Below are 72089 nucleotides of genomic sequence, written 5' to 3'. Positions count from 1 at the left end.
TCTATTCTTATGCTGCAATACAACTTGGTCTGTATCCATGTCCAACATTATATTTACTGAGGCTACATATTTAGCTGTTTACCTAATCTCTTCAACCTTGTTAGGAAATAGAGACAGTTTAAGTAAGTTATATTGGTACTTGCAGGTGTTAGAAATGAGTTTTAGTTTTAAAGTTTAAGTTTGATTTGTATTTCTGTATCTGTGTTAAGAAAGATCAAATGGAGTTTTAGTTTCAATTTAAAAAGGTGCGTGCATTTCTAATGAGAGTTTACAACTTAAGAAGTTAAGCAAACAAGAGTAGAATAATTGTGCTGTGGGGACCAGAGAGGCAGGTACCTCCCACAGGCACAGAAAAACTAAAGAAACAGCAGTTTTATGTTCAGTTTGAAGCCAAGACCCCAAAGAGACTGGACACTGGGAGAAGGAGCTGCAGATTTCCCAAAATAACCAAAAGACCCCAAGGCCAAAGGCATGAGACAGAAACAGGGTACAGTCCCAAGAAGACCTTCCAGCCAAAGGAACCTTTAAGAGGCCCTGTTAAATTAAGTTAAGAATGAGGAGCAGAGAGAAAGGCCCTAAGCTTCAGATGTAAAGAGACAAAAACTGCAGAAAGCAGATTTAAAACAAGAACAGCTTACAAGAGGCAAGAATGTCCAAAGAGATGGCTGAAGGTGTTTAACTCTTTGATGTGGGCATGTGAAGCAGTGATAGTGTTGACAGCTGAGTTGGTGAGAGGGAGTGCATGGAAGACAGCTTGAATGCATGTGGTGACCTAAGGAAGAGAAACATCGGAAGGAGAGTTTGAAACCCCGGAGGTGAACCCTTGCAGAATGTATCTGAGAGAAAGCATCAGTTTGAGAGAAGATTACAAGGTGAGGTCTTGGAGAGTGGAGATTGGAAATCCTTGTGTGAAAGACGAAGTTCAATGAAACTAATTGGCACATGGTGTGACAAGTGATTGAGGAGAGTTGAGGAGAAATCCATGGCATCTGCTTGAGGTGGCATCTGTCACTTGATTTTAGGGTGTGGCATGTCTGACCACGGGTGCCTATTAGTACATGGACTGCCCATTTATTGTGAACATTAGAGTGTAAGATAGCTTTTGTAACTTGTGTTATCCTTACTCATCTGTATATATATCTGTAAAGGTATAGTTGTGGGTGAAGGAGTATTGCAATATAGTTCATTTTTTCTTGTTTAATATATGTTTTATGCTTTTGTTAATGGTTCATCAGCTGACTCCTGTGACTCTGTTCAGTAGCTATTCTCCACATATCTAAACAAAGAAATAAAAGTTATGATCTATCAAGCTGGGTTTCACCCTGGATCAGGCTTGTCTAAGGGTCATAACAAGCCTCCAACTCTGACAAGCTTCATTTATTATACTGTAATTGTGCAGGCTACTCTTTTTCTTCCATTGTGGTTCATGGTATCTTGGCAACTTGTCTCTCATCAGGGTATGTAAGTCAACAAATTATTTCCCTTTTAAATGTATAGTCACGTTTTAACTATAACTGTTTCTTTATTTCTTTTATATTAATGGATGTAGGCTATCTGTGGTTTGGTCCTGTGCATGGAATTTTTCAGGTGGTGGAAGATGAAATATCAAGGTCAAAGACGAATCCAAGACGAAGGACGGTGTAGTATTTGCATGGAGATGGGACTGATGGTTAATTCAGTCAAGGTAGAACCTTGATAGAATTAGCAAGTTCTGCAAAATGAATTAAACTGCAGAAGTGCTTACACCAAGGAAAAGATGAAGATTTAAGGCTAAGAAACGTTTCTTCCTCTCATATATTTGGAGATTGATAACAGTGTTAGAGAAAACAAAGCCGAGTCAAACTGGCTTTGTTACTTCAAGCAGGTCCTTTAATTCCTGGGAGGGGCCCAGCCAGGTGACATTTGGAGAAGAAACTGTGAACCTACTGACTTGTATTGGAAAGGATAGCAAGGTAACTACAGACCAATTAATGGAGTTAATGACAGTTTTTATCTTATATGGCACAAGGCCAGAGCCAAAAACAGTATAGAGAAAAAGCATGTAAAAGACATGATTGCAGCAGTGCTTTGCTGCATTGGTGACTTGGTCAGTCAACACAAGTTGGACATAGAGGGCTCATCAGTGGATTGACCACTGAGATGGACTCCAGCAACCTATGTTGTCTTGAGTATGTACCATTGATTAGTGGTTTAATAAAGGTGTAATGCATTTAGTGGAACAATATCCAAGTTTTTATGTGCCATGGATATTCAGAGTCAAGGCTTGATCTTTTAGACCAGGCAGAGAGTCTTACAGGTATGAATCAGCCTTTTTTTAACCTGGATGTTTTTCTTTTCGACCTTTGTTTCCAAATCCCCTCTCATTCATACAAGGGGGCAAGTTTCAAGTTTCCATTTCCTCCAAATTTGTTCTAATACAACAAATGTTAAGGGAAATATTGCTGGGATACCTTGACCACTTATATCTTACGAAAATACTCTAGCAGTCCCCTACCAAAGCACTCAGCTCATTACAACTCAGGGTGTAGCTCAATGTTTGGGTCATTCCCATTGTACAACCCAAGCGCTTGAGCGGTATCTCAGACACTCATTGCTGATTTGCCACGCATGCCTCAGGGAAGTTAGAATCATGGAATGATACAACTCAGAAGGAGGCCATTGGGTCCAGCATGCCTGTGCCAGCAAGTAAGTGCAGCAGTAACAAAATGGCTTTGCCATGTCGTTCACCTATATCTGCTCAAACTTCCTTGCCCTCCTGTTGACTGGCTTTCAAAGACCAACCTGGTAATGGGATCATTTGGCCCACGAAATTTTACTAGCCCATAAGCTGCCGCCATTTTCAGAAGAGAAAACAGCCCTTCATCATTGCTCCCAACCTCAGCACGTTTTTTATGAAGCATTGAGAAAGCCACAAGCATATGTAAAGAGCTGACTGCTCATTGTTGTGCCTCAGGAATAGTGGTCCCAGATTGCATCATCTAGCCCTGTGAATCTGTCAGAACCATTTTAAAAATGCTAGGTTTTTGAAACTTCAAATACCACAAACTTCAAATAGAAAGAAGAAGGAACTTACATTTATATAGCACATTTTGTGACCTTAGCATATCTCAAAGTACATTATAGCCAACAAAGTACTCTTTCAAGTGTAGTCTCTGTTGTAGTATAATGAAACTCAGCAGCTAATTTCACACAAACAACCCCTATTATAAAAATGACCAGATAGCCTGTTTTTCTGCTGTTATTGGAGGGCTAAATATTAACCAGGATACCAGGGGTAACTCTCCTGTTCTTCTTTGAAATCATGCTTTGGGGTGGAATCTTGTGAAGGTGACTGGGGTCTCATCCAGCAGCTGGAGAGCTGGCAAGACTCCCACGTTTGTCTATTTTCAGGAAGGTTTGCCATATCTTGTGCCAGTCAATTAGCAGGCCAGTGGCATGTCTTCCCCCAGGATCAAGTACCTCCTGGGGACAGAAGGCACATGCATCGAAAGCTGCTGGCCAATTAGAGGCCAGCAACCCTTCTGTACTCAGCAGCGCCACAAGGGAAGTGGTGGCTGCTGTTAGTATGACAGCCACCTGAGGCCTTGGATCGAGGAGGGACCCGGGGCAGATGAGTGATGGAGGGAAGGGGGTTGCAGGGGGGGGGTCACAGGGGAAGAGGGTGAGGGATTTGGCAGCAAGGGCAAGGGGTGGCTTTAAGTGGACCCTGTTTCCGCTTGTGGGGTCCATCCATTGAGCAAGAAGTGCCTTTGAACAAGGCACCCTCCCTGGAAGCCTGGAAGCAGACACACAGGTTTGGATTAATACCAGCAGCAGCTGGATGAGGCCCTTAAATGGGCATTAATTGTCCACTTAAGGGCCTCAAAAAGGGCAGCAAGTCAGGAGTATAGTGTGTGCAGAGCCTGCTCTAAGCATGTTGACTTTAAAGCTAGCATACAATGCCATGGAAACATAGGCAGGTGAAATTTCCAGGCCAACATGTTCATCTATATTAATGTCAACAGTTTTAATATCAATACATGCTAACAAAGTGATAATTTAATATTCACACTATACCCAGTAGAATCCTTTGCAGCCTGTCTTTGAGCATCCTACAATGTTCTGGTGCAATCTTTGACAGTTCTCTAACTCTTCACATAAGCTTTTCCCATGACTTTCACAATTATCCACAATGTTTCATTGACAAGTTCCATTCATTCACAATAATAAATTCAATTGCCAAGTTTCTGGTCCTTTTCAAACAGTGAAGGTTTATTTTTTTCTTTGACCATTCTGCCTGGAGCTTAGGAATGTTTGCTGACTTCCTTCCAGATCCACATGTACACAATGGCACAACCATTGTTTATTTTCCTCTGCGATCACCTGACAAGCTTCTTATTTTTAAGTTCTTCCTTGATTTATTGCACAGAGTCCCATCCCAAAGTGATAATCCGGTAATCCTGCAGCTCCTGAGCAATACCGCACGCTTACTAATATCTGGGCAGTTGCCTGCTCTTTGCCCAGATTTTCGTCCCAACACAGCTGGGCTAATAAAGCCTTTTGTTTGCAAAACATTTAATAGGAAAGTGTGAAAAGCGATGCTAACAAAGAACACCGCAAGAAGTCAGTAGATTAAAATCAACAAAACTTGTTAACTCAGTGGGGGTAGACTGTGATATTGAAACATAGCAGGTCAGAAATTGGTTTCCCATCACCACCTTGTTTTGCATAAATGTCACCGAGGAAAATATAAAACTCGTTGATTTGTCATAAATCATTTTACATTTTTGTAGAAGTGCCTCAATGGGTAGCACTTCTGCCTCTGAGTCAGAAGGTTGTGGGTTCAAGAACCGCTCCAGGCTTCAAGTGCAGAAATCAAAGTTGACACTTCAATGTAGGACTGAGGGAGTGCTTCAATTCCAGAGGTGGCAACTTTCAGATATGATGATCAGAGGACATTGTAGTGTAGAGCTCTCTCTGTTGCCCTTTTATTTAAAGAGGTGTAATTAAAGTTAGTTCAATACCTGCAGAGCATGTGTTAGTCTTACTTGGTGCTATACATAACAGGGATAAGGTACTGTGGCATTATTTCAAAGAACAGCAGGAGAGTTATCCCTGGTGCCTTGCCCAATGTTTTATGCCTTGATTAATGTCACAAACATGATCTGATTGCTATCGCATTGCTGATTGTGGGAGCTTGCTGTGTACAAGAATGACTGCACTTCAACAAATACTTCATTGGCTTCAAAACGATTTTGGACCTGCATTGGTCATGAAAAACACTACATAAATGGATAAAAGCAAAAAAACTGCAGATGCTGAATATCCAAAACAAAAACAAAAATACCTGAAAAAACTCAGCAAGTCTGACAGCATAAATGGAAGTCTTTTTTCCCCCTATGCCAAAATCTACCCTCAATGGCTTGCAAACTGACGAAAATTCACCCAATGTTACCTAAAGCAATGATGTACAAAACAGTGGACAACAGTTTCCTCTCCATTAATTTTAGTTAAAATAGTGTAAATGTGAATTAAATAGTGAAGTCGCTTCAGTAGAGAGTGCTAATTAATCATTCGGCGTCTGTTTAGTTCTGCTCTAGTGGTTCCTACTCTAAAATTTAATTCAGAAAATTACAGAGGGAAATGATGGAAAAAAACTGATTTTTTTTTCTCTTGATAAGACCTGTCAGGTCATTGATGATGAATTGGCTTGGAACTCAACAGCTGCACAGTTGAATAGAAAAGTGACTATTTTACTCTCAATCAAACATGATGTTGAAAGTTTAATAAAGAGAAAGATATCAAACATTATCGATAATGAGGAAAAAAGTGAACAGAAGAAGGATATTTTCTCCCCAAATGCATTTTGAGTAGTTACTATTGGTGTGTATATCACAGTTAAACAAGGTGAGAACCCATCATAGAATGACACAAATAGGTACAAATGACAGAGAAAGATCTTGTTCGGCAGGTGTCTGGTAGAGATATCCAATTAATCCCTGTCCCCTGTTCTCTGTAATAGCCTGAAATCTTTCCCTTCAAGGGCAGTACCATTCAAAAGCATAGGGAGCATGCCCAGGCAGCTGCTGTACTGCAATAGTGTCAACTAGCCAGAGTTGGCAAAGGAGGTGTGCTTGGGGAGCTCATGTTACAGGAAGGATATGATTAAAGTGTAATAGTTGCACCAGCCAGATTCACTCATTGGGGTCAGCTGTGTACACCACTTTTACAAATAGCAATGAAGGTTGCTGCCGTCTTCAACTCTTCTGCCACAGGGACCTGCTTGCTATCCATAGGGAATGTCACAGATGTCAGCCACCCATTTAGTTGGCTTTTGAACATCAGACATCTTCTTCCCTGCTCAATGAAAGGATGGCAGACTGCATGACACATTAAAAATGGATGAATTTTAGTTTCATTTTTAATGTAATATTGCAGGGCTACAGGGAAAGAGCAGCAGAACGGGACTAATTGGTTAGCCCTTTCAAAGAGCTGGCACAGGCACAGTGGATCAAAAGGGCTTTTATCTGTGCTGTAGTATCCTGTGATTCTTTAAAAAATATGAAGGAATTACATTTATATAGTGCCTTTCATGACCTCGGGACATCCAAGAGTCCTTTACAGCCAATGAGGTACACTAGATGTGTGGTCGCTGAAGTAATGAAGCATTGTGACAGCCATTTTGTGCATAGCAAGATTTCACAAACATTAAACGTGATAAATGAACACTTCACATGTTTTAATGTGTGGGGTGAGGAATAAAAATTGGTGAAGATAACAGGGAAGAACTCTCCTGCTCCCACATACAAGACAGCTTCTACTACACAAGATAAGAGTACATGGTGTATGGGTAACCTATTAGCATGGATAAAGGATTGGTTGGCTAACAGGAAGCAGGGGATATAGGGAAAAATGCATCTTTTACGGTTTGGCAAGCTGTGACCCAGTGGAGAGCCAGAGGGATCAATGCTGGGTCCTCAGTTAAGTACAGTCTATATCAATGACTTGGATAGCTAAGTTTGCCGATGACCCCAAGATAAATTGCAGTGGAGAGCTAGAGAGTCTGCAAAGGGATGTGGATAAGTTAAGTGAATGAGCAAAAAATTTGTCAGATGGAGCATAACGTGGGTAAATATGAACTTGTTCACTTTGGCAGGAAGAATAGAAAGGCAGTATATTACTTAAATGGAGAGAGATTGCAGAACTCGGTGGTACAGGGAGATCTAGATGTCCTGGTACATGATTTACATAAAGTTAGTTAAGCAGGTACAGCAAGTGATTAGGAAGGCAAATGGAATGTTGGTGCTTATTGCAGGAGGGATAGAACATAAAGAATAGGAAAGTTTTACTGCAGCTGTACAGGGCCTTGGTGAGACCACATCCGGAGCACTGTGTGCAGTTTTGGTCTCCCTATTCAAAAAAAGACATAATTGCTTTAGAAGTAGTTCAGAGAAGGTTCACTGGACTCATTCCTGAGATGAAGGTGTTGTCTTATGAAAAAGGTTGAACAGGTTAGGCCTATACCCATTGGATTTTGGAAGAATGAGAGGTGATCTTATTGAAAGGGGTCAAAATCCTGGAGCTCCCTCCTTAACAGCACTGTGAAAGCATCTACATCACATGGATTTCAGCGGTTCAAGAAGGCAGCTTACCACCACCTTCTCAAGGGCAATTAGGGATGGGCAATAAATGCTGGCTTAGCCAGTGATGCTCACATCCGATGAATGAAAAAAACAAAAGAAACATAAGATCCTGAGGAGACCTGATAGGGTGGATAACCAGAGGATATGTCTTCATTTGGAGCAGACTAAAACTAAGGAACATTGTCTAAAATGGGAGACCTCTTATTTTTAAACCAAGATGAGGAGAAATGTTTTCCCCCAAAATCATTGGTGTGTAGAATTCTCTTTGTCCAGAAAGTAGTGAAGGCTGGGTCTTTGAATTTATTCAAGGCAGAGTTAGACAAATGTTTGTTCAGCCAGGGAATCAAGGGTAATGGGGGACAGGGAGGAAAGTGGAGCTGAGACAACAACCAGATCAACCATGCTCTTATTGAATGGTGAAGCAGGCTTGAAGGGCCAAATGGCCTACTCCTGCTTCTATGTTCCTAGCTCAAAAATGACCTATTTGTGCGTACTCTTTGTTTCGTGTTAATTAACCAATCTTCTATGCATGCTAATATGTTACCCCCTATACCTTGAGCTCTTATTTTGCGTAGTGACCTTTTGATGTGGCATCTTGTCAAATGCCTTCTGGAAATCTAAGTACAGCACATCCGCAGGTTCCTCTATATCCACATTGCTTGTTACTTACTCAAATGACTCCAATAAATTAGTCAAATATGATTTCCCTTTCACAAAACCATGTTGACCCTGCCTGATTCCATTGAGATTTGCCAAGTGCCCCGCTATAACCTCCTTAATAATAGATTCCAGCAATTTCAATATGACAGGTGTTAAGCTAACTAGCCTGCAGTTGCCTGCTTTCTGTCTCCATTCTTTCTCAAACAGAGGAGTCATATTTTCTATTTTCCAACTGATGGGACTTTTCTGGGTGGTAGAGGTTGTCGGTTGAGAAGGTACTTTTGGAGGAGCCTTGGTGAGCTGCTGCAGTGCATCTTGCAGATGGTACAAACTGTTGCCACTGTGTGTCGGTAGTGGGGGGAATGAATGTTTGTTTAAAGTGGTGGATGGGGGACCATTAAGCGGCTGCATTGTTCAGGAAGGTGTCGAACTTCTTGAGTATTGGTGTAGCTGCACTCATCCAGGCAAATGGAGAGTATTTAATCACACTCCTGACTTGTGCCTTGCAGTTGGTGGACAAGCTTTGGGGAGCAGGGAAGTGAGTTACTCGCCACCCAGCCTCTGGACTGCTCTTGTAGACATAGTATTTATATAGTTGGCCCAGTTCAGCTTCTGGTCAATAGTAACCCCAAGAATATTGATGGTGGGTGATTCAGCGATTGTAATCTGTCAAGGGAAGATGGTTAGATTCTCCCTTTTGAAGCTGGTCATTGCCTACCACTTGTGTGGAGCAGATGTTACTTGCCACTTATCAACCCAAGCCTGAATATTGTCCAGGTCTTGCTGCATGTGGTGCAGCAAAGTGAAATGTTGATTTTGGCTTTGGCTTGGGTTCAATGCATTCCACTTGTGGCTGAAGGGTCAGTCAAAGATTTGACTTTGAGTCCCAGCAAGACAATGTCCATCGAAAGCAAAATCAAATTGAACAGAGTATCATTTACTGGTCCAGTTGTTGAAAATACACTGGTGATGTCCTCCTGCCAATCCTAATGAAACATGTCTTATTACTTGAGGCTAATAAAACCACTCTGAACAACAAATAGAATATGCTGGAAATGCAGAGCAGGTTGCTCAGCCTCTCAAAGAGAAAAGATTGGATGTAATCCTTTGTCATAACTGCAGAGGGGCCCTTTTGATAGTATTGGCGCTGATAGCTCCTTCCAAAACTTAAGGCAAATTGGAGATTGGTTCTGGATGTCTGGAGGCCAGGTTCAGTAATCTTGCAATTCCAGAATTGACATTCATGCTGCTCCTTGCAAACTACAGTGCCCTGGATTTTTAAATATTTCCTGTCATGTTCTCTAGGATTGATCCTCAAAACTTTACTTGCAAGAAGTTGCTCTCGGGGAGGATTTTTCCCTCGTTGGTTGGGCTTGGGTGGGGGCGGGTGGCGATCAGGAAGCTGACCGCCGCCCGTGATCAGGGCCAGATCACAACTTCATGCTGGCGCGCCAACTAAGGCCCGCCCAGCGTGAAAAGTGGCTCGTCACCAGCCAGGAAGGGCCGAGCGAGGGTGGGGCCCTGTCGGGGGCCTGTCGGCTGCCGGGTCCAAAAACGGCCCAGGCAGCCCCAGAAAGGCTGCCAGGGGAGGACGTCTGACTGTCGTTGTAAGGATGGAGCCAGTGTGTCAGCAAACGGCAGGCGGGAGGGCAGGTTGGGGAGGGCAATCAGCCCTTGTTTTTCTGACGAGTGCCTCGCTGCCCTCCTGGAGGAGGTGGCTGCCAGAAGGGACACACTTGTTCCCAAAGATGGGAGGAGAAGGAGGCTATCACACCTCACAAAGGGGGCATGGGAGGAGGTGGCAGACCGGGTGAGCAGCCACGACGTGGTGAGGCACACCTAGGCGTAGTACCGGGAGCTCTTCAATGATCTGCTGCGCTCAGGAAGAGCGATTACCATGTTGGCATGGGTCAGTGTGTTGAAGTCTTTTGGGCTGGCCGTCCCCCCGTGGAGCTCAGGGGTGTTAGAGTCTGAGTGCCAGTGGTCAATCACACCGGAACTGGCCAAGGGGGTGAGCTCCGGCTGCTTGGGCTTAGTGCTTTGTGGCTCGGGGGCCATGTGTATGTGCCTTACAAGGTGCCCCTCAGCTGGGGCTGGCCAGGCTGCAATGGCGCTGCAGGTACAGGGTGGACTAATCAATGCACCTTTGTCCTTTCAGGAGAAGACATCCCATAACAATATTGAGAGGTCGCGGACTGGCGGAGAGTCCCCACACCTCCTCATCCTCTCCCGCTAGGAGCAGGAGGCCATGGAGCTCAAGAGGCACCGTTCACCTCGGTTAACCAGCCAAGGCTGGTTTGATAGAAAAAGGTAAGAGAGCAGCGCACTGAGGTGAGAATTTCAGCTTGTGCAAACATTCTAATGCTGTCTCTTCATTGATGTGAGCCTTGAACCTGGAGACCCATTGATCATTGAAAGATGAGATCACCATGATGCAGATACTCATCTCACCAGGGTGCCTGGCATGCACAGTGACAGTGTGATGACTTTACCTAATGACATGTCCTTCTTCTCTCTTTTACGTTCATCAGCAGGTGTTCGGTCTCCGGACCACTCCCGACACCGGAGGACCGCCATGCTCCCTAAGTACCTGTCACATCTGCTCTCTTTAACAGGCACCAGAGTAGAAAACAGCAGCTCTGTGGGCATTAGTTTGGTAGACAGTAACTCGGTGCACATTGGTGAGGGCACTTCATACTCCCTTGAGGTGCAGGTGGAGGCAGAGTGCACCCAGGGTGGCAGCAGTCAAAGGATCAGGACGATGCTCAGTCCAAGGCTGGTGATGAGCCTCTGGAATCATCCATTAGGCAGCAGATGCTGGATGTCCAGCGGGGCATGCGGGAGGATCTGGTGGAGATCCAAGAGGGTATATGTGGAGGAGTCCTGCAGAGTGTGAGCACTGTGATGACCCTCATGGCCGAGCGCAATGCATTCTCCTTGGAAAGAGTGTCATAGAGATGCTGCTCCATCAGGGCTTCCTGGAGTTGCACTTGGACCTGACACAGGCACTGACCTCAGCTGGTCAGAGTCCAGGTGTGAGATGAATGGGGTACCTGTCCATCAATGGTGAGCAGGGAGGTCCAGAGCAACCTTACATTGGCACACAAGCTGCTTGTCATCTTTGCTGGCTTCTCTCAGGGAGCTCCTGATGACGGCAGCACCTCCTCCGCCCCTTTGCCAGTGACCGTGGCATCTGATGAGGCTGCAGCAACTGGGGAGAAGTCAGCCATGGCACTGGCCACTCCCTCCCAGGCGGGGTCAGCACAGGCTCTACGGGCCAGAGGACAACTGCCAAGGTCATCAAGGCCAATGGGACAACAGAGTCTAAAAGCAAAATACTGCGGATGCTGGAAATCCAAAACAAAAACAAAAATACTTGGAAAAACTCAGCAGGTCTGACAGCATCTGCAGAGAGGAACACAGTTATTGTTTCGAGTCCGTATGACTCTTCAACAGAACTAAGGAAAAGTAGAAAAGAGGTGAAATATAAGCTGGTTTAAAGGGGGGTGGGACAGTTAGAGCTGGATAGAGGGCCAGTGATAGGTGGAGATAGACAGAAGGACAAAGAGGTGTTGACGGTGGTGATATTATCTAAGTCAGCTGGCTGTCTCCAAAGTGCCAGTGCCTGCGAGGGCGGAACACCTAGATCTAGCACCCATAAATGTAAGTTTAAAGCACTTTAAGCACAAGAGGGACTGGTCATGGATGATCTTTTGTTCGCCCATTTTGTTTTTTTTAATGGCATGGCGACCAACACCAATTTCTTTCTGTTCAAGACTATGTGAGTTCCAACATAAAATTAAATTTGCTTTTGTGTTACTGGCCTGAGTATGCTTCATTTATTTTATTGGGGCAGGGTAGGCCTGTATGTATTTCTGGGCTTGGGTAGCTCGAACCTTTATTGCACCGGCACTGATTGTATATTGGGGGCCAAGGAAAGGGTGACTTGTACAATCCACGATGTATGTGGCAGCCCTGAAATGAGGTGGTAATTCTTATTTGGCAGCCTAGCTGAAGGAGCGTTGGATCAAGGCGTCCCTGGTGTCCCTGCCTCGCTGAAGGTTACTGAAGTCTGCCTCCACACCCTCAGCGTTCTCCTCACCGTGCCCCTCTTCTGACTCACTACTGGATTCATCATCTGGGGCCTGTGCAGCTGCGTCAACATCCTCTTCCTCCAGTGGGTCCCCCCTTGTCAGGGCCAGATTGTGGAGAGCGCAGCATACAACCACTATCAGTGACATCCACTCTGGGGCTATTGTTATGCACCCCCTGAATGGTCCAGGCATCGGACGCACATCTTGAGAAGACCTATGGTTCTCTCTACCACTGCCTTTGACTCCTGTTGTACCGCTGCTCCATTTCTGTTCTTGGATGGCGGAGGGACATCATGAGCTACCTTTTCAAGGTATAGTCCTTGTCACCCAGCAGCTATCCATCTAGTAGGGCTGGAGCACTGAAGAATCTCAGCACCTGGGAGTGTCTGAGGATATAGGCATCATGGGAGCTGCCAGCCTACCTTGCACAGATTTGCAGAATCTGCATCCTGTGGTCACACACTATCTGCACGTTTATGGAATGGAAGCCCTTCCTGTTGACAAAGGCACCTTCATGGCCACATGTGTGCAGTCCTTGGCATCCTGGACATGGGAGAACCCAGCAATCGCTGCAAAGCCTCTGGCTCACTCAGCCTGGCTGGCCTGGTCCACACAGAAATGAATGAATGTCAATACCCGCCTGAACAGAGCTTCTGTCACCAGCTTGACGGAACTGTGGACAGCTGATTGGGAGACTCCAGACAGGTCCCCCACTGAGCCCTGGAAAGAGACAGAGGCATAGTGGTTGAGAGCCACTGTGACCTTCGGAGCCACTGGTATGGGGTGTCCACGCACACAGTCGGAGCTGATCTCAGGCCCAATCATATGACAAATGGAGGTCACTGTCTCCTTTGAGAGGTGCAGCCTCCTTTGGGATTGCGTCTTAGACATATTGAGGTAGCTGCATCGCCATCTGTAAACCCTGGCTGCAGCATAATGGCGTCGTCTGCGGCCCGTTCCACCTTGCAATACCTGCTGGCCCTGCGCCCCTTGTGCCTGCACCTCTCCTCCAACAGGCCCCTCCCCTGGAAGCTGCACTGGGACACCTGCCCTCCTCTCCCTTCTGCCCCTCTCTTCCTCAGAGGAGGAGGTGCCTCCAGCAGAAACCACAATCCCCATTACCAGAGTAAGGGAAGGCTGTCTGATACCTGGAAGGGTCCATGTGGTCCAAATCCTCAGGGGGCCTGGAAGACACCAATGAGTCCAGAAACGAAGCCTGGAAATGCTAAGAATGAAGCCCTGAACAGAGATTAAGCTGACAAGTACCAATAAACCACCAGCAGCAACTCATCTCCAAAACTCCTCACTACTCACATTGACAATGCTGCTGACCCTTGTTATCCTGCCTGTGGATGAGGTTTTGCAAACTGTGGCCTGCCCGTTTTGCCCGTGCGACGAGTGAAAGCTCGCACGGGCAACGTTAAATCACCACCAATTGAGTTGTTAATTGGCCTGTTAATTAATTCTGAAATACTCAGTCAACTAGAGAGGGAAACAGTTAAAATTTCAGTTCTGATGAAAGACCGTTGACTTGAAACGTTACCTCTGTTTCTCCCCGCAGTTGCTCCCTCTCCTGCTCAGCATTTTCAGCATGTTGCTTTTTATTTCATGTAACATGGACTTTGATTATTCCTTCTCCTCAATTCAAATGTTTTTTTTTTGAGTGACACTTGATAAACTTATAAACTGTCAATTTTCATTTCTATTTAGAGATTTATGGACACCAGTTTGATTAAAAAAAAGAAAGTTAGATTTAGTCTTTAACAAATCCTTATTACCACCTCTCAGCATAACCATCTGCCACTCTATGGAATTTATTTCACAGTAACAATCAATAATAAAGTTTGTTGATTGACAGCATATTTCCCCGACGTTACATATAATATAATCACTTCTTGTTATTTTACAGTTGAGCACAATTAAGACGACCTTGATGATGCTTAACAATGTCATTCTTTATTCAAACTAAGACAGGCAGCGATGGCTGTGTAAATGTCTAGGAACACAAAGAAAGCAACAAGTGTTGGCTATTCAGCCTCTCAAGTGTGTTCCCCTGTTACCTAGTGCATCATTGAACACTAGTAGGAATGAGGACCTAGAAGTTTAAGAGAGGAAGACTGCCCTTTCTCCAAGGAGGGAAGAAAATATTACACAACACAAAAACAAAAATACCTGGAAAAACTCAGCAGGTCTGACAGCATCTGCGGTGAGGAACAGTTAACGTTTCGAGTCCATATGACTCTTCAACAGAACTAAGGAGAAATAGGAAAGAGGCGAAATATAAGCTGGTTTTATTGGGGGGTGGGACAAGTAGAGCTGGATAGAGGGCCAGTGATAGGTGGAGATAACCAAAAGATGCCATAGACAAAATACTACTCTCAGTTCAGAGGCTACAGGAGCCCTGTCTTCGTAAAAACAATGATTCAAAAGCACTTACATCTAGTGCAGGCTGTGGTGACATTTTATATGCAAATGGTTAAGTTGTGAAGAGTCTGCTACCTGTATGTGCAACACATAATGTTTTGGTTATTAGTGAACAGCAGTGCTTTGCCTCAGTTTTACGGAGGAAGGAGAAAAATAGTGTTACAGGAATACATGAAGATAGTGTGAAGGAGCCACTATTGGTTGAGGGGTAAATATCAGTATGATCCTAGGTAGAATGCCTCTGTTAATATACATAGTGCCATGGAATCTTTTACGTTGACATGAGGAGGTAGACAGGGGACTCAATTTAACATCTCCCAAAAGAAAATGGCACCTCCAACAGTGCAGTGCTCCCTCAATACTGCACTGGAACTTGATTTTGTACTCAAGACTCTAGACCCTGACTTGAACCGATAACCTTCTGAGTTAGAGGCAGGTGTGTCACCAACTGATGCATTGGCTGACACAGACTTTGTTCTATAGATACTTTGATAAGTGAATGATTTTTGTTTTGGGAAGAAATAATCTTGGTGATTCCCAGCAATGAAAGCCTCCAAATTGGACCATCCCACATGTCTTAGAACTTTCTCCTTCTTAGAACTTCAAAAGAAAGGTGGTTCCACTAAGAAATCCATAGAAAAGTGCAAAGCAAAACTTTGGAATTGAATAATTAGCTCGGCAAAATTTCGAACAATGTGCAAGGTGCTAAAAGGATTGCTATGCAGGTAAAGAAATAGCTATCTTCAGCAGCAGCACAGTAAATGGTCTTCCTAGAACAGTGTCTAATACATTGCAGCTGCTCGTAGTGCCACTGATGTAATGATGGTAGCTATTTGGGGTGAAAGTGAAAGGGAATTGAGCTGAAAGGTTAGCCCTCTTGACTCCCCATTTAAGTATGGCAGAACAGGCAAGTGGCAAACCGTAAAGAAAATTAGCATCCTTTTCAACAACTGCAGCAATTTTATGCGTAAAGTCTTTAATCTGTGTAATGATTTGTCAGAGCGGACAGGGTTTCAACAAGAATCAGATAAACATTATGACAGAGAGCTTTTCAGGTGCTACATGCTCGATCAGGACTCTTGTCAGGGAGACCCATCCCCACACCCCCCCACCCAGATTGCCTACTTAGGGTCTTAGATCAGAGCCTCCCAGAACATTACGTGACCCCTGATAGACGGCAAGAGAAGCTACACCTATGAGGTAATCTGAGGTGCAATACACCTTTAAGAGAATGTGAGCAAATTGACCACATGATTGCATTACCCAATTGCAGTGTAGTTTGGGCTACATTGTTAATCAGTAGTTTAGAACAGGTTCTGGTTTGAGAAGTACACGTGTCTTTGTGCTCTGTTGCTTATATGAATTAACAGCATATGTTTCATCCCATAACGGTCTCTTCGTCCATATCATTTAGTCTACCAATGAAGCCTTCAGTAGACAGGCATGCAACTATGTTCGCTGAGCAGAGCGAACCCATAGTAAGAACATGACAACTGGCAATGAGGCAAGATGTGACCTGGCGACGACACCACGGCAAACCGCCGAAATTAAACAGAAGCAAATCAGCCGTACCTTGCAGGTGCTTGTAAGTACAGCCTTTATCATAGTTGTCGGAGTTATCTCCCTCCAGTATGTCACAGTTTGTCTGTGTCGAATCGTTTAATCAGACCACCGGTGACATTGAACGCCATGCATTCTTCTTTTTGGCAAATGCCAATTTGCGGAGGGAAAGAAGTGAATGATCCTTTTATTAATGTGTGGCAGTAAAACATACGGTCTAACGGCACCCAACGCACCAGATTCCAAGGACTTTGTTGAGTTGGTAAATTGAGTGAAAAGCCACTTACAGCTGAAATCTTCAGTAACAATGCAACATTTCAAATTTAATTTGAGGTGTCATGCCCCTGGAGAGATAGCCATTTGCTATGTAGCAGCTTTAAAACAATTGACAGAGCACTGTGAATTTGGGATGTCAATTAACAACATGTTAAGAGATCGATTGGCATGTGGGATTAATGGAGATGCCATTCAAATATGGACAAAAGAACTGAACTCCCAAGGTGAGGTGAGAGTGACTGTCCTGGACACCAAGGCAGCATTTGACCGAGTGTGTCATCAAGGAGCCCCAGCAAGACTGGAGTCAATGGAATCAGGGGGAAAACTCTCTGCTGGTGGAGTCATACCTAGCACAAAGGAAGATGGCTGTGGTTTTCGAAGGTCAGTCATCTCAGCTCCAGGACATCACCACAGGAGCTCTTCAGGTTAATGTCCTAGGCCCAACCACCTTCTGCTGCTTCATCAATGACCTTCCTTCCGTCATAAGGTCAGAAGTGGGGATGTTCGCTGATGATTGCACAATGTTCAGTACCATTTGCGAATCCTCAGATACTGAAGCAGTTCATGTCCAAATGCAGCAAGACCTGGACAATATCCAGATTTGGGCTGACAAGTAGCAAATAACATTCGTACCACACAAGTGTCAGGCAATGACCATCTCCAACAAGAGACAATCCAGCCATTGCCCCTTAATGTTCAATGGCATTACCATCACTGAATCCCCCACTATCAACATCCTGGGGGTTACCATTGACAAGAAGCTGAACTGGACTAGCCATATAAATACTGTGACTACAAGAGCAGGTCAGAGGCTGGGAATCGTGCGACAGTTAACTCACCTCCTGACTCCCCAAAGCCTGTCCACCATCTACAAGGCACAAGTGAGGAGTGTGATGGAATACTCCCCACCTGTCTGGATGAGTGCAGCTCCAACAATATTCAGGAAGCTTGACACTGTCCAGGACAAAGCAGCCTGCTTGATTGGCATCACACCCACAAATATTCACTCCCTCCACCAACGACGCACAATAGCAGCAGTGTGTACCATCTACAAGATGCAGTGCATGAACTCACCAAGTCTTCTTCAATTGCACCTTCCAAACCCATGACCACTACCAGCTAGAAGGACCAGGGTAGCAGATAGATGGGAACATCACCATCTGGAAGTTTCTCTCCAAGTCACTCACCATCGTGACTTGGAAATATATCACCATTCCTTCACCGTCGCTGGGTTAAAATCCTGAACTCCCTCCCTAACAGCTCTGTGGGTGTACCTACACCACATGGACTGCAGCGGTTCAAGAAGGCAGCTCACCACCACCTTCTCAAGGACAAGTAGGGATGGGCAATAAATGCTGGGCCAGCCAACAAAACCCACATCCTATGAATGAATTAAAAAAAAAATTCAAAAACGTTATCAGAAACAAGTTCAGACTTCAGCAAGGTGCTCGATTTGGTGATCACAATGAAGACCGCAGTGAGGGATTCAGAAGCAATCAAGGGAGCGGAAAATGGCGCCGTCCTTCATGTTGAGAGGGAGGCACCTGTTAGAAATGGTGCGAAAATGCAGGGCTCCACAGAAGGGTGGGATTCAGCCACCATCAACAGACCAGCGAAAAGCAATGGTTTAACAGAGAAAACCTGCAACAATAATGGCAGAAATGAACCAGACAGTCTGCAAATGAACAACAATTTAAAAGAATTGAATGTATCTTCTGCCATCGCAATGGACAGATTAAGACAAACCTTCAAACAAAAAGGTAGAAAGCATGACATTCACATAATTGAGGAAGCAGAAGAAACAGAGTCAGATAGTTACCCACTATACAGCTTTAAAATGGGTAAAACAGAACCAATCCACGTGACAGTGAAAGTCAATGAGAAACCCATTCGATTGGAGGTGGATACAGGGGCATCCATGATGGTTATAGGGGAACAAATGTTCAAATATCTGAATGGAGGAGACAGCCTTATAAGTCTGGAAAATTCAGACGTTAAATTAAAGACATATTGGGGAAGACATACGAATAAGAGGTATGTGCAAGGTTCCAGTACAGTACGGAAATCAGTCTGTTAATCTACCCCTAATAGTCGTAGCAGGGAGGGTTCAAGCCGACTTGGTCAGAACTGGCTCAAGGAAATAAAGTTGGAGTGGACTGAGATTTTACAACTCAGGATGAAAGATCTGCAAGAGTTATTACAGAAATATGCCTCCATTTTTAGGGAGGAGCTTGGGAAGATTCAGGGGCTGCAAGCTAAAATCCATATGGATCCTGAGGCAACCCCCAGATTCATGAAGGCGAGGCCAGTCCCCTTTGCATTACCAAAAAAAAGTTAATGTTAAATTGGACAGGCTGGTAAGGTTGGGAGTCTTACAACCTGTACAATTTTCTGAACAGGCAGCACCCATTGTTCCAGTACTAAAACCTGACCAAAGTGTGCGAATATGCAGGGACTGCAAGTTGACTGTTAACACTAGACAGGCATTGTATACTGGAAATTGATGAATTGTACTCCAAGCTGGCAGGTGGAACCACATATACAAAGCTCGACATGAGCCACACTTACCAGCAAGTCAAATTAGAAAAGGCCTCTCGGGATTTGGTGACTATCAACACACATAAGGGTTTATACCATTATACCAGGTTACCATTTGGAGTCTCATTGGTATGTGCCATTTTCTGACGGACCATGGAAAATTTACTTCAAGGGCTGCCCCATGTGGTGGTTTATCTCGGTGATGTCCTAGTAACAGGACTAACTGATGGAGAACACCTGGCTAACTTGCAAGAGGTATTGAAACGGTTCTCACAAGCAGCAGTACGTTTGAAACGAGAAAAATGTATCTTCCAAGTAAAAGAAGCAGTTTACCTGGGCCATAGGATCAATTTGCAGGGCCCTCACCCAGTAGAAGAAAAGGTCAGAGCTATTCGTGAGGCACCAGCAACAAAAAACGCCACAACACTCAAGTCCTTCCTGGGAATGGTTAACTACTATAGCCGTTTTTCTCCCAAATTTGTCAACAGTACTGGCTCCATTATATGGGCTGTTCAAGAAAAACCACAGGTGAACTTGGCAAGCTCCACAATAAGAGGCTTTTACAACAGTAAAGCAGTTGTTACATTCATCCGCCCTTTTGGTAGATTTCAACCCAAATAATTAATTTTGACCTGAGATGCATCGCTTTATAGAGTCGGGGCAGTAGCCTCCCACTGGATAGCTCTGAACGGCTCATTGGTTACGTCTCAAGATCTCTCACCGTGGCAGAGCGAAGATACTTGGAAATCGAGGAAGAAGGCTTATCCATTGTATTTGGCGTTAAGAAGATCCACCAGTACATCAATGTCCACCACTTTACCATTGTATCCGACCATATGGCACTACTTGTCTTGTTCAGAGAAGATAAGCTTATACCCCCAATTACCTTTGCAGACACCCAAATGTGAGCACTGATTCTAGCTGCTTACAGATATGTTTTTATCTACCGGCCAGGTAACCAGATTGCAAACGCCGACACACTGAGTCGATAACCACTAAAAAACAGTAACATGAATGTCCCAATTCCTCAGGAACTTGTCTTGCAATTGAACTTTCTGAATTTGTCACCAGTACATGCCAAACAAATAAGAGCGTGGACAGACCACAATCCACTTTTGGCTCATGTAAGGGAACAAGTCTTACAGGGATGGTCTAACGAGCCAAAGTCTGACAAAATGAAGCCTTATTTTAATAGGAGATATGAGCTGACCTGCCAGGATGGCATCTTACTGTGGAGAGCGAGGGTCATTGTGTCTCCCAGAGGAAGAAAGCCATTATTAACTGAACTGCATAGCGCTCACCCCGGCATCTCTAGAATGAAAATGTTGGGGCACAGTTATGTATGATTGCCACAGAAATCGAAAACTTAGTCAAGAGCTGCACACAGTGCCAACAGATACAGAAAATTGTACAATTCAGTTCCATTGTATCCCTGGAAATGGCCGGAAGGCAATGGGTCTGCCTCCATGTTGACTATGCCGGACTTTTTTGGGCACAGTGTTCCACTTGATTATAGATGCTCACTCGAAATGGATGGATGTATATGAAGTAAAATCACCCACATCTGCTGCCACCTTAGACAGATTGCGTCAGAGTTTTGCAATAACAAGTTACCGGAGATAATCATGTCTGATAATGTAACAGCATTCACCAGTGAGGAATTCCAAGGATTTACAAGCCTCAATGGCATAGCACATGTTAAGAACTCACCATACCACCTTGCATCCAATGGTTTCCTTCAAGTCCGGAATTTAAAAATTGGATGGCGACTCTATTGCAACTAGATTGTCACGTTCCTTATTCAACTATAGGAATATGCCACAGGCAGCCACTGGTATTGACCTCACAGAGTTATTGATGAAAAGGAGTCTCTGGACACATTTGAGTCTCATAAGACCGAATTTAGGGGGGAGGGTAGAGAGAAGTCTGGAGACTCAGAAAAATGGACACGATTAACGCAGTCACGAAAGAAACTTCATTGTTGGAGACACAGTTTTTACAAAGAACTTTGGAGATGGGCCCAAATGGCTATTAGGTGAAGTTAGCACAGCGACAGGACCTCTTTTCTATCACATAGCGATCGAAGGTTGGATAGTTGGGAGACATATAGATCACCTCAGGAAAAGGGAAACAGATCTACAAGAGAGGATGCACCAAACATTACTGTTTGAGTCTATACCACATGTGGAAGGAATTCCTTTTGGTTTGGAAATGCCTGTAGGATTTGTTGAGCCGGAGAAGGTCGATGAAACAAACTTACAGTTTCCTATTGGAGAACCTAATGGACAGATGACTCCTGAGAGGGAGGCCTTGGACAAACCACCCAAAGTCATAGAACTATGATGTTCGGCATGTTTGAAGAAGCCTCCAGGGAGACTGAATTTATAAATAGTTTATTTTTGTAAATAGTTAATATATTGTAAAGATTGTAATTTGTACCTTTGAATAAGAGGGATGTGGTAATCTGAGGTGCAACACATGTTTAAGAGAATGTGAGCAGATTGACCACGTATTGCATTACCCAATTGCTGTATAACGCGAGCTACATTGTTAATCAGTAATTTAAGATGGATTCTGGTTTGACAATCACAGATGTGTTTGTGCTCTGTTGCTTAAATGAATGTGTTTCATCTCACAATGGCCTCTTCATCCACATTGTTTAGTTTACCAAACAAACCCTTGGTAGATAGGCATGCAACCATGTTTGCTGAGCAGAGCAAAACCATAATAACGTAACAATGCCCAAAGTTATTACAACCTGGTAAAATGTCCCAAAGTGATTATCAAACAAAATTTGGTACCAATAAGACACATGCGGAGATATGGGGACAGAGAGCTTTGTCAAAGAGAGAGGTTTTAAAGTACATTTTAAAGGAAGGGAGTCAGAGGAGGAGGAAATTTGAGAGACTATGGCCCAGGCAATTGATGCCATAGTCACCCATGATGACGAGGACAATCTTGTTATAAATATTTTGTGCTAAATTAGATGTTGTAGCCTTTAAGAATATGTTTTCCGCTGTTTACTTCCCCAATTCCACCCTAAACTGGGCCATAATGCAATGAATGCCAGTCAATAAGGTTCAGTGTAAAAATAATTAAACGTTAAAAGGGATAAGACCACTTATCCATTCAGTGATCCCTGAAGTAATTCTTCTCAATCGCGTTTAATAACATGCCCTGCCACACTACACACCAATCCAAACAAAGCTGCAATTACAAATTTATAAAATATAATGGTTTCAGATTGCAAAATTCTCAGTTAATTCAAGGATGCAAGTCAGGTGCCATTGTGCCCATGAACATGAGATAGCTCTGCATTAGGAGTAACAAAAAAAATGAAAATTAAAAACATACTTAACCTTTTCACCACAAAAGGCAAGCCTCTCCCTGATGAGAGTCACTTGGTCTTTCTGCTAAACTGATCCTCTGCACGTGATGTGACCCAAGCAACTCAAGAGACATTCATCTAGCAAGTGATAATAGGAAACGTTTTGCTCCTCAGACAGTGAAGAATGAACCGCCAATAAATGGGAGAATAATAATTAGAATGTGACAGCTATTTTATGGGTCGTTTGAGGTAATTGCATCATTAGTGCAACAGACCTGGTGGAAAAAATGTAAACATTTAGATCAGGCAGAAACTGCAAAATGCAACAAAACATATCATTGGGGATTGTACAAGTTAACAAATGGACAGCAAAAATAAATTTTGGAAACCTCTTTTATTTTGACATGAATGTTTTATTTGGAACTGAAAATGCTTGTATTGAAGAAAGAACTTACATTTCCATCTTGCCCTTTCACACTTTTTTTTTCTTTCATGGGATGTGGGTGTCACTCCATTGCTCATCCCTAATTGCCCTTGAACTAAGTGGCAGGCTAGGCCATTTCAGAGTCAGACATCGCATGTAGGACAGATTGGGTAAAGATGGCATATTTCCTTCCCTCATTAGTGAGCCAGATGCGTTTTTACAATGAAATATGATAGTTGTCATCATCACTGTGGCAGGACCCACCGCAAATCTTTCAGAAGATCCTTGCAGCAGGCAGGGCTGGAAAAATCTCAGCCATCACTGAGACTAGTCATTAATTCTAGATTTTATTAATTGAATCCAAATTCCACCAGCTGCTATGGTGGGATTTGAACCCATACCCCTAAAGCAATATGCTGGGTCTTTATATTACTAGTCTAGTGTCATTACCACCACACCATCATTTTCCCCAGGCTTTTGTAGCTTTTTAAGCTCTTTTGAGATGTTATAGGGAAACTCAGCAGCCAATTTGAGCACAGCAATGAGATGAGTGAGCAGCTGATCTATATTGGTGGTTAATCTTTATGCGTTTGCATTCATTTTTAATTGACTTTTGTTTAACTAGTGAATCCTCGTGCAACTCTTAGATGGGGTACAGAAATTTCATGGAAAACCCAGCTCTTTTAAGATCAACATTTAGTGGCTGGATTTTCCCTCCATGGAAGGGATACAGATCTCAGGACTGCTTCTGGGTCCTGAACCCACACCCAGGGACAAACAGTAACTCACTGATATTTTCACTGAAGGTGCCCTTAATTGGCATGGGGACGGGTTCAGTGTTGAAGTAAGGGCAGTGAGCAGGGCCTCGAGGCTGGACAGTGAGAGAAACAGGCTGTAATGGTAGGTAAGTGACAGAGAGGGGGCTTCAAGATGGTGCCTTCCTCTCAACAGTTTTTGTTGAGGAGTGGGGTGGTAAATTCCTCTGCAAAGCAGTGTGTGGCTGTACCCACACCCAGGTAAGCAGGGAGGGCATCTAGGCCTGACTGGAGTGCTAACCTCCCAGCTTGCTGCCAGGTACACACCTTCAAGCACCATTTTTAAAATGTTTTCATGGGATGTAGGCATCGCTGGTAAGGTGAGCACCTGTTGCCCATCTCTATTTGCCCTTGATAAGGTGATGGTGAGCCACCTCCTTAAACATCTGCAGCCTCTGTGGTATAGGTAAACCCACAGTGCTGTTAGGGAAGGAGTTCTAGGATCTTGACCCAGAAACTGTGAAGGAATGACGAGGTAGTGTCAAGTCAGAGTGGTGAGTGGCTTGGAGGGGAACTTCCAAGTGCTGGGCGTCTGCTGCTCTTGTCCTTCCATATCGTAGAGGTTGCAGGTTTGCAAGGTGCTAGCAGAGGAGCCTTGGCTGCTGCTACAGTGCATACAGTAAATACCACTACCACTGTGTGCCAATGGCTGGAGGGAGCAAATGTTGCAGCTGGTGGATGGGGTGCCAATCAAGCGGGTTGTTTTGTTCAGGACAATGTCGAGCATTTTGAGCTGGAGCTCCACCCATCCAGGCAAGTGGAGAGTATTCCATCATACTTTTGCGCATGTACCTGGCGGACAGGATTTGAGGAGTCAGGATATGAGTTACTTGCCTCAGAATTCTCAGCATCTGACCTGCTCTTGTGGCATTTATATGGCTGGTCCAGTGCAGTTCCTGATCAATGGTAACACCCATGTTGGTAGTGGGGGATTCAGTGATGGCAATGCCATTGAATGTCAAAGGGGGGGCATGGATTAGATTCTCTCTTGTTGGAGGTGGTCATTGCTCACCACTTGTGTGGCACAAATGTAACAACTAAACTGGCCATGGCCTGTGTGCAGAAACTGGAGGCCAATGGAAAGTCCCGGTCAACTTCCTTTAATTGGCCTTAATCTGACCCAGAATGAGCCTAAATAGCTAGCTGCCAGGTCTGATCCTGCCTCTGCCAAAATTGCCAGTACCAGTGCCAGTGTTGGGATACCAGCCGCTGTCTGGTTTTGGTATTTTCAGGCCCCGTCCGCCTCCATCCACACCCCTGGCAGAGCCTGAAAACTTAGCCCTATATGTCAGTCATTGTTCAGTGTTAGTGCCCTATTATCCAAATCATAAAGCTGTGGGTTCAAGTCTCACTCCAGAGACATGAGCACAAATCTAGGCTGACATTCCCAATGCAGTATTAAGAGAGTGCTGCCCTGTCAACAGCATTGTCTTTCAGATAAGAAAGGCAGGGCCCTCTCTGCTCCTCAGGTGGACTTAAAAGGTCCTATGGAACTATTAGAAGAAGTGCCGGGGAGTTCTCCCTGGTATGCTGACCCATGTTTATTCAACAAGCTTAAGAAAAGTGATGGTCTGGTCATTATCCCATTATTGTTTGTGGAAACTTATTGTGCACACAAATTAGATACCACATTTCCGGTATTACAACAGTAACTACATTTCAATAGTATTGGACCGTAAAGCTTTTTGGGATACCTTGAGATCATGAAAGGCAATGCATAGAGGCAAGTTTCCTTTTTCACATATGAAATATTTTACACTACACTTGTAGAGGTCTGAAATGAAAGACAGCAGAGGGCAATTTAAAATCCATGTCCAAAGTGGACATAAGGTTGCCAGAACAACTGCACTGCCCCTCAGGAAATTTTTGTGTCCAAGGTGAGACAATGGGTCCCCTAATTTTCATCATCCTTGCACTCGTTGTTCAGGTGAGAAATAGGTGAACAACCATTGAAAACTCTGATTAAGTAGCGCCCACTCAGTGCTGAAATGCCAGCTTAGATTTAAGTGCTAGGCCTCAAATCCATGAACTTCAGGTGCAGGGAACTGAGTTCTTCCACTGAGTCAAGGCTGACACCTCACATGAAATGAATATGATGACCTGCACTGTCAAGTGGCAGAAATCCTGTTACAAAATTCTAAACACGTGGGTCTGTGGTTGTGAAAAATCAGCCATCCGAAGAAAAACCATCATAAAATCCATGTATTTGAACAATGGAACCTTGTACCTTTGCAATAGTGTAATTTTAACCAGAGCTTGATTTGTCCTATACTTAATTCTTTAAGATATAAACTTGAGCTAAGCCATTAGTGGAAATAGGCATATTTATTGTGTAGTTATCAACAAGGTTTCTTTTTCTCAAGTAATGATTGGCCTGGGGATATGTAGAAATGGAGAACTTTCCAAGTGATGCATAAACAGCAACATGAACAGGAGTAGGTCAGTCAGCCCCTTGAGCCTGCTCCGCCATTCAATTAGATTGCAGCTGATCTGTATCTCAACTTAATTTATGTGCCTTGCTTCCATAAAACCTATTAACTTTGCCCAAGAAAAATCTACCAATTTTTAACAAAAAAATTCCATTCCTCCCCCACCTGCCCCCGACCTCAACAGCTTTTTGGGGAGAGAATTCCAGATTTCCACTATCCTTTGTGTGACAAAGAAATGCTTCTTGATGTTGCCTCTGAATGAACTAGCTTTAATTTAAAGCTATGCCCCTTTGCTCTAGCTTCCCCAGCAGGACAAAATAGTTTCCTTCTTTCTCCCCTTGCTATTCCTCGAATCATTTTAATGCACCAGAAGGAGGGGGACAATCTTTTCCACGCTGGAAAGTAGACGTGGAAAATTTGAAATTCTGCCCTTTGGATGGTGGAATTGCAGTGCTATTGTTGGGTGGAGGGGTTGAAAATTGGCTTGAAAACTAAACTGGGTAACTTTCTATAATAAAATCAAAATACTGCAGATGCTGGAGATCTGAAATAAAAAGAGTGCTGGAAAATGACAGCAGATCTAGCAGCATCTGTGGAGAGAGAAATAGAGTTAACATTTCAAATGCAATATAACTCTTCTTCAGAACTTTCTATTCCTCTGAGGGTTGAAATCTCAGCACAGCAAGCTTGCTTACTGCCTTCTGCTGATGGTTTAATTGACCTGTGTTGATCTGATTAGTCTGGTAACTGATCTATGCTCACTGTGCTTGATTAGTTAAGCCTGGGTGGTGACTCAGCTTAAATAAACGGAGAAGCTGAATGCAGAGCTGTAAGAATGCATGTAGGCATTTTGTGATTGCAAAGATATTTTAAAGCATTGTAAATAAAACTTGTCATATATTTAGAAACTAGTTTCATTTCTGCATTGCTCCAAGACAAATCTTGCAAATATATAACAAATTGGTGAATGCACAATACCGTCAGTTATTTGAAAATGGGGACATGCCTGGAGATGTTCCCTGGAAGCTTCACCCAGCCAAGCCAAGAAGGAGCAATACCTCCTCAACAGCATAAGCTTTGCCGTAGGCCTTGTGGAAGCTTTAAGGAGGAAAAAAATACCCAAGGCAATTGAGACTTCTGGGATCACATACCTTAACAAGTCTGCCACCCTGCTCCTGAAGGAGAATTTAAAAAATTTAGAGGCCTATTTTCTTCAGTTTGAATCAGACCTTTGGTTTTCTTTCCTGGATTGTCACAAGGGAAAAGGACTTAATTGCCCCATCCGCCAATTTGAAATGGGGTCAGTATAGGGGGATTGTCCTACACCACCATGCTTCAATACCCTCAAAAAGTTTGCACGAAAGGTCTTGCAACCCTTTTCCGCTTCTTTGCTTGCCAGTTTTCTCTGTTGTCTGAGGTTTTACCCATTCTGTGGCACATCCGAATAACTATTCTTTACATCTGAACCTAAAAAGAGTGATTGTCAGAAGGCCTCTTGGTCTGAGGTTGCATCATTGCTGAGCCCTATCTGGCTATTACAAAACACTGGCAGATACCCTCCTCCAGAAGGAATACTGGATAATGAATGGGGCAAACATATGGATGCTTTCCCCTCTAATCCAGGTCTATTGGCATCAATTGTGGCACACATAAAAACATCCGAAGCAAGACCTGTGCAAGTTGGGGGAACACTCTGGCACTGGCTAGGTCAGAATTTTTTGCCCATCTCTAATTGTCCTTGAGAACTGAATGGCTTGCTAGGCCATTTTGGAGGGCATTTAAGAGTCAATCACTTTGCTGTGGGTCTGGAGTCACATGTAGGCTAGGCCAGACCTGACCAGACCAGGTAAAGGCAGCAGATTTCCTTCCTTAAAGGACATTAGTGAACCCGAAGGCTTTTTGTGACAATGGTTTCATGGTCATCATTAGACTTTTAATTCCAGATTGACTTTGAATTTCAACTTTTGCCATGGTGAGATTCAAACCCAGGTCCCAGAGCATTACCCTGGGCTCCTGTATTCCAGGTCCCAGCGCATTACCCTGGGCCCCTATATTACTAGTCCAGTGACAATACCATCACGTCACTGCATCCCCTAAGTTCAGGGGATGAATTTACAGAGCCATTGGAATAGCCCTTATCATCATTTTTTTTAAACCCTGCAACATCCTATTGAGTGTGCTAATTAAATGAAGTAGGGAGGTAACGAGAATACCAAAAGGCCAGGTGAACTCTGCGGAAATGTTCAATCACAAAGTCAGTAAACAGGGAAAGATAAAATCAATACACAATAGTTTTAAAAATGGAAACAAAATGAGTCCCGAATGCATTTCACATCAATCTCAACGATGAGAGCCAGAGAGGTGATATCTCCGAGGAACACAGAGAGAGATGAGAAACGTCATCAGATGTTCCAAAAGACATCCGGCCTCATCCCCAGACTCTTTCTTATCAGCAAGAAACTTCCTGTCAGTTGGTGTTCTTTCCTAAGGGAAAACGCAAAGCAAACATTAAAAAATAGCTGTCAAGAGGCTCAAAGATTAACTAGAACAAAAATGAAAAAGGAGAGAAATTGCTGATTATGGACCAGAATTTAAAATAGAAATTTAAGCTGCATATTTACCTCAAGACTAATGTGGAATAAGGATGTGAACGCATTAGGGAGGGTGCAGAAAAGCTTCATAAGAATGGCTCCACAGATAAGAGACTTCAGTAACATGGATAGATTGGAGACACTGGGAATGTTCTCCTTGAAGAGCAGAAGATTAAGAAAAGATTTGATAGATGTATTCAAAATCATGAGGGGTCTAGACAAAGCAGGTGGACAGAAACTGTTCCTATTGACAGACAAGTTGAGAACCAGAGTACACGGATTTGAGGTGATTGGCAAAAGAAGCAATGGGGACATGAGGAAAAACATTTTTTAATGCAGTGAATGGTTAAGATCTGGAATGTGCTCCCTGAGAGTTGATGGATGCAGATTCAAACAAGAGCTTCAAAAAAACACTGAATAATTATCTGGAGCAAAAACAAATTGCAGGGCTATGGGGCAAAGGCAAGAGGGTTGGGACTAGGGGAGTTGTTCTTTCAGAGAGCCAGCATGGACACAAAAGGCCGAGTGCTAACCTCCTTTGTTGCAACCATTTAAGACAATTATCTCTTTTGTTGCATAAAGGTCATTAATATTCACTTTTACTTTGACATAATCAACTCTATTTATTTGACAGGCAATTTTGAGGAAACCAAGGTGTCTTCTCAGTTAGGATAGGGCTACCTCATGGTTTTGTTAGACTTCACAACAGAGCAGTCACCGAAGTTGTTAGAGGTGCCTTTTCATGGTGAAAAACAGGAGGCAGAACATAATCAAGTAAAAGAGGTGACTGATCTCAGCTCTACTGTTCCGGGAACATAAGCTCTCTAGGTAAAGAAGTTTATGATTACAGACTGACATCCTTTCCTTACTGTTGTCATGACTACAGATCATAACCCTAAATTACTTACGGACATATTGAACTTTTAAGTAAGACATGTTTGTTTTACAAAAAGAACATAGAAGCAAAAGCTTGCTGAGACTGTAAAGTAATCACTTGCTGGAAAAATTCCTATGTGGATTACACTTGACCAACTAATCCAGAGAACGAATGTTACACCTAAAAGGGTGTCAAGGCCTACTTCAGACAGAGACATTTCAAAGGAAGAAATGTAATACAAAAACTGAATTGTAATCTCTTGTGATTGCAGAGATAATGGAGATTGATTACCATCTCAGCAGATACCATCTCCTGTTGAGTTATATCCCAGGCTGTGGACATGATCTGAATTGAAACAAATCAGCTTTTGGGCGAAAGACATGTTTTCTTTTTCCATTTCAGGAATACACAAGAAAAGGGGTTAACAAACCAACAGCAACCCTGATCTGTGTGTGCTAGTTTTGGTGTTCCAGGCCTGTGTGCTAGTGTGTGCTGTGAAGGTCACAGCTGAAGAACATCAACTAGGCATCCTTGCATTTGCAGTTAAAAAAAAAGTCTGTCTCTGATTGCTGGGAGCAAGTCACAAGTCAGCAAAGCCACAGACAAAAAAGAAGCAGGACAACTCCTTTCAGCTAACCTGCAGAACCAAGAATCTCCAAACCAACTGCTCAACTGCCAAAGTCAGCTCTACCAGCATCATCCAAGTTAACAGCTATAACGTTTCATCCTCAACTCCTCACAGACCAGCCAAAGACTGATTCGTATATCTTTTTAACTTTTACTTCTGGATTCACTTTTCACTTCTGATCTGCATTTGTGTTTTGCATTTTTATTTTTCTCTCTCACGTTTTAGCAACTAATAAACTCACTCTTTCTTTAACTCAAGAAAGCCTGGTTATATTGGCTCCTTTTAACACATAAATACATTTGGACTGGGAAAAGGTACACACAAGGGAAGGGATCCTTTTTAAATTAACCTTGTTGCGACTAACTGAGGGGGTTGAATAAAGAAAGGGAGCCAGTTCATTCCTCCTCACCCAGGAGCATAACGATTTAGAGTATCTCGTCCAGGATCATAGCAAATTGGGGGAACTCACCAGGGGACTGGTCGTAACACTGTGAAAGCCCTCCAATCATTACAAATATAACAGCTGTGAGCTCAATAGAAAAACATCATGCTGCAGGTTGGCTTCAGTGCAGAAATGTCAGTCTGGAATCATATATATGTTACTGGTGAAGAAGAAAGTGTAATGGCCCATAATTTGCTGTCAACATTTCAAACAGTGTCCTTCCATCTGTGAGAGATGATGGGACTGCAGCCTCAGAACTTTGAAGCCGGATGAGATCATCTTCTGCTCTCAACAAGCCGACTCCAAAAAGACAAACGGCAGGATTTTCCACCCCTGCCTGCCAATGGGATCCAACCGAATGTCAATGGAATGTAGGCTGGGCTGCCGAATCTCCCACAGCATGTCCCACTGGGGCTGGAAAACCTGATCAAAGTCTGCTATATATGCCACGTGTGAAGTTGTTCCTTGCCATTGATGCGGGATGATCTCTGCTGACGCCTTGTTTACTGGGTTAGCATCTGCTTTGGAGCTTCTGAAACCATATGTTATCATGGTGTGAACTGTCCACAGCTGGCATTGCCATTTGCATCAATCAGCTAGGGTTTCTGACTAGTCGTAATTGATTCTGAGGCTTTAATGTCTCTCTTGGCAATGTCCTTGAATTGGAGGTTGGGGCACCCTGCTGGACTCTTGGCATGGGTTCCCTCCCCTTATAGCATATCTTTGGGGATGTGGCCATCTTCCATCCTGTGCACATGCCCAAGTCAGCGAAGCCTTCTCTGCTTGATTAGCGCTAGCATGTTTGGCCTAGAAAGGGCTGCTTCATTGGTGACTTTGTCTATCCATGTGATGTTGAGGATGTGTCATAAGCACAGGAGAGGGAAGTTATTGAACCTATACGTCAGTGCTTTTGCCACCAGGTGACGTTATGTGTCAAGTGCATTTGAATGATCTACTGTCACTGTCTAGTTTACTGTGATGAGGGAGGTCAGTGCACAAGTATTTCCTGCCAGGACACAACTTCTGCATCACCAAGATCCCTGTAGTGGCCCAGCGCAGTGACACTCAGCAACTTTGACCTAGGCTGAAATGCAGGGGTTCTCAGAGGAGTGTTGGCTCCCAGGCATGCGATATGCAGGTCCGTCGTCATGTAGACACACCCTGGTGTCCATCAACCTGGTCCCAGCTGTGGGTCAAATAATACCCACTGCCTTGTGGGTCTATCTCAGGAGAGTCAAAGGCACTGGAGTGGAATCTTATGGGCGGCTGGTGATTCCTTTAAGCAAGTACCAACAGCTTCTGCAACCGAGTGTGCTCAAGGTGTAGGGGCTCTCGCCCTTCCTCTGGATTCAGTCTATAAGGTAAAGAGGGAAATGCAACTGCTGAGAAAGCCTGTGTCTATGAATCCTGTCCAGGCAAATAGCCAAAAGGCAAGTGCTGTCAAAATAACATCCATTATCTATGCACAAGTACTACAGCAACTTCAGGTGAGGACAAGTGAGGGGTTAAAAATGAAAACCCAGCAGTTGTTGTCTGGGATGTGATGCTCTCCACTGTTAGCTTTCGGATGAGGCATTAAAGAAAGGTCCTCACTGCCTTGTCAGGTGGATATAAAAGATCTTACAGAAGTATTTCAAAAAAGAGCAGGGGCGATTTCCTTGATATCTCGATCAATATTTATCCCTCAATCAATATCACCACACAGATTGTCTGGTCATTACCATAGTTCTGTTTGTGGGATCTTGCTGTGCAGAAATTGACTGCCACATTTCTTGCATTACAACATTGACAGCACTTCAGAAGTATGTAATTGGCTGTAAAGCGCTTTGGGATGTGCTGAGATCATGAAAGGTTCTATATAAATACAAGTTCTTTCTTTCATAAGCTTACATAGGAGTAATAATTGACAACTGAGCCAAAATCCTCTTCCTGTGTAGCTGCTACTAAATTGTCTTAGACTTCTAACTGTATCTTCACTGGTATTTTAGTTCCCTCACAGTCAGCTAAGTAAATCCTTTCGACATACTCTTTAGTTGACAGCACTCACACCTGCGAAAAATGAACAGAAAAGATACTAATGTCAATCATCGTTCTTTGATTTTGAAAGGAGCCTTGATGTCAGAACTTCCTCTTTGAATGATTTACTTTGAAGTCATTTCCTGCACAATGACTGAAATGCTGCTGTCCATGATTGTTTCTAGCTCCCTGGCTCTACATTGCAGCATGGCTAGTTTGGCAATCATGCTATTTATTGGCAAAATTACCACAAATTATAGCACTTTTATTATTGAGCTAAATACAGTCATAATGGATTATTCCACAACAATTATTGCATAATTTAGCAATCCCGATGGACATCATCTCTGAGTGTTCTGGTAAATGGACAGAACAGGCCTTTAACAGCCTGTTTACATAGCTGCTTGGCCAAGAAAAACAGAGGACAGCTAATCCAACAGCAATCCGAATAAATTCTAGAAGAATCAGTAGGTGTTACCGCAGCTGTTGCTCTTTCTTAACGGAGGTCATTCATAACCACAACTACTGTCAACTTAGATATCCAAACCAACTCAAACAGGGAATAAACAATGCAACTAATATATAGCATGATTTTATAGAAACATCCTGTCTTACTATCGTTTCCCAGTCACTATAAATCAATTTTCAAACAGAAAAATTTCTGTTTGGTTCGGCTGATAGCATGCTTGACTTGAACTTAGAGGGTTATGGATTCAAGACCCAACCTGGGGCTAAGTGCAAAACTCAAGGCTGCTACTTTTGTGCAGAACAGATGGGGGGCTGCACTGCAGGGGATGCTGTTTTTTGGATGAGACATGAAGTTGAGTCCCAGTTTGTCCTTTCAGGTGAATGCAAATATCCCATGGCACTATTTCAATGAAGGGTAGGGAAGTTATCCCTGGAATACTGACCAATATTTATCTCTCAAGTAACATCATAAAGGCATATTGCCTGGTCATTATGAGCTTGTTTTTGGGAGCTTGCTGTGCACAAATTGGCTGCCATGTCTCCTATGTTACGACAGAAGTTACTCGTCAAAAAACACTTCTTTGGCTGCAAAGCACTTTGAGACATTCAGTGATCATGAAAAGTGCTATATAAATGTTAGTCCTTCTTTCTTTCAGTACATCTGCTTATAGTGGTACAAGTGGTTTACATAGTCTTGGATGTTTTACATTATATAGTCAGAATTACAATTACTGATGCTGAGCAACAGTCACAATAGCAGTTCCACTTCAATGATTTTTTTTTTCATTTCCTAGTTCTACCAGTTCCTGCCCTATTGCTCTTCCTCTCCTGAAAGTATTGATTTCTTGCTGGGTTATGCTCCCACTGATGCCTCTCACCTTTCAGTGATCTCATGCCCCCTTCTCATACATCAGGCTGAATTTTACGCTGATTGGGCGGGAGTGTGCCCAACCCAATTGGGCGTGAAATTACGCGAGATGATTTGGGCAAGCCTTCTGATGCCATCCCAATCTCGCATGATATTTCAGTTGGAGCGCACACACAAAAGTCGGAAGTGTGCCCGCCAACAATTTAGAGTGCAGTTAAGTCCATTAACAGTGTAATTGTCTGTCATTTTACATAGCCCGCCCAACCTTATGGTTGGCAGATGGGCGACTTGACCAGGCCAACCTTATATTTTTCATGAAACCTCATCCAAGGGTGAGATGAGGTTTCCGTTATTAAATAAAATAAAAATATAAATCTATGGACAGCATGTTTATAATCTATATGTTCAGGTGCCTGATTGTGATGCTTGGACATTTTTTTCCTGATTTTAAAAACTTTGTTTCTTGAGTTTCAGGTCTTCAGCTCCCTGAGGCAACTCTGTACCTTTTGGGGAGCTTTATGTCAGCGCTCGCACATGACCACATTGACTTCATCACCCGTCATCTTCCCACCTCCACCCGGCAGCACTGAGCCAGCGTGAAATCGTAGTCGGGGACCGATCGTGGTCGGCGGTCCATTTCCCAACCGCTTCAGGGCCTGCCAATTACACCCAGCCACCGAGCTGAAAATTCAGGTTATAAGCTGGGAAAGTGAGGCTTTTTAATTTGGAGCCTGAAGGGGATTTTGGTGCCTGGTTGGAGGGTGGAGTACATGGTGGTGGAGGGGAGAGCTGCTGTGAAACACAAAGGAATGATTTCCCGAATGTCCTGTTGAGTTCCACTGCAAGGCTGCAGGCTTTAAGTAAGATTCTGCCCCTTGATTGAAAGACTGGAGGTGATTTGGTTGGGAAGGCATGCTTCATAGGGCCAAAGACCAAGAGAGCAAATGGGTATATTAGGGAAAGGAAAGAGGTCATATGGAGGGGTGTGGTTTGGGTGGGGAGGTGGGATGGGGTTGAATCTCTAGGGGCAGGATCCCATGACTATTGGGGTTTTCAGTGGGACAGGGGAGTGAGGGGTGGGAAGTATATAGATCACATCAGGGATTTATTGGGTAGCTTATTGTGCTTGGAAGAAACACACAAACACTTTTGTGAAGTCACTAGCTTGATGGATACAGCCATTTTAACCTCACCTGTCAAGGTTTCTCCTAGAAAATCCTGCCTCCTGTGCTTAAAAAGAGTGACTGTAGTAATTGTAGCTTTAAGGAATGTAGTGACTGTAGCTTTAAGACTTATTATGTTGCATAGTATCACATGACAGGGTGAATGAATAACCTCTAAGCATGGGGAACCTTGGAGTGGAAGTTCTTCTTCTAGTTGCGGAGCTTGATTGAAGCATGTAACTTCTGCTGCAGCCTGTAAATGAAGTCCGATGTTTCTAATGAGATACCTCTCTGGAGAATCAAATCCACAACTGTGACCATTAAAATGAGGGCACATAGCCCATTATAATATTTTAATACCCAGCCACTTCCCACAAGTGGATTGGTCGCCTGTCCCTCTAGTAACTAGTAACGGGTGGGCTTTATTCTTGTTTCTGATCATTTTAACCTCTAACATGATCCCAACCCACCCATATTTGGGAGCTGACATTGAGCATCAATAGCAGTTCAAGTAGAGGGACGTCAAAGCTCAGCCCAATGCTGTCATTCATCAACAGTTCTAGGCACCTTGTAGGGTCCTTAGATAGCAATTAAGAGCAAACCTCCCAGGCAAATTTCCTTTCTCTAAACGTGGATAATATGTAAAGAAATCCAGTCAGCCTGTGCCTCCATTTAAAAAAAAAATCATTCATCCCAGATACATCCAACTGCTTCTGAATAGGAAGTTGCCAAAGTTTATTTAAAGTTTTCTCACATGGTCAGATATGACTGTAACATCTAATGAAAGTTGACTGATTAAGCAACAACCAATGACCAAACTGGCCTGCTTTATATGGCGAGTCATTTACTGCTGAACCAGCTGAGTTAACTGAGGAAGTCATAAATTATGTTTAAGTATGACTTAAAGTATGGAGGTGGCATTCAGGTAATTTTAAAAAAAGAGAAGCTTGCATTTATATAGCGTCTTTCACAACCTCAGGATGCCCCAAAATGCTTTATAGCCAATGAAGTATTTTTATTGAGGTACTGTCATTGCTGTAATGTAGGATATATGACAAACAATTAAGCGCACAACTGCAATGCAATAATGACCAATTAATCTGCTTTACTGATGTTGTCAAAGGGCAAATATTGGTTCAGAAACAGTGACATTGGATTTTTTATGTCACCTGAGAGAGCATTGGTTTAATGTCTCATCTGGAAGGTAACACTTGTTACAGTGCATTCCTCATTTAGTACTGCACTTTAGCATCAGCCTAAATTTTCAAGTCTCTGCAGTGAGTCAACCTTCTAATTCAGAAGCAACAATGCTACCACTGAGCCCCAGCTAACACCTGAGTGTCACACGTTAAACCAGTCATTGCTATGATTTTGCTTATTTGAGTTTTCAAGTTCAGATATCTTAATGGCCTGCAACTGGCATACAATTAAGAATGAGGCTGCTAACACTCAGCTTTATATACTTTCAAATGCCACAGCAATTGCAGGTGAATGTAGATGTGCAATTAAGTACAGAACGCAACATGTTGCCTCTCTGCTATGAGCTTCAGAGAAATGGAGTCTTGCTGCCTGCATTCCCATTCAAATCTATTCAGCTATGTGGAAGATCCATGGTCTCAGTGGAGTTCAGTGTGAGTATTGTTACTTCTGAATTATAAGGTTGTGATGTTAAGTCCCACTGCAGAGTAGTTGACTCCATGGTAGATACAAAATAAACTCACCAGTGAAAGTTGCAGTGTATGCGCTTCAAATCTAAGTACCCTGTTAACGGAATGTGATAGATGTTAATTACTGCCAACCAACCACTTTGGCACTGAAAATTAACTATTACAAGTATGAAGTCTCACTCGTCCATGTTTTAGTTGCTGGAGATTTAAAAGATAATTAAAAAAGAAACACTTTCCCTTGTCTTGCCCTGTCTTCTCTCTCTCCCGCCCTGCCTCTCCAAACTTTCCCCCTCTTTATTTCCTTCTTTATCTGAACTGACATTGAATTTGTCCAGTAACTTACATTTCCTTGTTCAATCCTTTTGCCATTGATTTCACAACCTTTCAGTCTGATTGGATAAGGAGAGTGCCAGTTGTATGCCCCTGTCCCCTTGCTCACACATTCAACAACTTGTCACACAAAAATCAGAAAAACATAAACTTTCATGGACTTGTCTAACAGCAAATGCCGTTTAACCGGTGTTTGCAGAATTTGTTGGACCAATTGATTTATTAGTCCAGGGTTTTTTTTGCTATAATTTCCAGCTGGCTGCTTTACTTTCTAGTAACTTGCCAAAGATAAAACCAATTTAGCTACTCACATTATTAAAATTGGCAAGAATTACATCGAAAATGACAGCAGCCACCTCTAATTGTTACGTGTAAGGAAATCCAATCAGCCCATGTTTTCATTAAAAAAGAATTTAGCCCAGATTATCCACCTGCCTTCTAATAAGAAATTGCCAAAGTATATTGAAGGATTTCTCATGCAATCAAATCAATCCAAAACTGGCAACAAAACTGTACCATGAAACTTCCAATGGGAGTTATTATGAGATGCCATCTGTCTTATGAAAAAGGGGTTCTCTTGTTATTTCTGAACTTCCAAAGTTCATGGGTTCATGGCTTACTGTGCATAATCAATACCAAATAAGTTGTTTATCTCACCATGTATTTTCTCTATCTGTTCACCAATGATATTTTGCGTTGGTTCTTGGCTTGTGATGCTATAAATAACCCCTGCCAATGCTAGAGGCTTTGGAGAATAAATTTGACTGGAAGCTTGTGATTCTCCCTTGATCATTCCCATTGGGAATTACGTTTTCCAGGGCTGTGAGGAGAAAGTTAAAAATGCAGATTAAAATCCTAAATTGTTACAGCGAAACAAAACACTTTCATCCACATTCCCAGAGAATTAGCAGATGGGCAGGATTTGAGACGCAGGAGTTACTGGTGATAAATATTAATATCTTCTTCCTGTAATAATGATTCTCATATGGAACATTTTCCCCTCATCTAAGTTGTGTGTACCCTTTACTATATCCTCCTCTAGTGGGAGAAACATTTTTTCAAATTGCTTTATCTTCCATGGCATCAATATGGAAATTCAATCACAGCAGTTGTGATAATGACACTTTGCTCTCTCACCTCCTCCACTACATAATATTTATATAGTGCCTGTGACACAGTTGAACATCCCAAAGTGCTTCACAGGAGTGTTAACAGATACAAGCTGAAATTGAACCATGTATTAGGATTGATTCTGAAAGTAAATTGGCAAGAAATATAAAAACAAACAAGAGTTCCTACAGGTATATAAAAAGAAATAGAGTGACTAAAGTGAGCTTGGGACCCTTGGAGGATGCGACTGGAGAATTGATAACGGGGAACAGGGAAAAGACAAATAATTTAAATCAATATTTTGCATTGGTCTTCACGGTGAAGACATTATAAACACCCCAAAGATATCAGGTAAGCAAGGCGCTAATGGGAGGAAAGATCTTGTAACAGTCTCTATCATGAGGGGCAAAGTATTTGATAAACTAATGGGACTAAAGGCAGACAAGTTACCAGGACCTGATGGCATGCATCCAAGGGTTTTAAAGGAAGTGGCTGCAGATATAGTGGAGGCATTGGTCAAAATATTCCAGAACTCACTGGATTACGTGAGGGTCCCAGCAGATTGGAAAACCACTAATGTGATGCCCCTGTTCAAGAAGGGAGGGAGACAAAAAGCAGGAAACTATAGGCCAGTCAGCCTAGTACATGTCATTGGGAAAATGCTAGAATCCATTATTAAGGAAGAAATAACAGACATTTAGGAAAGCTTAACGCAATCAAACAGAGTGATAGGAGACTAAAACTTTGGTCCAAGTGATAGGTTTTAATGAATGTGGGGGTAGGATTAGTAATTTTGCAGAATATACAATGATTGGCCAGGTGGTTAACAGTGAGATTGAGTGTCTTGAGCAACAGGAAGATATAGACGGGATGGTCAAATGGGCAGATAAGTGACAGATGGAATTTAACACTAAAAAGTGTGAGGTAATACACTTTGGAAGGAGTAATTTGACAAGGAAGTATTCAATGAATGGCATGACACTAGGAAGTTCTGAGGAACAAAGGGACCTTAGTGTGTGTATCCATAGATCTCTGAAAGCAGAGGGGCATGTTAATGGGGTGGTAAAAAAGGCATATGGGACACTTGCCTTTTTCAATCGAGGCATAGATTACAAAAGTAGGGAGGTCATGTTGGAGTTGTATAGAACCTTGGTGAGGCCACAGCTGGGGTACTGTGTGCAGTTCTAGTCACCACATTATAGGAAGGATGTGATTGCGCTGGAGAGGGTGCAAAGGAGCTTCATCAGGATATTGCCCATGATGAAACATTTAAGTTATGAAGAGAGGTTGGGTAGACTTGGGTTGTTTTCGTTGGAGCAGAGGAGCCAGAGGGGCGACCTGATCGAGGTGTACAAGATTATGAGGGGCATGGACAGGGTGGATAGGGAGCAGCTGTTCCCCTTAGTTAAAAGGTCAGTTAAAAGGGGACGTAAGTTCAAGGTGAGGGGCAGGAGGTTTAGGGGGGATGTGAGGAAAAACGTTTTTACCCAGAGGGTGGTGATGGTCTGGAATGGGCTGCCTGGGACGGTGGTGGAGGCAGGTTGCCTCACGCCCTTTAAAAAGTACTTGGATGAGCACTTGGCACGTCATAACATTCAAGGCTATGGGCCAAGTGCTGGTAAATGGGATTAGGTAGGTAGGTCAGGTGTTTCTCAAGTGTCGGTGCAGACCCAATGGGCCGAAGGGCCTCTTCTGCACTGTGTGATTCTATGACTCTGTGAATACCTTAAAGAAGGAGAGAGAGAGCGAGACAGGTGTGGAGGTTGAAAGGTTTAAGGATTAAATTCCAGAGCTTACAGCCTAGGCAGCACAGCTGACATAGTGGCCAAAGAAAATCGGGGATGTGTAAGAGGGTGGAACTGGAAGAGCACAGAGATCTCACAGGCTCCTGGAGCTGGAGGAGTTTACAGAGATAGAAATGGGTGAGGCCACGTGGGGATTAAAAACAAGGAAGAGAATTTTAAAACTGAGATGTTGGAGGTCAGCTTGATACATGAGAATACCTCTCATGTGAATGTCCCTTTGAAATTCAATCAGTTTTAGATGTTAATCATTAAATATCTGCAAATAATAACCAGTATAATAAACCTTTATGCTACAAAAATGGTTTACTTAAATTGATATTTAGTTTATGTTTGTTAACATAACTCACAATTATGGTCAGAGTAATAATTGTTTCAGTGTTGAAGGATTGTTCAACTTCCTTTAGTCCTATACGTATTCCTCCTCGTTCCATCACGTGCCTCATCAACGTCCACCTGTGAGTCTTCCAACTGAGATGTGGCAAGTTATTTTATCGTCAGGGTGAGGGAAGAGGTGGACAGGAATGGAGGCAGGGGCCGCGGTGGTGGGTTGGACAGCCCAGTCTATCCTTAGATGATTCCCACCTATGTTCTGAAAAACTGGCAACAGAAATGGATGTAATACAAAAAGCCGAATCAAATCAGCCGACAATGTTATGTTAGCTCCACTATTGTAACAATCACCCTTGGCTCCCATTATCAACAAGGAAATTTCCTCCCATTGCCAATGTTATGAAAATATTCAAAATGATCCAATCTGAAATTTTCACTGCTTCATTCATTCACCTCTATTATGAGAAATTAAACCAATGCTGTGCACATGTCTTTGGAGGTGGCAAGGCAGGTTAACAAAGCAGGGAATATGACAATGAGATCCTAAGGTTTATAAATTGAGGCAAAGGGCCTGAAATTCATTTTGCATTGCATTGCTTCTAGCAGTAAATGTCTACCTGGGTCTTCTGGGGACAGGCTGCATTTCTGGCCACTACCTGTGCGTATTTCGATGACATGGGTGCTCAGGGGATGTCCCCTGCTTGCACTGAAATGCATTGCCTGGGATTTTCCGGCCCCGACACCGGCAGGCATTGTCACGGACGGGACAGGAAAATTCAGAGAGTTGTGGGCTTTTAATGGCTCTCCAAATTTTCCCGTCCCATCCACGACGATATCTGCCACTGCTGGGGCCAGAAAATCCCTCCCATTATTTCAGCACAACCCAACCAACTGATGAGACACCCAGAGAAAAATTGAACTACACATTCTCTAGCAAAACATGCATTGTTTAGCAATGAAGAAAGAAGTGTGAAGCAGCAAGCTGGGTCCTTGGTTATTTACATACAAACATGTGAATTAGGAGCAGGAGTAGGCCACTCGGCCCGTCGAGCCTGCTCTGCCATTTAATAAGATCACGGTGGTCTGAGTGTAAGCTCAACCCCAAATTCCTACCTACTCCCTCTACATTCCTACCTTCCCCCGATAACCTTTCACCTCTCCCTTGCTTATCAATAATCTATCTAGCTCTGCCTTGAAAACATGCAAAGACTCTGCTTCCACTGCCTTTTGAGGAAGAGAGTTCCAAAGGCACTCAACCCTCTGAAAGAAAAGAATTTCTCCTCATTTCTGTATTAAATGGGCGACCCCTTATTTTTAAACATTCACCCTAGTTCTAGATTCTCCCACAAGAGGAAACACCTTCTCCACATCCATCTTGTCAAGACCTTTCAAGATCTTATATGTTTTAATCAAGTCACCTCTTACTCAGCTAAATTCCAGCAGGTGCAAGCCTAGCCTGTCTGACCCTTCCTCATAAGTCAACTCACCCATTCCAGGTTATTACTCTAGTAAACCTTCTATGAACTGCTTCCAATCACAACCTTCCTCAAATAAGGAGACCAAATTTTGCACAGTATTCCAGATGTGGTCACGCCAATGTCCTGTATAACTGAAGCATAGCCTCCCTACTCTTGTATTCAATTCCCCTCACAATAAATTATAACATGCTATTAGCATTGCTAATTATTTGCTGCACCTGCATACTAACCTTTTGTGATTCATGCACTAGGATAGTTAGATCCCTCTGCATCTCACAGCTCTGCAATTTCTCATCATTTATATATATATATTTTTAATTCTTCCTGCCAAAATGGACAATTTCACATTTTCCCACTTTATATCCCATTTTCCAGATCTTTGCCCACACGCTGAACCTATCTATATCCTGTTGTAGCCTCCTTATGTCCTCTTCACATCTTACTTTCCTACCTTTTTATCATTAGCACATTTAGCAACTATACCTTCAATCCCTTCATCCAGTCATTTATATAAATTGTAAAAAGTTGAGTCCCCAGCATTGATCCCTGTGGCACTCCACTCGTTACACCCTGCCAACCAGAAAATGACCCATTTATACCGACTGTGTTTCCTGTTAGCTAGCCATTCTTCTATCCATGCCAATATGCTACCCCCTACAACATGACCTTTTATTTTCTGCAAAAAGCTTTTTGATGTGGCACCTTATCAAATGTCTTCTAGAAATCAAAGTACAGTACCTCCACCGGTTCAAGTTTATCCACATTGGTTAAACATGATTTCCCTTTCACAAAGCCAGGTTGACTCTGCTTGATTACTTTCAACTTTTCTCAGTGTGCTGCTATAACTTCTTTAACAACAGCTTCTAACGTTTTCCTTATGGCAGATGTTAAGCTAACTGGCCTGTAGTTTCCTGCTTTCTATTTCCTCCTTTTTTTGAATAAAGGAATTACATTCACTATTTTCCAATCTAATGGAAACTTCCCCAAATCAAGGGAATTTTGGAAAATTAAAACCAAAGGATCAACTATCTCACTAGCCACTTCCTTGAAAACCCTAGGATGAAGTCATCAGGACCTGAGGACTTGTCAATCCGCAGCTCCAGCAATTTGCTCAGTATCCTTTCCTTAGTGATTATAATTTTTTTTGAGTTCTTCCCTCCCTTCCATTTTCTAATTTACAGCTATTTCTGGGATGTTACTTGTATCCTCTACAGTGAAGACTGATGCAAAATACCTGTTGAATTCATCTGCTATCTTTTTTATTTTCCATTAGTAATTTCCTAGACTCACTTTCTATAGGACCATCGCTTACTTTATTCACACACTTCTTTTTTAAAGGGTCGAACACCCTAATTAGAAGTAAGTTACATTTTTGGAACAGTTTTTCCATTGCAAACTGTCTGGAAGTACTCTGGCGTGGTTTTGCATGTGTTTTGGTGAGTTTCTGCAGAAGTGTTGCAAAGTCACAGGGATGTTAGTGGGGTGTGTGACCTGCTGACAGAAAGGCTGCAAAGAGTCTGGGGGCAGCGGTTGCAATACCTCTGGGTCTGCAGCATGACAGGGAGGTGGAACAGAGATTGCGGAGAGGGCAAGTTCTGCGCCATTCCCTCTGCCAAGTTGGACTTCAATTGCTCCATGCTCCTTGACAGTGACAGGAGGCTGTCTGGCAAGCCAGCCAATGCACCGAGCAACTCAGTGTTCATCTCCATTCAGCGTTCTCCTGTATGCCACCCGATCAATGTCCTCATCTAAGTCTTCTGCAGCAGGATACACCTGGGACCTTACCCTCCTGTAGGTAAGCTTAGATGGTGATTTTTAACATAAGTCAATCATTCTCAGACTAAACTTGCTGAATAAGCAACTAACAGGGCTAATGGAAGTCACCTTAGAAGTAACATGTGATTCCTTGACAGTAATCACTTTATATAGTTATACTGACAATGAATTAGACAAGCCAGCAACAGATGATCTTAAGATTGTAAACCTCAATTTCAAAGAATGTTAGAATGAATCAATAGTTATTTTAGAAGACTTGACTCTAATGACTCCTTTCTTATATTATAAAAGTCTTTTAACAAAATGCATGACACTACAATATTGAAAACTTTTGTCAAAAGTCAAAATAATTGCAGCATGTAGCCTACAATGATACAATGTACAGAAACATGTGCCAGTGATTTCAAAGTTGCAAGCAGTTTATCTTTTAATAACAATCAAAGATTTAACCATGGTTCATTAAGAGCATTGGCATTATTAGTTTACATTTTATAGGTATATAACTTTAGCTATGTTACATTACTTTCTTTAGCCTTTACATTTTTAATTAAGATTAACTTGCTGGAATTACTTTTGTAGTATTAAAACAAACAAGACAGATCTGCACTTTTGGAATGTATGTAGCTATGGAAACAAGAGATACCTTGATGCATCAACTCATGTGAATGATTGGATCCCAGCCCAGAAACTAAGATTGAATCTGAGTTATAAGCAAATAACTTCAAATCAATTAAAAGTTTTATCATAAGATTGGTCTTTAAACTTGCACAGGTTAATGCAGGTATGTTCCTAAGGAGATTTTATGCCTTCTTATGAGCCTTAAGTTAAAATGTAGACACAAAATGGCTACAAAAAATGTATTTAAATCAGATTAGAAGAAAGTTTAGAAGCCAAAGTTCTACAGAATAGAAGTCAAAGTTATACAAAATATAAAGTGGCATGTCTGAAATAAAATTAAGAGAACAAACATTGCTTTATTATCAAGATTAATTATGCACAAAGGCTAAGACCAATTAAGTTAAATTAAATAATATGGTTAGCCATTTAATAATGACAGGATCCCATTAACACGTGGAGAGGGAGGGTCTTCAACCTTTCCTTTAAGGGTTAAAAATCTCCAGAAACGCTTGTTAGCTAACTGTATTCGGACTGAAGATAGTTATCCAAAAGAAGGAAGAAGATGCATGCTTTCATGGAACTGATCACCCATTGAAAGTTGTAGAGATCTTTTGGATAAGAGGAGTATGAGTTCCTTTGTGTGTAGTTTAGTGTAGAGAGAAGATAAAGAATGATACTTATGAGAAGGTTTAATTGTATGTATGCATGATTCTTATATATTTTGGTTTAATTAATCTGCATTAGAATTCTATATTACAGCTGCTTTTTCTTTTTTCTTTAAATAAAACTTCTTTGAATTTACTATCTGCAGGGTCTCTCCTTCTCTTGTGGGCTTAAAGTCTTGTTCGGAATTTGAGAGTTAAAATGAATTACCGGTGAATTGAGTTGATTCCAATTGGAATCCATCCAAAAATCCAACAGTCCACTGAGTTGGCACACAAAGCATCCTTTCTCTCAGGCCTGGCTGTAGCCCGCACATGCCCCATTAATCAGAATGTATAGATCCCAACCCTGTATGAGCTTCCAAGGTAAGTGCAGTGCCATTGGCTCAGCTGGTGCCTGTGTGTTGTCGTAGCAAGTGATGGGACAATTCATCAGCTGTGCTGTTGCTCTCTTTCCATCTCCTGTGTTTGGGCAAGTGACAGTTCTTGGTTGTCTGAACTTTAGAACTCGGGAAGAAGGTTGGTGTGAGGGAAGTGGCATCGAGTAGGGAACAGGAAGTCCACGGCCACACCAACAGCAGCTTGCTCATCATGCCAGATGGCAGGATGAGGAAGAGCTTGGAATCAAGAAGGGGAATAAGGCAGGAACATATCATCACCCCCAATGTTCTCGGTAATGTCAGGTTCTGTAGTCTCCCTCACAGCCAGCCCCAGGATGCAGACAACCATTTCCTCCATAGTGCTCAGACAATGTCCTTGAACCCTGTTGACTCGGCTCTTTTTTAATGTGTCTCACCTGGTACTGCTAGAGAGAGGACAGAATTTGGGTGGTTGTTTTTTAGATGACGTGTTTGCAATAGTTAAGTAGCTGAAGGTATGTGGAGGCTGTTAAAGTGGGTGTGAGTCTAGTAGCATTCAGTGCTAATAGCATTGGTAGGATTGTGAAGGTGAGGTGGAGTATGTGGCTGTTAGGGTAAATCCTGATTGTCTGAGAATGTTGCTGAGTGAGTGAGTGGATTGTGGTGCACTGAGCAGCTTGAGAGGCTTGTGGTGTGGCAAGTAGGAGATATCACATGAAGATGCATTCACAGGTGTTGAGCAATCATATGAATTTAGGAGTATTAATGCCACCAGCACACATCCATAACAATACCCCTTTGCCTGCTTTGGTGTTCAGTTTCCAAGAATTTCTATAGCAGCAATCATTTGTCCAGCTTCCCTTTTAAGAGGCAGCCTGCCTTTAAGAAAGGCTAGGCTTCCTGTATCATCTGTTTGGTAAAAAAACACTTTTGGGGCCTCCTGCTGCGTGCAGAGCTTACCAGCAGCATTGGATATTAACAAACTAGCACCACAATCATTCAGAAGAGGTGGCACTCAAATTCCACATGTTGCTCAGGTCAATATGAATGGATGCAGATATGTCACGAATTGTGACCCACCTCGCCCTAAAATCAAGCAAACAAACTTTTAGCTCATGGAATACAAAAGCCAGTAAGTTATGTTAACTGCACATAAAACACTAGCTTGACCCCAGCTGGAATATTGTGCCCAATTCTTGCCACCATAGCTTAAGAAAGACTGAAGGCTCTTTACGCCATGAGTGTTTAGGATTTGGAATGCATTGCCTGAGCAGATGGTGGATACAGATTCAATAGTAGCCTTCAAAAGGGACTTGGATAAATACCTGAAGAAGAAAAATTTACAAGGATATGGGTAAAGAGTAGGCGAGTAGGACTAAATGGATTGCTTTTCAAAAGAACAGGTACATACTTGATGGAATGGATGGCCCCTTTTCATGCTGTATTATTCTATGAGTTTTATGATTCTATAAGGAAGGCATGGGTGTCTTTTGACACAGTGGAAGTATCCCTACCTCTGAGCCAGAAGCTCTGGGTTTGAGTCCCACCTCAGGACTTGACGACCACAGAAGGTATATTCATAATATGACCAAACACTTTGATTATCAAGCTGCAAATCTTTCCAATACCCCTATGACAGGTGGTAAGAGTGGGAGAGTCTCTTGGTAGCCAGAACCTGCAGAAGGCAATGGCAAACCATTGCAGTACCTTGCATAGCATAACCATGGACCAATGCATGGAAGTCCATGGTCACCAACACCCTCTCAGGGCCTGGTAACTGAAGAGAGAGAGAGAGATAATGATGGCAAGACAAATAATGGTTATGTGACTTTTGGAATATAATTTTAATAATTAATAAACAGTGAGGGGATAGTAACAGACATCAGGAGAACATAGGCATACCAGTGAAATAGAAAAAAAGATAAAGATTTGTATTTATTGAGCACTTCATGTCTATCAGGAATCTCAAAGCACTTTAGTACCAATGAAGTACTCTTGAAGTGCAGTGGCTGTTGTGATGTACCAACTGCAGCAGCCAATTTGTGCAAGGAAGGTCTCATAAAGATCAATATGATCATGATCAGATAACCTATTTTTTTATGCTGCTGAATGAGAAATAAATATTGGCCAGGACACTGGGGATAACTCCCTAGGTCTTCTTCAAAATCGTGCCATGGGACCTTTTACATCCATTCAAGCAGGCCAATGGGGTCTCCATTCAATCTCAACTGAAAGACTACCTTTGGCTGTACTGCACTCCCTCCATACAGTACAGGTGTTTCAGCATAGATTTTTGAGCTCAGACCCCAGAGTAGGACTTGAACCCAAAACCTTGTGAGTCAGAGCTGAGAGTGCTACTGCCTGACACATAGCAGGTGAAATCTAACACACAGAATCATGACATTTTGGCAGGAACACTAAGGAGAGGCAATATAAACCAAATGACAATTTTAATAGGGTAATTCAGGAGCAGGGAAACCTGGGAGTGTGAGTCTTTGAAGATAGCAGGACAACTTCAGAAGCCTAGCTGTTTTTAAAAAAAATACGGGATCTTTGGCTTTACAAATGAAGGCTTGGTGTGCGAAAGTTAGGGAGTTATGCTAAACCTTTGTAAAACACTAGTTGGGCCCCAGCTGGAGTATTAGGCCAATTCTGGGAACCACACTTTAGAAAAGATGTCAAGGTCTTGGAGAGGGTTCAAAGGAGATTTACTAGAATTGTACCGGGGACCAATTACATGGAAAGTCTAGAGAAGCTGGATTTTTTTTCTCTCTCCTTACAATAGAGAAGATTAAGGGGTGATAGAGGTGTTCAAAGTCATGAAGTGTTTTGATAAAGTACAAAAGGAGAAGCCGATTCCAGTGTTAGAAGGGTCTGTGTGACCAGAGGAGACACAGTTAAAGATGCACCTTTTGTACTCTTCAATACTTCTGGACATTATTTCGCCAGGTTGATGTCCACAGCATTGGTGTACTTCATGTTGATGTCTCATTAGTGAATACCAGTACTGTTGTCATGTTTCCTGTGTTAATATTAAACATCACTCATGGCCATTCTTGCCAGGGGAGCCTGTTTTCCCACAACTCCTTCCTGTGGAGTTCGTTATGGAACATCAAACTCAGGTTCATACAGATCAGGTCAAAGGATCAGTTTCTGCTCCTACCTGCCTATACCTGAGAATTTCCTTCCTAACTATCATCAGCTTCACAGCTTAACAAGTGACCTGATTCAAAAATACCTTTTCCACATCAGTCATTCAAACTATTGCTGAGAAACTTATGTAGTATCAGCTAATAATTGTTAAACATGTTCAAATAATCTCTCATCCCCATTACTTTAACACCAGGGTAGTCCTATTTATTTTGATGGATCGATGCTTCCCACAAAAAAAGCTACAGCGGATTATCAGGAGAGTTTATTAATTGCTGTTATCACCAGTAATAAATACCAGGCTTCCTAAAAAAAGAACTTGGAGTTATACACAGAAAGAAAGTCTTGCATTTGTATAGTGCCTTTCATGTCGTCAGGGCACCACAAAGCACTTCACAGCCATCTAAATACTTTTGAAGTACAGCCACTATTATAATGCAGGAAGCGCGGCAGCCAAGTTGTGCACAGCAAGATCTCACAAACAGCAACGAGGTAATGTCGGGTAAACTGTTTTGGGTGTTAGCTGAGGAACAAATATAGCATTTTATCATTTTGCACAGGTTATTACAAAATGCAACACAGCTGATGACATGCTTGTGAAGCACCCTCACTGCTGTTATGTAGAAAAATATGGAGGCCAACTGCTCGGGTCCCATTTGAACGTTGCTGAGAGACTTCTTGCATTTGGAGCAGCTTGTCAATTGGAGGAGGTGTGGGGAATCCAGGGATATGGGATGCTCCCCATCTTGCACAAACCCAGCCCCATCCTCACCATCTTTTCAAACCTGCACGCCCAACCCAATCTTACTCCCAATGCATGATCTCTCCTCTGATCCACAAACTCTTCAAAATGCCACCTCCGAACCCCACCCACTGCCCCCCACCCCCACACCAACCCCAGCAACCTTTAATCTTTTCTCTGATCCACAATTTCTCTTCTAACCCATAATCTGCCCGCTGACCTAAGATCTCTAAAAGCACGATCTTTCCCTCCTTCCTTCTTTCCCCTCTGCTGCCTGTTGTACTGATCTGATTTCCTGGCCTATCCTTGTTTTACAGTATTCTGCTGATGGGTTGATTAATTCTTCAATAAAGTTCCCATTGGAGCTGGATATAGAACAAAGCACCCATTCATTTTAAGATAGATTTAACTTCCACAAATAGATCAAAGTGAGTTTTTTCTTTGGATGACTGTGAACTGCTTCATCTGAAAGGGTACAATCATCCACTCTTTTCAGAATCTGACTTCTTTTGAGAAATGATGTATGTAGAGTATAGAATCCACAGGAAGTACCATGAGAAGGGGGCACACTGACAAGGCAAACATTTCCATCATTCCCAATTGCCCTCAGGCCTTGTTCTCTGACTTGCATCCACGTGAAAACATGCTTTTGCATTCTAGCTCATTTTGTCATTATGTCCTAAGTAAAGCCCTGAAGTGTTTACCCAACACTTTCATAAAGATGAGGCCCTTTAACTGGATGAGGCAAACTGTGAGATCGCAGAGGAAGTCTTACCCTCACACTGTACATCGCAGTGAGATCAAACATCACAATAGGTTTGTAAACTGGGTGAATTCTAGGCGGGACGCTGCATAACTAGCCACTTAGGTGAGCTGATGACTTGTCTCTGCCTCCACAGAATACTGATCAGTGAATGTCTTCACCTCTGGAAAAGGGTCATATGGGCTGGAAACATTAACTTTGTTTTTCTTTCTCGACAGATGCTCTCAAACCTGCTGAGTTTTTCCAGCATTTTCTGTTTTTGTTTCAGTCTTCCAGCATCCTCAGTATTTTGATTTTATCTTAATGTCTTCAGCTTTGCCAGGTCTCCTTACAAGGTCTACTTTTTGGTCAAATCATGCCCAGTTTTGATAGGTCAGGAAGCACTTGCAAGCCTTGGCCAACAGAAATTGATTGTGGTTGCATCTCTACATTCCAATTACTGACAGTCCTTGGATTTGGTGTTCACTCCCTATTCCCTGAATGTAGCTACCTAACATCTTTGGATCTTCCATGATATTGATCATATGTAGGCAATCATGTGGTGTTCCCAGGAATCTGTTCTGGGACCTCATCTTTTCATTATATTTTGCAATGGCTTAGCTGAAGGAACCGAGAGCCATATATCCAAGTTTGCTGACAGCACTAAGATAGGTGGCACAGGAAGTAGTGTAGGTGGGAGTGGAAAGTTGTAAAGGAACATTGACGGATTGAGTAGATAAAACTTCAGTAGGTGGAGTTAACTGCAGGTGAATACAAAAGTCATCCACTTCAAACCCAAGAAAGATTGATCGGAATATTTTGAGAAGTTGGGAACTGGTAGACAAGTTAAAAGAGGACTGGAATACAAATGGTTGGAAGCTATGCTACAGCTTTACAATGCTCTGGTTTAGACCACATCTGGACTAGTGCATTCAGTTCTGGGCAGTGCATCTCAGGAAGGATATGTTCGTCTTGGAGGAGGTGTAGCGTAGGTTCGCCAGAACTCTACTAGGGATTAGAAGTTAATTTATGAGGACATGTTGCATAGACTAAACTTGCATTCCTTGAGGAGAGGCTCAAGGGTTGATGTAATTGAAATGTTTAAGATTTAATCATGATATGATATGATAGATTAGATAGGGAGAAATTGTTTCCTTTGGTGAGAGACCTCAAAACAGCAGGCTTTACCTCTGAACTGCCACTGTAATTTTAGGGTTATGTCAGGAAGCACTTCATCATACAAAGGGTAATGGAAATCAGGAACTCTCTTCTCAGAAAGCAGTTGAACCTATGTTAATAGAAAACTTTAATAATTAAAGTAAGAATTATGTTGGTTAGGTTATTGTGGGATATGACAGGGTAGGTTATTAAGATACAGATCACCAACTAACTAGCTGATCAGTGGAACAGGCTCAGGAACTGAATGGACTACTTCTGTTGCTATGTTCCTAACTTAATGAAGGGATATGGATTAAAGACAGGGTAATATATTTGAGCTACATCTCAGCCATGTTCAAGCTGAATGGTGAAAAACATTTGAGGGGCTGAATGGCCTTTTCTTGTTGCTGTAAATGTAAACAACTGCTTGACATCAATGGAGGGAGGTGAAGATTCACATCACTGCCAATCACTCCCTGTTCTTTGGGACATGGTCACATGGAAACCTATTATTGTATTCAAGGGCAGTAATTCACTACACCCTAAATGAAGCCCAAGGGTTTGCCAAAGACAATTACATCAAAGTGTGGTCCCTCTTGCTGAGAGGTTAAGCCGTGACATCACAGTGCTCACAATGAGATCAGACATCACAATGGGTTTGTGTACTAGATAAATTTGAGACAGAAGGATCACTTCAGGTGAAGGACATGGGAACTTCACTAACTGTTACTGGCTGTTCTATCTAAGAGTGAATGTGGTCAACTATAAGATCTGAATAGGTTTACATTAAGAAGGGAGCGTGAGCAATGTTAACATCATCAACCAGTAGATTCAATAGAAAGTTACGGGCAATGAAAGGTTTGTCTAAACACGGTTATCTTGTATTATAATTTGTGAAGGACATAAAATTAGTAATACTGCTGCACAGTAGAGTACGTTAGTTGTATTTGTTGTCACAAGTAAATCTTTCATTTAATTATTCATAGTCAACCCCTGGAGTTTGATTCCTGATGGTTAATCAGCCCCAGTCTCAGGTCCCTCCTTGGAAACCCTGACTGACCATCTTGCTGCTTGTCTGAGAGTTCTGTGCTCATGTGCTGTTCTGTATTCAGCTAGTTAACATCATTGGTATATCTCCCATGGCATTGGTTAGAATATTCTAGAATTTGGCCAAAAATGATCAGTGTTTGCTGGAACCATTCTGAAGTACCAGGCAGACATTTACCCCCTGTTACCTGCATGTACAGAATAGAGCTTAAAGGAGGAACTTGTTTATCAACTAAATACTTTCTCCTACTTGTTGTAAAGCCTCGGTTCCAATGATACATAGCCCAACAATAATCTGATGCAAATTGAAAAGGACTGGAGATGCTGGATATCCGATATCAAAACAGAAACTGCTGGAAACACACAGCATGTTATGGCAACACCTGTGAAGAGAGAAAGAGAGGTCACAGACCGGAAAATTTGATTCAGCTCCATCTGGGGCCCCAACAGTACTGATTGGCTCTCCTATATGGCATCAAACCTGCATCAGTAGATCCTGAAAATGGTGTCTATCCCCACGGCTGAACTGGAGTGTCCAGCTCTACATTTTTCCAAACCTAAGAAACACTAGCACTATTTCAAAGGACATTGGGGCACTGGAATTCCCCGCTCACCAAGAAAAAGAGGCACAGACAAGGCAAACAATCCGATCACCATCGCTCACCTGCCATGTTCACTGGGTTTTAACCAATTGAGGACCGTTTTTTTACATTCTAGCTCATTCTGTTGTTGTGACCTAAATGAAACCCATGTATCAAGTTGAGGCCCTTAGCTGTTTGAGTCAAACTATGGCATCACAGAGCAAGACTCACCCTCACACTGAGCATCACCGTGAGATCAGACATCAGAATAGGTTTGTAAACTGGGTAAATTGTGCAGCCTCCTGCCTCAAATCAGTTTAAGTGAAGGAAAGGGGGCTGCCTTGATTGTTAGTGCCTGGCTAATTTATTTGGGCACAAACATGATCGACTAGAAGATCTGAGTAAGTTTACTTTGTAAAGGGAGCATGAGAAATGGTAACATCATCAACCAACAGATTCAATGGAAGGTTGTGGGCATTGAAAGGTTTGTCTCAACATGATTATCTTGCATTGTGGTTTGTGAAATACATAACAAACTCTGTAATACTGCGGCACAGTAGAGTGCATTGGTGGTATTTGTTGTCATGAGTTAATCTTTCGTTGCTCATTGTCAGTCCCTGGAGTCTGATTTTTGATGGTTAACAAGACCCATTCCCAGGTACATTCTTGATGTCCCTGACTGACTGCCTCACTACCAGTCTGAGAGTTTGGTGCTCAGGCCTTGTTCTTTACATTTTCAGCTACTTAACATCATTGGTAGAACTCCTATGGCATTGTTTGGGATATTTGGGCAAAAATTGTCAATGTTTGCTAGACCCATTCTAAGGTTCCAGGTAGAAATTTACCCTCTGTTACCTGCATGTACAGAATAGAGTTTAAAGGAACTGGTTCATCTCCTTTAGTCCAGTTTTTACATTCTAGTGCACTCTGTCACTGTGATCTAAATGAAACCCAGGGGTGTTTACCCAATCCTTTCATCAAGGTGAGGCCCTTAGCTGGTTGAGACAAACCATGACATCATAGAGCAAGCCTCACCCTCACATTGAGCATCACAGTGAGATCAGACATCACAATAGGTTTGTAAACTGGGTAAATCTGAGGCAAGAGGTTACACCATCAGCTTAAATGATGGAAAAAGAACTACACGGACTTGTCGCTAATCCATCTAGGAGTGAATGTGGTCAACTAGAAGATCTGAATAAGTTGGCTTTGTTGAAGGCAGTGTGAAGAATGTAACATTATCAACTGCTAGGTCCAGTGGGAGGTTGTGGACATTGATAGGTTTGTCTCAAAATGATTATCTTCTAATTTGTGAAGGACATTACAAACTCAATCATACTGCTGTAGGGCGTATTAGCTGTACTTGTCACAAGTAAATCTTCCATGTCATTGCTCATGGGTCAGGTATATGAGCCTGATTTCTGATGGTTAATCAGTCCCACTCTCAGATTCCTCCTCAGAGTCCCTGACAGACCATCTCACTACCAGTCTGCGAGTTTGGTGCTCATGCCCTGTTCTGTAACTATATTCATAGTTAACATCATGTGTAGACCTCCATGGTAATGCTGGTAGGTAAGCAAATTAAGTCACCACAGCTTTGTGAAGGGCAGCTCAGATCTGAATTTTCTAGTAAAAGGAATTTGAGGAGGGGTCACGATCATGATGGAGAGGGAGTGCCTGTAGATATTGTCTATTTGGAATTCCAGAGGCATTTTGAAGGGTTAAGCCTGATTACTGTACATGTTACAGTAAACTGAATTGAAGGTAACCTTGTTACAAGCTTTGCTAGTTGGCTGGGAGAAAGAGTATTGTGTTAAAGAGAATTTTCTCCAATTGGCAGGATGTGACAAGTGCTGTTCCCAGGAAAATGTACTGGGACGTCAGCTTTTCATAATATTTCTCAATGACTGACATGAAAGAATAGAGAGCTGGATATCCAAGTTTGCTGATGACACTAAGACAGGTGACACAGTATGTAGTGCAGGTTGGAGCGGAAAGTTGAAAAGGAATATTGACAGATAGGATGGGCAAAACTGCAGCAGATGGAGTTCAACTTGAAAAGATGAAAAGTCATCCACTTTGAACCTAAGGCAGACCAATCAATCTATTTTCCAAATGGTGAGAAGCCTTGAGCTGATAATACAGAAAAAAAAACTTTAAAAGCTAAAGAAAGGTTGGTTTGCATCTCAAAGCAATGGAAAGACAAATGGTTTGAGCAATGTTACTGTTGTACAATGCTACGGTTTAGGCCACATCTGGAGTATTGCAATCAGTTGGGTTGTGCACCTCAGGAAGGATACATTGCTCCTGGAGGGGGTTGAGTGTCGATACACCCAGAATGATACTGGAAAATTAGATGGTTAAAAGATGAAGACATGCTGCATAGATTAAACTTGTGTTCCCTTGAGTTGATTTAGTTGTGGTGTTTTTGAATTAAGTCTGATATGTTATAACATGATCGATTTTCCCTGGTAAGAGAGCCCAGAATAACGGGCATGTTATAAAAATTAGAAATAAAAACAGAAAATGCTGGAAAAACTCAGCAGGTCTGACAAGCATCTGTGGAGAAAGAAACAGAGTTAACTTTTCAAGTCTGTATGACTCTTCTTCAGTATGAGTGTTATGTCTAGACAGTGTTAGTAGAATGCTTAAAAACAGGTTGACTTGGATCTCCCTGTGTCAAGGTGACACATTGGGCAGATTTTTATCGGCAAGTGGTTGTGGGGATGTGTTTGGGGGTTCAAGCCCTGAAAAGTGGGAATAGGTCAGGAAATTGAAGTGGGAGCATCCTCTTCCAGGTTTAACCAGGGCACATTGGCGGGTGAGCCCTGTGGAGCTGCCGGAAAAGCAACTATGCATTCCAAATCCCCAAGATTTAAATCATCATTCTGGATTTAGCTTCCCTAAGCTAAGTCGGACTTGCCAGGGACAGAAAGGTGAGGAAACAGTGGCGAGTGCTTGTTCAGTGAAGCAGACAGGCTAGAAAGTCATTAAACAATGAAACTGAAGAGCTGCAGCCGTGTCCAGGTGAGAGGTTGCTGCTCACTGCACTTTTCCTGTAACTGTGCTTTCACTGCTTGACAGGTAATTTCCAACTTCTTGGACATCGCTGACCTTGATCCGTCCTTCCCTGCTCTCAGCCTTCACCACAGCATGGGAGCAGCTTATGGAGCTTCACTTTGAAGCTCATATGAGGAACAAGGGGAGCAGCAACAACAACAAAATCAGCAGCAGCACCAACAGCCTTCTCCTCCGCCACATATTGCTTCACATTAGGGCAGAGGTAATGGACACTGAGATTCAGATGGAGTGCTCAGGTCCAACCCTGACTTTGTTGTCAAACCTGCTGACAAGGGTGGTGCTGTTGTTGTCTGGCGTACTGACCTCTACCTCGCAGAGGCTGAGCGCCAGCTCACAGACACTTCCTCCTACATCCCCATGGACCCGGCTCCCACCACTGAACATCAAGCCATTGTTTCCAGGACTGTCACTGACCTCTGGAGACCTTCCCTCCACAGCTTCAAACCTCATAGTTTCCGAAACCCGGACAGCCCGCTCCTACCTCCTCCCCAAAATCCACAAACAGGACTCTCCTGGTAGACCGATCGTGTCAGTCTGTTCCTGCCCCACGGAACACATTTCTCATTATCTTGACTCCCTTCTCTCTCCCCTTATCCAGTCCCTTCCCACCTACATCCGTGATTCCTCTGACACCTTACGTCACATCAACAATTTCCAGTTCCCTGGCACCAACCACCTCCTCTTCACCATGGACGTCCAATCCCTCTACACTTCCATCCCCCACCAGGATGGTCTGAGGGCTCTCCGCTTCTTCCTTAAACAGAGGCCCATACAATCCCTATCCACCACCACTCTCCTCCGTCTAACTGAACTTGTTCTCTCACTGAACAATTTCTCCTTAAACTTGTCTCACTTCTTCCAAATAAAAGTTGTGGCTATGGGTACCCACATGGGCCCCAGCTATGCCTGTCTCATTATGGGGTATGTGGAACATTCCTTGGTCCAGTCCTGCTCAGACCCCCTCCCACAACTCTTTTTTCGGTACATCAACAACTGTTTCGGTGCTGCTTCTTGTTCTCATCTGGACTTGGAAAAAATTATCAACTTTGCTTCCAATTTCCATCCCTCCATCACCTTCACGTGGTCCATCTCTGACACTTCCCTTCCCTTTCTTGACTTCTCTGTGTCAATTTCTGGTGATAGACTGTCCACTAATATTCACTACAAACCCACCGACTCCCACAGCTACCTCGACTACAACTCCTCATACCCCGCTTCCTGCAAGGGCTCCATCCCATTCTCTCAGTTCCTTCGCCTCCGTCGCATCTGTTCCGATGATGCCACTTTCCAAAACATGCTTCTGATATATCTTCCTTCACCGAGGTTTCCTACCCACGGTGGTTGACAGGGCCCTCAACCATGTCCAACCCATCTCCTGCGCCTCTGCCGTCACATCTTCCTCTCTCTCCCAGAATGGGTCCCTCTTATCCTCACTTTTCATCCCACTAGATTCCGCATTCAGTGGATCATCCTCCGCCATTTCCGCCAACTCCAGCATGACGCTACCACCAAACACATCATCCTTTCAGCCCCCCCAGCGGCATTCTGTAGGGACAGCTCCCTCCAGGACACCCTGGTCCACTCCTCCATCACCCCAACACCTCATCCCCCTCCCACGGCACTTTCCTATGCAATCATAGAAGGCGCAACACCTGCCCCTTTACCTCCTCCCTCCTCACCTTCCAAGAGCCCAAACACCCCTTTCAGGTGAAGCAGTGCTTCACTTGTACCTCCTTCAATTTGACCTACTGCATTCTCTGCTCCCAATGTGGTTTCCTCTACATTGGAGAGACCAAACGCAGACTGAGTGACCGCCTTGTGGAACACCTTCGGTCTGACCACAAGCATGACCCAGTCCTCCCTGTCACTTGCCATTTCAACACACCACCCTGCTCACATGCCCACATGTCCGTCCTTGGCCTGCTGCAATGTTGCAGTGAAGCGCAACGCAAACTGGAGGAACAACACCTCATCTTCCAATTAGGCACTTTACAGCCTTCCAGACTTAACATTAAGTTCAGCAACTTCAGACCATGAACTCTCTCCTCCATCCTCACCGCCCTTTTTTACCCCCTTTTTTAATATTCATCTTCATTTTTTAATTTTAATTTTTTCATTTTTATTCTTATTTCTTATCCACTTTTTATTTTTATTTATTTTCATTTTTATTCATTGTTTTATCCCCACCTTTTATCCTATTTTCAATATTTTTCCCACCACCGTCCCCTCCCCTACCCCACCCCCACGAGGGCCATCTGTAATTTGTTCATGTTGTTCTTTCCAGAGATAATAGCCTTGTCTGGCTATTATCACATCCTGCTTTCTTACTTTCATGCACCATCAGCACCTCCTTTAGCCAGTGCCACTATCATTAACATCCCTTTGTCCTTTTGTCCATGACATCTCTGGTGATCTCTCCTTTGCCTCCACCTATCACTGGCCTTCTATCCACCTCATCTGCCCACCCCCCCCACCCCCCCCACCCCACCCCCAAACAGTATAAATTTCATCACATTTAACTTCTCTTTAGCTCTGAAGAAGAGTCATACGGACTCAAAATGTTAACTGTTTTTAAAAATCTCCACAGTTGCTGTTATACCTGCTGAGTTTTTCCAGCATTTTCTGTTTTTGTTTCAGATTTCAAGCATCCACAGTATTTTGCTTTTATGATAATGGCCATGGTGGACAAGACTACACATGTCCCAATCACACCTACAACACGGAGTCACCCACGTAGCCTCCAGCATGTGTCACTGCTCAGACTGAAGTCAGTATTTGATGTGTTCTTTTTCCTCAATCTGTGATCCAATGAACAATCAACAGTCTGAGTTCCAGCATGTGTTAAACATTAACAATGTATAGGAGCTGTAAAGGCTGCAGGAAAAATGTAGGCTTACTCTAGAGAATGGTTGGAGTCCTCTCTTCTAAGCAAGGTCATGAGAGAATCCTGGGACCAATTGTCATGCATTCCCATGATGAGATACACACTCTGTTCCTTGAAGACAGAATAACTGCAAATGTGTCCAGGTGAGGGGCGACTGCTCACAACACTTCTTCAGAGAGTAGGCTTTCACTACTTCTTAGAAGGCGGTTCACTGGTCTTGGACTTCACTCAGCTTGATCCGCACTTCCCCGCTGTCAGCTTTCACCACAACTTGGGAGCAGCTTATGCAGCTCCAATTTGAACCTGATGAGGAACAAGAAGAGCAGCACCAACCGTGGCAGCAGCACCAGTTGCCTTCTCCTCAGCCACATACCACTCCAAAGGGCAGAGATGATGGGCACCGAGATCCAGCTGGGAGGAGGTGAGACCCCAAAACAGGGTCTACATGCAGAGGGTCAGCTCTCTCAACATGGAAGATTACCATCTGCAGTCTCCTGGAACAAGACCTTCTTCCCAGTGGGCCAGTTGGACACCCATTGCCAGTGGTTGTGAATGTGCCTGTCAGCTCCATTTACACAAGAACATAAGAAATAGGAGCAGGAGTAGACCATTCAGCCCGTCGAGCCTGCTCCGCCATTCAATAAGATCATGGCTGATCTTGTGTTTCAATTTCTACATTCCTATCTAACCCTGATAACCTTTGATTCCCTTGCTTAACAAGAATCTATTTACCTCTGCCTTAAAAATATTCAGTGAACCCGCCTCCGCTACCTTCTGAGGCAGAGAGTTCCAAAGTCGCACAACCCTCTGAGAGAAAAAGTTTCTCCTCATCTCTGTCCTCATAGGGCGACCCCTAATTTTAAAACAGCGCCCTCTGCCTCTCCCTGCAGTTCTGTGCTCTCTTCTTCTGGAAGGAGATAAAGCAAAGAACTGCGAGGGTGAGAAATGGATTATGTGGAGAGGAGGGGAGAAGATCTTTGGAGGGTGATTGCATGTGAGGCCTGCATGTGAGATGGCGCAGAGATGAGGGTGAGTGTGAATGTTGGATGTTCAGACGGGATGTGTGTAGTCGTCTGGAGATAGAGGAATGAGTGGGAGCTACATGGTTGTTGGTCTGTGGAGTGTTGTGCAGGAGAACTCTGGGAAATACACAGTATAGGGCCTAGCACCTGAACAAGTTATGCCCACTCACCTGTCCAGCCCTCCTGAGGTCCTTGAACTTCTCGGATATTTTCTTCAGGTTTCAGGAACCTCATTTCATTGCCCACTTCATTCTATGTTTGCTTGGTTTGATAGGCTGACCTGTTCCAACCATCCTTGGCAAATATCACTTCATTTCAATCCGTCCAATTCCACAGCAGGACCTCGAGCTAAGTGTCTGAGACTCAGGGTGCAGCGTTTCCAGTTCTTGAGGAACCATCAGGAATTATTATACAGTTCAGAGACTCTAACTGCTGCGGGGACAATGCCATCCTCGTGCTGCACATGTCAGCAATGACCTGCCATTAAAGGTTGAGCCTCCTGAGAAATCCTTCGACAGATTTGACGTGTCATCCTGCCTGGCCTCTTTGCTCAGCTGGCAAATGTGGAAGCGGGGTGCTATTGCACTGGCTGCGTTAAAGAGCCACAGCAAAATCCACAACTTTAATCAGACAGATTCCCGACCCACTACTGACCTGCCCGAAGTGTGCAGGTCTATTAGGACACAATTGCACCCATTTCTCCCTGTTGGTAATTGAACATTGTAGTGAGATAGCTGCTGCCCATGTCAGGGTGGGACGGCAACAGTCAGGACAATCAGTTGCTCTGTAATTCACCCTGACCACACTGAGGTAGTCCAGATGCTAAGGAATACTGCAGCCAAAGGTGGTTCTATTTAATCATTTATGGTTCTGCTCAGGCTCTCCTGGTGTTGAACGCTGTCAGTCTGAGCTCAGGAGCTCAGAGAATGATTTCCACCTTCTTGGACTTCACTCACACTCACCTGAACTTCACTGTTTGGCCTTTGCTATGACATGGGAGCAGCTAATGTAGCTCCAAATTGAACCTCTGATGACGAACAAGAGGAGCACCAATACCAACAGCACCAGTGAAGGGTTCTCAAAATTTGCACATTTTTCATATCATCAACAAGGATATGACTTTTGGACTTTTAAACTGTTGAGTTAAATGTAAAACCCTGCAGCCAGGAGGCTGGGCCCATGCAGGCCTGGGGCTGCAGATACCTGGGTTTATTGAGTGCAGTGTGGATTGTTTTGTTTGAAACCACACAACGAGAGGAGACAGAATACTCATTCTTCCCTTTAATACAATCAACCCAGAGAAAGACTTCACCTCACACGAAACTGAAGCCTATCAAAATCTTGCATAAATAATCGTTACTAACTACTAAGGCAGGAAGGCACCATCAATTCAATTATGCGAACTCCACACATACAATGGCTTTCAGTTCAAAACTAGTTACTAGGCAGGAAGAAAATGATAAACATCATGCAAGCCCATTAAAAACAATGAAACCACAATCACCAGGGGAAGCCCACCAAAATCAAACAAAGAACTAAGCTTGATTTGGATTCCAATAAGAAATTGGAAAGACAGTATAACTGCCCAGTCAGTTATGAGAGGGAGAAACCAGCTAGCAGAAGGGTAAGCAGTTTTGAAAGCTGACACAGGGCAGTGTGCAGTTGGGAGTGGTTGAAACAGAGTTTAAGCAAGAAGATCTGGAGGTTTGCAGGCCCACAGGCAACATCACGGCAAGGGGCACAGGGTGGTAGGCTCAACCGAAGACAACAAGGCTGCAACTGCAGCCCTCCACGAAGATCGACCACCCACAACTCCATCTTCCACCCAACCGAAGAACTTTCACAGATTCCACAGACCAGGACAACGTGGGGACGGCAAGCCCCAGAGAACACAAAGAGCGTACACCAAAACTGCAACCGGCTTACCTGGCTGGATTTCGAACTGTCAAGGAACCCTGGGTTGGTGAGCATGATCCCTCACCTCTCCTAGTTCAATTTAGTTAAGTTTTGGGGGTGGGACAAGGGTAAGGGGATTAGTAGTGTGATTTTTCCCTCGTTATGCCATGTGTTCCCCAATCTTAACTAAGTTTACTTTGTAGGTTTGTATAATCTCAATGTAATCTTAATGTTATAAGTTCATTTGTGACTTCAATAAACTCAGTTTTTCTTGCACCAAAACCAGTTGTCTGCTGCACTTTGTCACAACTCCCAAGTAAGTCCAAGGTCTAGAACCAAGGGAGTGGTAGCGATTCGGACCATTCAGAAGTCAGAGATGAAACTGACTCACACACCACCACCCCCTACACTAGCAGCAGGAACCGGAGCAAAACCAGCAGCAGCAGCACCAGCTCCCTTCTCCTCAGCCATATACCACTCCACAGGGCGGTGCAGATGGACACTGAAATCCAACTGGAAGGGGGTGGGACCCCAAAAGAGGGTCAACAGGCAGAGCGTCAGCTATTTTAATCTGTGTGAGCACCAGTGGATCAGGAGGCTCAGACTTTCATGGCAGATCATCACTGACATCTGCAGCTTCCTGGAACAAGACCTTCTTCCCAGTGGACGAGCTGGGCACCCATTGCCAATGGTCGTCAAGGTGCCTGTCTGGAGGGCCAGCTCTGGCTCTTGCATGTTTTGAAGTGTCTAGAGGGAGAGAAATGAATGGAGCTGCAAGGCCTGTTGCTCTGAGGAGTGTTGTGCAGTAGACTGCTGGGAAATTCACAGTACAGGACCTGGCATCTGAAAGAGTTATGCCACTCATCTTTCCAGCCCTCCTTAGGCCCTGGTGTTGAACACTGCTTGTCTGACTCCAGTAACCACAGGTGATTTCCAACTTCTTGGAAGCTCCTTCGCCTCTCTTGGACTTCACTCATCCTGACCTACCCTTCCTGGCCTCAACCCTCACCACAGCATGGGGGCAGCTTTTATAGCTCCACCTTGAACTTCTGATGGGGAACAAGAGGAGCAGAACCAGCTGCCTTTCCCGCAGCCATATACCACTCCAAAGGGCAGAGATGATAGACACCGAGATCCAGCTGGGTGGAGGTGGGACTACAAAACAGAGTCTAGAGGCAGAATGTCAGCTCTCTCGATCTGTGTGAGCACAGTGCATCCAGAGGCTTAGGCTTTCATGGTGGTTCATTACTGACATATGCAGCCTCTTGGAATGAGATCTCTTTTCCAGTGGACGAGCTGGGCACCCGTGGCCAGTGGTCGTCAAGGTGTCCGTCATTGGAAAGCCAGCTCCATTTCTCTGCATCTCCCTACATTTCTGCACTCTCTCCTTCTGTAAGGAGTAAAACAGGGAAATGTGAGTGTGAGAGATGGATTGTGTCAAGAGGGGAGGGAAGGTGGATGACTGTGAGGCTGGCATGAGATGGCGCAAGGATGAGTGTGAGTGTTGGGTGTTTAGATGAGAATGTGAGTAAGTGTCTGCAGACAAAGGAATAAGTGGAGCTGCAAGGTGTGTTGGTCTGAGGAGGGATCTGCAGGAGAATGCTGGAAAAGTCGCAGTATCATGCTTGTCGCTTGAACGAGTTATGCCACTCCTGTTCTGCCCTCCTGCGGCCCTTTCGATCTCTTGGGCACTGTGTCCAGGTTTAAGAGATGACACTCCTGCTGCTCATGTCCTCAGCCACTTCCATCCATACCTGCTTGGTTTGATATTTGGCCTCTTCCTCCCATCCTTGACTACACATGACCCCGATACATCTACAACATGGACTCCCACATGTATCCAGCAGACATCGCTGCTCAGAATAACATCCTCAAGCAAGATTTTATCAGGTCAATTTAGTCTCCATTCCTGTACATGTGCCTCCACCAACTTTGTCCTCAGTGCTTCTTGGTTAGTTCCCAGTGTTCTATGCGAATATCTCACTGGGGTCCAGCTCACTTGTCAACTGATCCACTGTAAAATCATGTTCACCCGCAAGTAAAGCAACATTTTCCAGTTTGTTCCACTGATTCTTGTGGGTAGTATTTTTTATGTTCCCTTTCCTTAATCTTTGTTGCAGTGAGGTGCCAACAATTTGAGCTCTGGCATGTGCTAAAAACTAAAAATATATAAGAGCCACACAGGTTTGGAAAAAATGTCACTCACTCTTCAGAAACGGGATATAAAAAAAACATTGCCTTAAGAGATTTTCCCGAGACAATTTGTGGACACATCCCAATGATAAGATCCACATTCTGCTCCTTTCAGCCAGTCTGATCAAGAATAACTGCAACCATATCCAGACGAGAGGCTGCTGCTCACAGCACTACTTCAGAAAGTGTGCTTTCACCGCTTGACAAGTAATTTCAAGCTCCTTTGAAGCCACCTGTCTTGGACTTCACTCATCTTGATCTGGTCTTCCCCGTTGTCAGCCTTCACCATAACATGGGAGCAGCTTATGCAGCTCAATCTTGAACCGCTGGCAAGAAACAAGAGGAGCGACAACGCCACCAGCATCAGCAGCAGAAGCAAAACCAGCAGCAGCACCGGCTGCCTTCTCCTCTGCCACATACCCCATTCCACATGGCAGATCTGATAGACATCAAGGTCTGGCTGGGAGGAGGCGAGGCCCCAAAATAGGGGCCTACAGGCAATGGGTCAGCTCTATCGACTTGTGTGAGCACCAGTGTGTCAGGAGGCTCAGGCTTTCACGGTAGGCCATTGTTGACATTGCTGGAATGAGACCTTCTTCTCAGTGGACCAGGTAGACACCTGTTGCCAGCGGTCGTCAAGATGTCTGTCATTGGAAGACCAGCTCTGTTTCTCTGTCTCCCCCCCGCAGCTCTGCACTTTCTTCTTCTTTAAGGAGAATATGCAGAAAACTGCAAGTGTCAGAAGTTGATTGTGCGGAGTGGAGGGAAGGACTGCGTTTGTGGAAGGTTGCTGTGAGGCATGGGTGTGAGTGGTCCAAAGATGAGTTGAGAGTATGAAAGCTGGGTGCTCAGGTTGGGATGTAAGGAGGTGTCTGGAGAGAGAGGCGTGAGTGGAGCTGCAAGGCAAGTTGGTCTGAGGAATGCTGTGCAGGAGAATGCTGGGAAAGTCACGGTGTGGGGCTTAGCATCTGATTGAGTTATGCCACTCACCTTTCCTGCCCTCCTGAGGCCCTTGAATCTCTTGGAACACTATCTCCAGGTTGAGGACCCACATTCCAGCTGCTCACTTCCTTGGCCACTTCCATCCATGCCTGCTTGCTTTGATAGGCTGACCTTTAGCTCTTATTCTCAGCAAATATCTCCTCAGAATACACACAAGGAGCTACAGCTACCTGTTCAAACCTGGGCAGCAGTAGCCCTCCAAGTTCTTGGCTGCATTCTTGTGGTTGCTGAAGCCTCAGGAAACAATGTAGAGTTCAGCCATTCTTAATACCTGTCAAGGTGAAATATAGTCGAGATGCTGCAGATGTCAGAAAGGAACTGCCATGAAAGCCTTAGCCACATGAGAAATTCTCCCTTTGACAGATTCAGCGCATCATCCTGCCCGGCCTTTCTGCTAGGCCGATAAATGCAAAAGCAAGATGCTAATGCAAGGGCTGGGATAATGAGTCCCAGAAAAATCCACTGCTGAATCAAACAGGTTCCTGACCCACTATTGATGTGTGCAGGTCTGTCAGGATAGGATTTCCACCTATTGCTCCCCAATGGTACTTGAATCATGGAGTGAGATTCCTGGAATGGGGAACTCAACAATCATGAGAATCAACTGCGTTGTGATGCACTCTGCCTAGTGAATATTTCATACTGAGAGGTAGTTCAGATTCTAAAGCAGAAGATGGTTTTAATTATTTACTTGCATCGCAAGTTGTGCTTCTTGGACAACCCTGAATGCTGCCAGCCTGACCTCAGGAGATCATGACGGATTACCAAGTTATTTGAGTAAAGTGGACATTCTCATTATTTACAGAATCTTCATTTTCTCCAACACTGCCGAACTGTTAATTCGGGGTGACAATGACAGCTAGGCCAAATAGATCAATGGAGTGGTATTTACACGCACTAGATCCAAACAGTTAGGAATTCACCACACTGATTCCTGGGATGGCAGGCTTGTCGTATGAGGAGAGATTGGACCCACTAGGCCTGTATTCACTGGAGTTTAGAAGAATGAGAGGGGACCTCTTGGAAACGTATAAAATTCTGGCAAGGCTGGACAGGCTGGATGTTGTTTCCTCAGGCTGGAGGGTTCTGGAACAAGGGGTCACAATCCCAGGTTACAGGGTAGACCATTTAGGACTGAAATGAGGAGAAACTTCTTCACTCATAGGGTGGTGAACCTGTGGAATTCTCTACCACAGAGGGCTGTGGAGGTCAAGTCACTGAATATATTTAAGAAGGAAATAGATAGATTTCTAGACTCTAAAAGCATCAAGGGGTATGGGGAGAGCAGGGGTATGGCATTGAGATAGAGGGTCAGCTATGATCTCATTGAATGGCGGAGCAGGCTTGGAGGGATGAATGACCTACTCCTTCTATTTTTCTGTTTCTAAGATGAACTGCTTTTTCCATTATCATATTGATAGCCTGGCTGTTGAGGTGGAATGCCTATCAGACTACTGTATACCAGCAGTGTGATAAAGGCTATGGTACACCTACAACATGGAGTGACCCATGTAGCTCCAGCATATATCACTACTCAGTCTGACCTCAGTATTAACTATAGTCCTTTTCCTCATTCTGGAATCTATTGAGGTGTCAATAATCGAGTTCTAGCATGTGCTAAAAATTAGCAACGTTTAGGAACCACGCAGGTTGTCGGGAAACATGGAGGCGTTCTCTCTGTGAGTAAGACCATGGCTTATAGGATTTTCCCGAGACACTTCCAATAGTAAGATTCACATTCTGTTCCTTTCAGCCAGTCTGAAGACAGAACGGAACCATGTCCAGGTGACAGGCTGCTGCTTACAGCACTTCTTCTGAGGGTGTGTTTTCAAACTACTTGGAAGCCCAAGACTTCACTCACTCTGATCAGTCCTTCCCTGCACCACAGCATGGGAGCAGCTTAAGCAGCTGCCTTGAAGCTCTGATGAGGAACAAGACGATCAGCAACACCAACACCAATAGCACCAGCAGAAGCAGGAGCAAAACCAGCAGAAGCACTAGCTTCCATCCCCTTAGCCTCATACCACTCCAAAGGCCAAAGGTGAAAGACATGTTGATCCAGCTGGAAAGAGACGAGACCCCAAAATAGGGTCAACAGCCAGAATGTCAGGTCTTTTGACCCTGTGTAAGCACCAGTGCATCAGGAGGCTCAGGCTTCCATGACAGGTCATTGCTGACATCTGTATCCTCCTGGAACAAGAGTTCCTTCCCCATGGGATCAGCTGGGCTCCCATTGCCAGTGTCCATCAAGGTGCCTGTCACTGGAGGGCCAGCTCTGCTTCTCTGCCTCTCCCTGCAGTTCTGCGTACGCTTCTTCTGCAAGGAGAAAAAGAGAATTGTGAGTGTGAGAAATGGATTGTATGGAGAGGAGGGAAGGAGCACATTTTTGGAGGGTGTGAGGCCTGTTTGTGAGATGGCACAAAGATGAGCTTGAGTGTGAGTGTGGGTGTTTAGATGGGGTTATGAGTTGATCTCAGGAAAGAGAGGAAGGAGTGGAGCTGCAAGGCACGTTGATCTGAGGGATGTTGTACTGGAGAATGCTGGGAAAGACACAATATCGGGCCTGACACCCGAGAGAGTTATTGCACTCATCTTTCCTGCCCTAGATCCATGTAACTCTTGGGACACTATCTCCAGGTTCGAGGGACCACGTTCCTGCTGTTCATTTCCTTGGACACTTCCATCCGTACCTGTTTGAATTGATAGGCAGGTAATTTTGCACCCCTGCACCCCCCCATCCTTACCAAATATCTCCTCATTTTAGTTCCTCAGATCACACAGCAACACCTCCAGCTAAGTGTCCAAGACACATGGGTCAGTTTTGCCAGCTCTCCACTCCATTGCTGTGGCCGCTGATGCCTCAGGAGTCAATGTACAGTTCAGCCACTCTTAACCCTGCCAGGATTAAATGTTGTCCTGAAGTTGTAGATGTCAGCAGTGACCTGCCCTTGAAAGACGGAGCCTCATGAGAAATCCTTCCTTTCACAAATTCAGTGCGTCATCCTACTCGGCCTTTCTGCCAGGCCGGGAAACACAGAGGCAGGAAGCTAATGCAGTAGCTGCGCTCAAGTTCCACAGCAAAATCCACTACTGAATCAAACAGGTTCCTGACCTATCCCGCCCTCCCTGCTGGGTGAAAGTCTATTCAGATAGGTTTCCACCAATTGCATCCCGTTTCTGCTTGAATCATGGCATGAGATTCCTGGTATCAGATCGGGTCAGAGTGGGAGGGAACATTTGGAACAATCAGCTGCTCTGTAATCTACCCTGACCAGTGGATCATCCACACTGAGCTAGTTACAGAATATTACAGCAGAAGCTGGTCCTAATCATTTATTGACCTCCCAATCCATGTTGCTCAGGTACCCCTGGTCTTGAACACTGCTAGTCAGACGTCAGGAAACCACAGGTGATTTCCAACTTCTTGGAAGACAGTTCACCTGTCTTGGACTTCATCTGCACTTCCCTGTTGTCAACCTTCAGTACTTTATGGGAGCAGCTTATGCAGCTACACATTGAAGCTCTGAGGAACCCCAAAACCAACAACAGCAGCAACAACACCAGTTGCCTTTCCCACAGCCAGGTGCCACTCCACAGGACAGAGGCAATAGACACTGAGATCCAGCTGGGAGGAGAATGCGAGACCCCTAAAGCAGGGTCAAAAAGCAAAGTGTCAGCTCTCTTGACCTGCGTTAGCACTTAGCCTCAGGAGGCTCAGGCATTCATGACATCTGTGGCCTTCGGGAACAAAACCTCCTTCCCAGTGGACCATCTGGGCACCCATTGCCAGCGGTCGTCAACGTGCCTGTCACTGGAGGGCCAGCTCTGCTTCTCCGCCTCTCCCTGCAGTTTTGCCCTCTCTTCTTCCACAGGGAGTAAAACAGAGAATTGTGACTGTGAGAAATGGATTGCATGTAGAGGAGGGAAGGAGAACATTTGCGGGATGGTGGGAGGCCTGCGTGTGAGATGAGGGTGAGTGTGAATGTTGGGTGTTCAGATGGGGATGTGAAAAGGTGGCTGGAGAGAGAGGTTTCAGTGAAGCTGCAAGGTGGGTTGGTGTGCGGAGTGTTGTGCTGGGAAAGACACACACCTGAACAGGTTATGCCACCGACATTTCCTGCCCTCCTGAGGCCCTTTCCACCTCTTAGGCACTGTCTGCAGATTTAAGGGTCCTCACTCCTCTTCCTCCTCACATCTTTGGCCACTTCCATCCATGCCTGTTATTTGATAGGCTGGCCCATTCCTTCATTGATGGGCTGGCCTATTTGATAGGCTGGCCTTTTCCTTCATTGATAGGCTGGCCTATTAATTCATCCTACTTTACACATGCCCCAAATACAACTTCAACATGGAGTCACACACATATCTCAAACATCACTGCTCAGAATGACATCCTTGAGCAGGACTTTATCAGGTAAATTTAGTCTCCATTCCTGTACAAGTATTTCCACCATCCTTGTCCTCAGTGCTACTTGGTTAGTTCCCAGCATCCTGTGGCCAGCTCACTGGTAAACTGATCCATTGTTCACGTTCATCCACAAGTAATGCAGCATTTTCAAATTTGCTTCACTGATTCTTGTGGGTTGTATTTTCTATGATTCTTTCCCTCATTCTTGGTTGCAATGAAGTGCCAACAATCTGAGTTCTGGTGTGTTCTAAATGTCAAAAATATAAGAGCTCCACAGGTTGTAGAAAAGGTATAGGCTTACTCTACAGAGAAAGGACAACTTTTTAAAAAAAATTCAAAGTAAGATAATGACATAAGAGATTTTCCTGAGATAAATTGTGTGATGTATCCCAGTGATTAGATCCACATTCTTCTTTCAGTCAGTCTGAAGACAGAATAACTGCGACCAATTCGAGATGAGAAGCAGCTGCTCACAGCATTTCTTCTGAAAGTATGCTTTCACTGCTTGGCAGGTGATTTTCACTTCTGCTTGTAAGTCAATTCATCTTTCTTGGACTTCACTCACCTTGATCTGCTCTTCTCTGCTGTCAGCTTTTAACACAGCATGGGAGCAGCTTATGCAGCTCAATCTTGAGCCACTGACAAGAAACAAGAGGAGCGGCAACACCACCAGCATCAGCAGCCGGGGCGACTCCAGGAGCAGCATGAGTTGCTATCTCCCCAGCACCATGCCACTTCACAGGGCAGAAATTATGGAAATCAAGGTCCAGCTGGGAGGAGGTGAGACCCCAAAACAGGGTCTACAGGCAGAGTGTCAGCTCTTACAACTTGGGTGAGCACCAGTGCACCTGGAGGCTCAGGATTCCATGGCAGGTCATTGCTGACATTTTCAGCCTCCTGGAACAAGACCTCGTTCCCCGTGGAGCATTTGGGGTATCCATTGCCAGCCACTGGAGGGCCGGCTCCGTTTCTCTGCCTTCCCCTGCAGTTCTATGCTTTTCTGTAGGGACGGAAACCAGAGAATTGTGACTCTGAGAAGTGGATTGCGTGGAGAGGAAGGAAGGCCAGCATTGGTGGAGGGCTGGATGTCAGACAAGGATTGTGAGATAGCACAAAGATGAGGGTGAGCATGAATGTTGGGCATTCTGATGGAAATGTGAGGAGGTGTCTGGAGAGAGAGGAATGAGTGGAGCTGCAAGGTGTGTTGGTCTGAGGAGTGCTGTGCAGGAGAATGCTGGGAAAGCCATAAAATAGGCCCCCGAACAAGTTATAATACCCACCTTTCCTGCTCTGCTGAGGTCTTGAACCTCTTGGGCACTGTCTTTGGGGTCAAAGGGTCACATTCCTGGAGTTCAATTTCTTGGCCACTTTCATCCACACCAGTTTGTTTCAATATGCTAGTATTTTCCTCCTATCCTTGGCAAATATCACCTCATTTCAGTTCTACAGATCTCATAGCAGCTAACTATCCAAGACCCGGGGAGCAGCCTTTCCAATTTTCCTCCCCATTCCTGTGGTTGTCGAAGCCTCATGAATCAATTCTAACCCCTGTCAGATTCAGATATAATGAGATTCCAGGTGCCAGATTTGGTCAGAATGGGAACACAAGAGTCATGAGAATCAATTGCTCTGTGATCCACCTTGACCAGTGGATGATCCACACAGATCGTTCAGATCCTACTGTATATTGCAACAGAAGGTGATTCTGGTTAATCATTTTTGGGCCTTGCAAACAGTGCTCAGAGAGACTGTGGAATACCAAGTTATGTAAGGAATAAAAAGAACACGTCTTTGTTTCAGAGATCCTTTATTTTCTGAGACAAACAATATGCTGGGGCTGAGATAATTGGCCTCCAATAAACACAACCATCTTCTTTTTTGCAAGATATGCCTCCAGCCACTGAAATATTTTCCCCCTGATTCCCATTGGCTTCAGATTTGTTCAGTATCCTTGATGGCACACTCACTTAAATGTTGCCTCAATGTGAAGGACACCTCACCTTTCTGCAGTATAATGTGAATACATGTGAAGTTATCCACCTTGGTAGGAAAATCAGAATGGCACAGTATTATTTAAATGGTGACAGTTTGGGAAATGTTAATGTACAAAGGAACCTGGGTGTCCTTGTACACCAATCACTGCAAGCAAACATACTGCTAAGAAGGCGAATGGCATGTAAGCATTCATTGCAAGAGGACCTGAGTACAGGAGCAAGGATGTCTTACTGCAGCTGTACAGGGCCTTGGTGAGACCACACCTGGAGTATTGTGTGCAGTTTTGGTCTCCTTACCTAAGACTTGCCATTGAGCGGGTGCAGCAAAGGTTCACCAGACTGATTCCTGGGATGGCAGGATTGTCGCATGAGGAGAGATTAAGTTGACTAGGCCTGTATTCACTGGAGTTGAGAAGAATTCTTTTTTTACTCCTTCATGGGATGTGGACATCACTGGCTAGGCCAGAATTTATTGCCCATCCCTAATTGCCCTTGTTCTTGTTCAGAAGGCATTTAAGAGTCAGCCTCATTGTTGTGGGTCTAGAATCATATGTAGGCCAGACCAGGCAAAGATTTCCTTTGCTAAAGGTCATTAGTGAACCAGATGGGTTTTTCTGACAACCGGCAATGGTTTCATGGTCATTATCAGGCTTTTAATTCCAGATTTTTATTGAATTCATATTGTGCCATCTGCCATGGTGTGATTTGAATCCAGGTCCCCAGAGCACTCTTCCCTGGGTCTATGGAATACTAGTCCAGTGACAAAACCACTATGCCACTGCCTACCCGAGAGAGGAAATCTCATTGAAACGTAATTCTGACATGGCTAGA

The sequence above is a fragment of the Carcharodon carcharias genome, chromosome 4, assembly GCF_017639515.1.
Source record: "Carcharodon carcharias isolate sCarCar2 chromosome 4, sCarCar2.pri, whole genome shotgun sequence".
Taxonomy (NCBI): Eukaryota; Metazoa; Chordata; class Chondrichthyes; order Lamniformes; family Lamnidae; genus Carcharodon; species Carcharodon carcharias.
Note: the sequence above shows the minus strand (reverse complement) of the source record.